Source organism: Lygodium microphyllum, chromosome 10 (assembly GCF_053477565.2).
Source record: "Lygodium microphyllum isolate KBCC chromosome 10, Lygodium_microphyllum_v1.1.10, whole genome shotgun sequence".
Classification (NCBI taxonomy): Eukaryota; Viridiplantae; Streptophyta; class Polypodiopsida; order Schizaeales; family Lygodiaceae; genus Lygodium; species Lygodium microphyllum.
The window spans coordinates 47,373,928-47,446,016 of NC_141144.1; the positions used below are offsets into that span (position 1 = coordinate 47,373,928).

General features: G+C 41.8%; 1 protein-coding gene, 1 non-coding gene and 1 pseudogene across 3 annotated transcripts; 2 read left to right on the forward strand and 1 right to left on the reverse strand.

Moving 5' to 3' along the window:
- Positions 1 to 10,309: 10,309 nt before the first annotated feature.
- Positions 10,310 to 49,688, reverse strand: NFD6 (nuclear fusion defective 6). Of its 2 annotated transcripts, XM_087686250.1 has the most exons (5): positions 49,462 to 49,688; positions 49,047 to 49,165; positions 37,937 to 38,020; positions 13,392 to 13,483; positions 10,310 to 13,184 (listed from the first exon to the last, which is right to left on the reverse strand). In XM_087686250.1, the coding sequence occupies exons 1-3, from the start codon at positions 49,605 to 49,607 to the stop codon at positions 37,992 to 37,994; spliced, it is 294 nt and encodes a 97-aa protein (XP_087542376.1). In that variant the 5' UTR covers positions 49,608 to 49,688; the 3' UTR covers positions 10,310 to 13,184; positions 13,392 to 13,483; positions 37,937 to 37,991. The 2 variants fall into 2 exon arrangements, with proteins under 2 accessions (XP_087542376.1, XP_087542377.1); XM_087686251.1 differs by lacking the exon at positions 37,937 to 38,020 and having other exon boundaries at positions 10,325 to 13,184.
- On the forward strand, positions 15,543 to 15,645 carry LOC148029966 (U6 spliceosomal RNA). The gene has a single exon (XR_015692295.1). It is a non-coding gene; the product is annotated as a U6 spliceosomal RNA (small nuclear RNA).
- On the forward strand, positions 41,707 to 48,332 carry LOC148029967 (uncharacterized; annotated as a pseudogene).
- Positions 49,689 to 72,089: the final 22,401 nt, after the last annotated feature.

A 72,089-nucleotide genomic window follows, 5' to 3' on the forward strand; every position in this document is an offset into this window, starting at 1 on the left:
TGATTGTTTATGAGTTTTGATTTCCATAGTACCATGGTTCCTTGTCTAGAAAAAAAGCTATCGAGGAGTCATGGAGCCACTTTCAATAGGAGATGCATTTACAGAGACAACATTTCTCAAATAAAGGTATGATTGATATTTTTTATTTAAATCATTTTTACATAGAAAATTTTTGTAGTTTGTTTTTTTTTTTTTTTTTTTTTGAAATGTGATAGAAGAGAACACATGTCAGGCTACAAGCACATGCCACATATCCCATCTAAAAGGATGGGAAAAAATGGTTTTTGCCACTTTTGTGAGTCCATAAGCACATATTCATATGATTTGTTTTCTTCATAAGTGGTTTTGTCATAGTCTTTAATCTATAAATAGATGAAGGACTATGGACATCCACCCACTTTTGCAAAGGTAGAGATGGCTACATACCACAACTATCAAGATTTATAGGTGATGCTTCCTCTAACATAGCATTTTGCAAGTACCTAAATATATTTAGTTAATATATGTCCCACAATGTTGTAGGAGATTTATGGTATATGCAATATGGAGGCTGCTATCCAAGAGGATATCGAGGGTGGGTGTCGAGCCAATGACCATGAGGATAAGTGAAGATGTAAATGCGCAAGCAAGGGAACATATGAATAGGGAGTAGGGCTAACATGTGGAGAATCCACGGATGAGGAACCATATATGAATCCTCATGTCTCATACAACAAAGAGGGAAATGTAATCCTTATGGAGTACATAATGGTATCAGTGAGAATGATAATGCTAGGCAAAGGAAAAGGCCGTGGGTTTGGAGGCATATGCCCTCAAGACCCAATGACTTATTGGAATTGTGGTCACCCTAAGCAACCATTTCATATATGCCTTTAAGTCTCTTTGGAGTTGAATCCTTAGATTCATTGGTTGCTTGGACATTGTCAAAGACACATTTTGATTGATTAGCTAGTATCATTTTTATGGATTCCTACATTGACATTTGTAAAATGTATTTATGTTTTCTATGAGATATTGTTTTGTCTCATTTTTTTTGTTATTTGATTTAATACCACAAACTATAATTTTAAAAATATACTTGTTTCTCTAACCTATTATGCTTGTGTTCTCGAACTTGTGTTGTGTATGATGTATTCACTAAGTGTACCCATCAAGTAGAGTGTGTGCACAATGGTTGGGGGGGGGGGGAGGGGCGGGTGGGGTTGTGTGCATACGTGCATGCACGCGTGAGAGTGAGAATGAGAGTGAGAGTAAGACATAGGAAGAATGTGAGAGAGTGAGAGGGAGAGTGGGGTCTCGAAAACACTATCACTCTCTCTCTATAGTTTTTAAAAAAATGTAAGTGTTGCTTAAGCAACATTTAAACCAATGTTGCTTATTCGACCTTCATCATCACACATGTGATGCATTTTGATACATCACTCTGAACATCACATAAGCAATGTTCATTAGTGATGCCTACTACGACAAGTTTGGATGTCGTTTATGCAACAAAAAATCACGTCACTATGGACCAAACATGTTTTAGTGTTAGGATTAGGGTCTCCACCCATATTGGGCATCCTACCCACCACTGTTGTGGCTCACGACTAGTCCTCTCTTTATTAATATTTCCACCTTAGGTTAATCGGACTTGGTCTAGGCTAAAGTGAATAGAGGTGCATAGTTGCAACCACATCTATTGTGGTGTTATGTGTCTTTGCAAAGACAAACAACCCCTAAATTTGCATATGATATATAGGAATTGGGTGTTTGTTTGAGTGTGTGGTTTCTTGCTTTGTGTTTTTGTAGCTTAGGAATTTTGGTAATGTGTTAGACTAGGATATTTAATTGTTGTATTGGTTTAAATTTCCTTACACACTTGACGTTTTTTGTCAAGAATGTATTTCCCTTGTTGGGAAAGATTTTATGGTCAAAAATGTGTTTTTTGGTTTAAATTTTGTTACATACTTGATGTTTTTTGGTCAAGAATGTGTTTGCCTTGTTAGAAAATGTTGAACCTTCACTAAAGCTACCAAATATTGAGGATATAGAAATTTTCTTTGCCTTTGACTTACATATCACTCTAGTTTGGATTCATGAGCATGTCACGAGCACATTTGTTGATTCATTGCACATGGGGGTCATCTCCCTAGAGTTCATCTACTTCCATACCAAGGGATTGGGAGTGCACCCGTTTGCACCATCATTGAGCATCTTTCATTTTGGAGTGTGACGCACCATCCCTTGATCCTCATCTTGGGGTATCCCCAAAGGGACTAGTCCATCATAGGTTAGGCTTGCTAATCCTCCTAGCACAATTCATGGGGCCTTAAGAGTTGCAGAATCAAAGTCTCCTTGAAGGGGTCTTGACGCAAGGTTGCAACACCAAATACCTTGCACAAAGGCACATGGAAGCATAACATGGTATGGAAGCAATATGAAGGCACAAGAGAGTAATAATAGGCATAAAAATGAGCAATGGCCCTTCTTGGGGGCAATTCTTATTATCTTAGAAGTTACAAAGCCGAAGCCATCACAAAGAGGGACAACTTGGAATGAGGTGCTCACACATCAAGAAAGAGCTCAACATTGTGGGTGAGGGACTAGCACAAGCAACACTCATATCCCTCATGCGCACTATTCTTTCACGCTCACATATGGGATTCTCTACCACATGTTAGAAACCTTGGTTTGAGAGAGTGAGGAGGTTGGGTGAGTGCAACATTCATGGACACATACAATTGTTAGACTAGGTTTCATCTTTTGGTTATCATCAAGCGACCATGTTTTCATAAGTGGAGTGAGATTTGCGAGTACGGAGAGGAGAGCATTTATCTTTTTCCATGAGAGGTAAGACTTGTGAGTGTAAAGGACTTTAAATTTAATCAAGGAATCTCTTTGTGTCAAATATTGCATAGTGCACTTGCACATTAGATAGGCTAGACACAACTTTTCCAAGTGCATACATTATTTTTGCGTGGAACATCAAATATCTTGAGTTGCATAGTATTTTTTTCCAATTGCACTTCTTCAATTGCAAGTATGTTTGGGCACATTGTGCATTTTTCAAGCATGAATTTTTGGTAGGAATCTCTTTGTGTCACATATTGCATAGTGCACTTGCACGTTAGATAGGCTAGGCACAACTTTTCCAAGTGCATACATTATTTTTACATGGAGCATCAAATGTCTTGAGTTGCATATTATTGTTTTCCAATTGCACTTCTTCAATTGCAAGTATTCTTGGGCACATTGTGTATTTTTCAAGCATGAATTTTTGGTAGGACACACCGCATTGAACAAAACATGTACTTCAACAATACAATTTTTTGAAAACATAGAAACTTAAGGATTTTATTGTGATCAATGTTGCTCCTTGACGACAAGGGGACCTTCAAGTCACAAGGGTTTTTTTGACACTATTGTGGCTCGATGGATCTTTTGGCATTTAGAGTGCAAAATCAATAGGGATTTTATTTGTATAGCTTCATAGAATCTTTGAAAGGGGAAATTTCCAATGTCTTGGCACTCTCCTACCATGTGAACTCATATTCCAAAAGGTTTTATCTTAAAACCCATTAAAACATACCTAGAATATCCTCACAAGAAAGGTGTATGAGCACACCATTGCTCCAAGAAGGGAAATACATACATACATACATACATATGTTTTGGTAACCAGCATGTTCTCCATAGTGGTGCTAGCAGTGAACTTGTGAAGTGTCTAGTTGATTTTGACCTACGAAGGAACAATTATGGTGTTAAAACTTGTGTGCATTTTGACCTAAAAGAGAGAAGAAATGTTTTTTTAATGCTTTATCTTGAGCAAATCCAACACAAACTTAGCATACCCAAAAAAAAACTTAAATTTACTTAATGAGGACATCTTTGACTCAAAGTACTAACCAATCTTTCTTGACTTCAATTATTACCATACAACAATCAATTTTGCTTGGGTCTCAATCATTTGATTATTTTGCATGTTCATTAATCCATTTATGGGGGTGGGGTTAATGGCCTCCGTATTGGGATTTGCCACATCCTCATTGATTGCAATCCTCACGGCAATAGCACTCATCAACAATGGGTATCCATGTAGCCTCCTAAGTTGATGGCCTTAGACATGCTTGGATAGATTTTCGACAAAGCTTCCACAATATAGTTGAAAAGAAGAACAAATTTTCTTATTAATATCAAAGCATTTGAATCATTGTGGTAAGCTTGATGATTTCATCTTCTCACATTAATTGCTTGAGTAATTTTGAAAAGCTAAAGTTTAATCTCTAGATTTCATCAAGAATTTCTACCAATCTCAAAAAAAAAAATCATAAAAATAAGATTTTAAAAACCCTTAAAGTAGAAAGATTGTAATATTACACATAGTGGAAACTAACCTAGACTAGCATAAGAGGGCAAGTAGATATAAATATGAATCCAATATAAAATCTCCTCTCCAAAATCTAATTCCACAATGGTGTCGAACATTAGGATATTTGTTGATATGGCCACTAAAATATAAGACCCATGCTACATTCTCCACTTAGATTGGAGGAAAAAAGTCCAAGTGACATCCTCACTAATACACCCACCCCATCATATCAAAAGGACATGCCAAAGCTTTAAAAATAGCAACCATCAAAACTCATGCTATTAAGCCCCAGACGTACCATGAAAGGTCCACCATAATACCATCAACTTTAGTGATTCTTAATTTCTAACCTACTACTAGTGACTTTAGCCTAAATATGCCGAAAGTTGTAGCAAACAATATTCAACTTATGCTTGGTGTATATCCTTTTGTCATCTCTTGCTCAAGTTGTCCCCAAACCATGAACTTTTCAAGCCTTGCAAAAGTTTTCACTTGACTATCAAATTGCTCAAAGTTTGAAAATTCAAAAGTTTCTTTCTTGATCAAAATGCTCAATAATATTTCCATCCATTTGTCAACCAAGAATTATAACTCTTTGACTATAATCACTAAAAATTGATGAAAATTGAAAAGTCCTTGATCATTTATGGGACTTTGTAAGAATATTCACAAGACACCAAATTTTTGAAATAATGATCTTGTAATCTCAAAGGATATAAGTAATTTGTTCTAAGTGAGACCAACCAAACCAAAAATGGTATAGGAATAAGAAGCTATAAAAATTTGGATATGAAGGTCTCATAAGTTGGTGTAGAACTCCAAAGAAGCCTCCAAGTTTGGCACGTATGTTAATATAGCCATGATAGAGTTGAACTACAAGAAACCACCTACAAAATTGTCAAAAATTGTAGTTTTTGTCAAAACTCTCTTGCTTTGGCTTTGATTGCTTGTTTAACATATTGGCCAATTTTGCATGACTATTAGCTTCATGTGTAGACCACTAAATGGAGAGCTTCCATCGAGTCTAGTGGACAAATAGGTGAAAAAACATGAAGACTACACATCATATGCAAAAGAATTAGCATGATAATGACAAAACTACTAAACATGGAGGACAAAGAAAATGCTCTATATATCAATTCCCAAGGAGTGCTCCCTAACGAAGAACTATCCACATCAAGGACATTAACAATAGCAAAAATCTAACATAAGATATGTACAAGAAAGATAAATCATGGATACTATTCATCGTGTGGAATCAAATTTGGAGAGGAAGATGGGAAACCTCATCTACAATGCCCATGGGCACGAGCTCTCACCACAAAAGTGTCAAGGTGGGGGACCTCAAAATAGTCCAAAGTAGAGAAATGCTCCAAATGTGTGCAAACGCTAAGACTCTAATATGCCTTTATATAGGGTAAGCCCAAAACCTAGAAAAGTAGCATAGGAGAAACTAACCCTAGACAAGAAGAACATGGAATGTGTGTGATGCTCCATAACACCATTGGAGAGAGAATGCATGTTCTCCAAATTAGAGAATTAACAATTTTGATTGGTTAAGTTTCTCAAAGGGACCTCTTCTTTGAATTGGCCCTGGTGCTGACAACCTAGAATGATTATTGTGATTTGCAATGAATACAAACACATAAGACTTGCTTGGTGAAAAATGACTTACTCATCAACACTTGTTCTACTCTTATTCACCTTAGAATTATATTGGCACTTGCCATGTACTACATAACAAAAGAATGCAAGGAATCGAGAAACAATGCATCCTCCTAGCTAAAATGAGCATCTAGATGCAAGCACATAAGAACATGGTAGCTTGAAGTTGAAAGGATAAAAACCAAAATTTGATGTGACATACAATCTCTTACGTGCATATTTATATGTAGTCGTTTGAAGTAGACAATCTCCAGTTGAGTTCTAACTTCGGTGTAAATTAACGTTTCAAATGATGCCTTGACATATGAGTTGTGCAATCTTTGGTGCTCTTGGCTCTCTTTCATCTAAACTCTATTTTGTACATACATAATCACCCCAAAATGAAGTGTGTGCACAACAAAACCCATGCATGCACCCTTATATAGGTGCAATCTTTAGAAAATCCTCGCCTCCTCTCAAATGATGTGTATAATATAAGAAGCATTTCTCCATATATCTTAGAGATTTTTCTCCAATAGTTGTACATATCATTAATAAAAAATCAATGGTTTTACCAAAAACAAGAGCAAACACACCACATTTGTAATTCAAGAAGCAAAAACCTTGGACAGAGAAAATGTTAATGAACCATCAATTACTAGGGACAAGACCTTGTATACAAGGATAGCATTGAATTGAACTTGCTTGATATAGCAAGAACAAATCACACATCATACACATGCACCTCTCTCTCTCTCTCTCTCTCTCTCTCTCTCTCTCTCTCTCTCTCTCTCTCATACATACATACATGTGTGCACGCGCACACCACACAATCCAACTAAGGTCAATCTCTTATCCACATCAATCTGAGTGGTGTGTGTGCATGTGCTACACAATCCGACTGATCTCTTATCCACAAGCAATCTAAGAGATGTGTTTGTGTGTTTTCAATACCTCCCCTCCTCTCTTTTAATTTTACACAAATTCCCCACTCCTTACATAAGTATTTGTTCACATGAACAAGTTAAGTGGCTTTTAATCCCCCCCTATAGTGCAAGGGTATCACTTGGGGATGAGGATTGCAATTGAGCTCTTTCCCTAACTCCCAGATGTACCTAGAGACTTTCTCAATAGTCTTGACATAACAAGCCAAGACAAATCAAGAGCCAAGTCCATGGGGAAAATATTCATGTCAACAAGTTTGCTTATATACTTGGTGGAGCTAGAAGAAATGGCAATAAAGGTAGCTATAGCTAGTAAAAAGGTTTAAGATGAGTACAAGAGAATGATAACCAAGGTGCAATAGAAAGTAAAAAGAAAATAGAAATAAGGAGTCAAATAAGCAAGGTTTGATGTATGCTAGATTTTTAGTAGAGTCAATGAAGGTACGCTACAAAAAGTGTGCATTCCATGTAGATTTAGGAGGCTTAGCTAACAAATGGCATGAACAAACACAATGAACACGATTATGAAAGACTATCAAGGATACACACACACACACAGTTCAAGTGGATAATCCAAATTAAGGCCAATTTTGGAAGAAAAAGGGTTCAAGTGGATAATCCATAGAAAATCTTCAAGGAAGAATCAATCAACTTTGCAATTTTAAAGCATGATATATAAATTTGATATATTAAAGCAATCAAAATGTGTGAAGGGGACCAAGCACAAATTAAGTTACACCAGCACTCAACAACGATGGAATCAATAAAGGCTACTAAAGAGGATGGCAAATGAATAGTTTATCAAAGTGACAATGCCATCACAAATGAGTTTAGAATGCCCAAGCACCAAGGTACTTTAGATGATGATGTATTTATTAACTTTATAGCTTTAGAAGTTGGTTTTCTTTTGTGCCCACTATATCCTGAGGTAGGTTTCATTTTGTTGCAATGACATCCCAAAGTGCGTTGTAATGAAAACTTGATCTATGTGTGCACATACACGCGCAAATGCACACGTGTGCATATACAAGCACACAATGCATAGCAATCCATGCATGGAGGATTTAAAAATCTCATTTTTTAGTCTTTCTCTCTCCTCCCTCTCTCTCCTGCAAGGGGCATTTTGTGCTTGTAAAGAAGAATGAAGCCCGGTTGGTGAATGCTCGTCCGGCATGGTACCGGATTGCTTCCAAATCGAAGGTGGACTGAAGATGGTAGTGTGGAGGCAAGCTGAGCACCAAACATGCCCTAATTTGTAGACCCACAACAAGTTTCAAAACCCGAAATAATGAAAAATAAACGATAATGACACTTTTACAAAGAAAATGGCTATTTTTTCGCATTTGATGAGGTTAGCAATGTTCATATGGCTTGAAAAATGGACATGTTGTTTGCTATTGGTTTTAGTCTTTCATAATTAAAAACTCAAAAAATATATACTTAAAGTGTGAAAAATAAATGGAAGAAACCCGAAAAGCAAGGTTTTTAGAGTAAAAATGAGAGTTTTGGGCTTAAAATCGAAAAAGTATGAAACAAAACAACAATAAAATCTGGATGTTAAACTCAAGAGCCATAGCTCTGAAATAATGCTAATTTTTTTTCATTTTATTGATAATAAATAAAAAAATGCTCTTTAAAAGGGAAAAAAATAGAAAATGGACGAGAAAAATTATGGATGTCTCTGAGTGTATAATGAGGATAAAGCATGAGGGTTTACCTCAAGTTATCTCCATTTATATATTTTTGTGAGTATTTACTATCTATTTCGTGCGAAATACACATAAAATCACCCCTTTACCTCTAAATGGTAGGGGAGAAGGGAAGTTTTAAGTGCTGAAAGATAAGTTTTGAGTGCTGAAAGATAATGTAAAATCTAATGTATTTGCTGCATTATTCATATAGGATGACGTTAAGTTAAACAAAGGAAAGTACAGCACGAGTGTAAGGCTCGATGTCTTCTCTCATTGCAACAATTATGCATTAGTGTATGAAAACATGAAAAGAATGGATTTTGCACAATGCACGAGGCTATTTTTCAATTGTGTGAGCATCTAATCATATATACATTTGCATCAAGTATCGTTAAATGGCATCAGTTACAAGCTCTTGGATACATAGCACTTGATTTCTCTAGAACTTGACCCACGTAGAGAGAGTGAGCAACTTGGCTGTAGGTCTAGACGATGGGTCGAAGGGAATGGATAAGTGAGGATAAGTGCATTCCTGGAACGTTAAATATATTGACACTAAGAGGGGATTTTGTTTCGAATGTGTCTATATGTAGAAGCAGCGCATGGAGGGGCCAATCCCCAAGATGTAGGAGAGCTGCAATAGGGCCACGACAATTAGCCAGTGGGATGCCCTTGTGTCTATGATATGTGGCATTTATTGCCGATGTATATATAATCTCTCTGGGGAGATGGAGAAAGGGAACATCTGTTGGATTACAAACTATAAACGTGCAACAGTGATTAGTGTTTAGGATAGTGTATCCCTCGACAGACGCTCCTGGTCCGCGAGGTCGTGTGGTGGGGTTGTCTGTTGAGGGCATGAGATCCAACTAGTACCTCAGCCAGTGCTTGCCCATTTTAGGTCCCGTCAGACATCAACAACATGGCATGTTGTGCATAATTGAGAGCACCACAACTAACCAATGCGATGACAAGATGGTCACTAAGCAATCCTGCAAGCTCAATCCTATGAATGCCAAAGAATTCATGGACTTACTTGACGAGAAGAAGGGCCTTGCCCTTACTGTAGGCCTTAGGAAGGGAGATATACAGTGTTTGATAAGTGACTTGATGCAAATGACTGAGCACATCAATCGCCCTTTTGAGTTTTCCTTTCACACATAGAGACTGGACATTGCAAGAAATCACACTTGCTGTATCTGAACCTTCAGGATGATCAAGCTCTGCTTTGCTAGATAATTGTATATAGAAAATGCTTGGTAGTTGCTTTGCTTGTAACCGAACTCTCAGAGGTAGTGATGCTTCTACTTGTTTATGTGTGATAACATGTCGCATCAAAGCTTGCCAACGTCATGCACGCATAGTGCACAACATTTTCCACATCGTCCATCCTTTTTCTTCCCCCAAACATGTTATAATCCATTTGTGACTTCCCCCAAACATGTTATATTCCATTAGTTTCACAATATAGTCACATCCCACAAAATAGCCATAACTCGTTTGCTTCATAGTCCATCTCACAAACTATTGTTGAGTCTCTCTCTCTCTCTCTCTCTCTCTCTCTCTCTCTCTCTCTCTCTCTCTCTCTCTCTCTCTCTCTCTCTCTCTCTCTCTCTCACTCAATAAAACCAATTCTAGAAAAAAACGATTCAAGTGGATGATACCATGGAAAATCGTCAAGCAACTTTGGAGTTTGAAAGCATGAAAGATAAAGGTGAAGCAATAAAGCAATCAAAATGTTTCAAGCAAACTAAATTATGGATGAAATTACATGAGCACAACTCAACCACAACCAAGTGAAATTATCAATATGAAAGAAGTTCAAAAGAAGGGCAAATAGGTAGTTTATCAAGGTGGCAAGTCATCATACAAGAGTTTAAAGCACGAGCAACTTTGAAGACTTTAGCAATTGGTTTTCTTTTTGTGCTAATGGCACCCTATCTTCTTTTTGTACCAAAACTAAAGACTATGATGTATGTCTCTTTATTCTATGCACCTTTAAGGTGTCTAGAAAAACATTAATACAACTCTCTCTATCTCTTTCTCTCTCATGCATCAATTCATGTATCAATCAACACAACTTTAAGTACAACCAACTAAGATTGCCAATATAAATGCCGCTAGAAAAGTGAACAAATGGTCAATCTATGGAGGTGAGCCATCATAGAATAGTTAAATAAGGATAAGTATCAAGCTACTTTAGGACACTCCTACACCAAGAAGGCAAATTAAAACACTCATAGCATTGGTGCCAAAGAAGGCCCAAAGGTCATCATGGTTACACCTATAAAGTGCACATGTAACATGTATATGTATTGTCTTTTTTTACCACATCAATAAAAACCAATTTGATGCCATCCTTGTGTCATAGAATGGTCTCGTTTGTATTCAAAACAAATATATTTTAAGGATGACATCAACGAGGTCTTCTCTCTACTAATAGGTGGTACAAGTATATACATAGCTTGCACTCCTTGAATCACATCAAGATATCATGTGTACATGTGAAGAAAGAGTAGCAAATAACTTGAAGTCAAGCTCTACAATCACCCAAAAAGGAATTGAGGTCTTTTGAGATATGAGGTTGGTTTCGATATCTTGGAGTGTCGCACTATTGGCCCCTTAGTGTCACTTTCATGAACCCTTCATTTATTACTTTGTATTTAACAAAAATATCAAAATGCCCTAAATTTTTATTTAGCTTACGAGTGATGTGTTTAATTTCACTATAACAAGTATATTATATAACTTGAGAAAACATATTAAAGAAAACCATTACATGTCACTCTAATCGCCCCTTTAACCTAAGACTACAAATAGAGGTAAAAGCTCTTACATAAAGGATGGTGCAATGACTACAATGAAGTTAATAGCAAGTATGTTGAAGATCCTCAAAAGGAATTGACAATACTACTAGTGACTCATGCAATCCAAAACTAATAGAAAGCATTGCTACTTCATTGTAAACCCCCCTTTTTGCATCAAGGAGAGGTTGACAACATTTGAAGTGCCACGTCCTCTAACTTCATTCTGTAATAAGACAGCTAGAGGAACTATCAAGGAATAGGTTTTAATCGTTTACACTAAGATTTTTCGTGCATAAATCTCACCATGAGGTTCCCTTGAAAACAAGGATAAGGAGAGATTTAGTACAAGAAAGAGAGACTTAGTACTTGAGATAGAGAGCCTTGAGGGGAACATCTTAACACCTCTCAATCTCCAACTTATCCATGTAAGGAGCAAGACCATCTCCTATTGAGAGCTCCAAAAGTCTCACTCAATGCTCACACTTTAATGGGACTGAGATTGACCTGACGAAGGACATGGAGGTATGGTGGAGGGCACAAGCAAGTCCCCCAACATTGGGCAAGGCAGTATTGCACACAAGGATACTGTACAATAATCTCTTTCATAGCCCTCTTGCCATGCTTGGTCTGGTGCGTTATGTGAACCATGAATGACATGCTTGGATATTCAAATTCGGAAATGTGAAGCTCGAACATGTTCGAAGGGGAGATTTTGGACTTTGGACAATTCTAAAGACTACAAGTTTGAAATTTTCTGCTCGAATTTGTCGAGAGAATCTTGGAAAAATCATGAGGGCTTTAAAAACATACTAGAGCTATGGAGCTAGTTCAGGAGGCACATCTTTTTGACATATGCCAGAGGTGCTCCTGTAAAATGAGAATTAAAGTACACACTTAAAGCATGTGTTTGCACTCAATCTTGCAAGCACCAACATCACTTTGCTAGCTCGCAATATATATCTCCATCCAACATTTCAGTCTAGCTATAACTGCGCAAACATAACGTGCATGTGAGTGCAACATTGGTGAGTCTTCTTAGCCAGCCTAAGGTAACCAAGCAAGTATGCACATTCATCCGTTTTTTGGAGAAAACAACCGCATGCACACACACATCCAACTTCTACACTTTTACAGCCAGTAAAGGCTAGATAACTCTCTTTTACTGGCATGATTTAAGACAAAAAACCAAATCAGACAATTTTAAGCCCAAAACCAATCTGCAAAGCTTCCTTACCTTGTCCAGTTGGTCACATTGATTTTAACAAGTGAAAACTAGAACAATCATACAATCATGTGCACAGCAATATACAAAAAATCTCTCGTTCCACTGCCATCACAACCAAATACCCCTAAGATGTTACCAAGATTCAAGGAATGTGCAGTTAAATTGATACAAGCATATAATCTCATGCACTGCAATGTATGACAAATCTCTCTTTCCAGTGCGACCAGCAACTAAATACCCCCAAGATGATGTTAGTAGTTACCAAGATTCAAGGAGCAGCAAAGCACTCAATTTGACAGAAGTCACATTGATCAAATGCAACTATAACATTTATGCTAGTGACCTTCAGACCCCACTCAAGTTGTAAACCTCAAATTGAGAATAAGTTCATGAGCCAAAAAAAGGTCACGCCTCACTATGTTTGGATATGAACAAACCTTGTGCTATCTAAATACTCCTGAGAGAATGCTCTTTCTCCCTCCAGTCACCACCACTTTCAAGCCTTTTTGTATCCGTAAAGTCCTGCAAGCCAGTATATTGAAGCACCCATCCAATCTTTATACCAGGAGCTTCCAGGCTCCAGCATAAACAAATGCCAGCTAACAGATCAATGCTCATTTAAATCGTCATGCCTATGACATGCTTAATATTCATACATAGCAAATGGAGGATGCACAACTTACGTTTGTCTCTAACATAATTTTGATTAAAAACACACAAATGCCTTACCAAATGTTCAGAGCTACTTGAAGATTTGCCACATGAAGGGCCCAAACTCACATGCGACAAACTCCGGAAAATTCACGCTCCATCGGGCTTACCTGGTGGGAACAACATGTTTCTTATCAACAGGCAGAGTGTATGCTCGTCAACATAGCCCAATACTGAATGCAACTTTCACAGGAAGCCACACCCTAAAAGAAAGACTTCAAATTAAGGCCCCCTTCTCACTCTAAGCAGCATGAGCTCATCTTGTGACTGCCCTTCCCGCCATCTCAATGGCTACCCTATAAGATCCCTAAGGGAATATAGCAAAAGAAGCATTGGAACAACATACAGATCACGCACTCAAGAAAAGACCAATTTGCACAAGCCTCTTGCAGTAACACTCCAAGAAGCTTATTCATGCTTCATCAGGCTTACCTCCTATAAATAACTGGACAGAAGGACTAAAATCATTTAGCATAAGTCTTAGTGTGACCTTTTGGATGAAGTTTAAGGCTGACGTACACAGCCAGTATTCAATCAGTCATTAAGCCATAATAGACAGAAAATCTCTATGAGAATCCCCAAACATCATACATCAAGAAACTCTGAACAGCCCACTATCAAAAATCATTAGCATAATCCACAGATCCTCCCCAAATGCATAGGTAGGACTTGGAGACAGACAATCCTCACCAAGAATTACAAGGACAATATGTATGCTTCACTCCACACTGTGCATGAGTGGTACATAAGGTGTGTACATGACCTATGAATCACATGGAGGACGAGCAAGCGGAATGCAGAATGCCCGGGACCCTTATGACTATATTTTCAAATAAAACAGGGATGGGGATGGAACAGGGAAAGGAAAAAGCTAACATTAACAATGTTTCTCAATTCAAGAACAACCATTCCTCGGAACCATGACTTTACCCTAGGAGTGAATTCCATAAAAAGATTTGGCTATTCCTACGTACATGATTACAGGCATAAATACAAACAAGCTTGCAACTATACCAGCTTGTATATGAGCTCGTATTTAGGAACGCTCATGTATAAGGTCATGCAGGTGTCAAAAACTGAAAAGGGTGTTCCAAAATTGGCAACTGGTGTATGCATGTGCATAGATTCATGTTAGCCCAGATATGCAAGCAACCAGAATCACTTCATCATGTTCAAGTTTCTGCATAAGGGTTGCCCAAATGCATCTGACAGCTCAGCTCAAGGTGTCTAACGGGATGGTTCTACCTTGCAAACATAATCAAGAACATTGTCACTAGGAGGCAGCCTCACATGCATCTCCACAAATTCTACAGCAGCAAAGGCATGTGAGACAAATTTGGTTGCAGACTCTTGGGCACCTACTGTGGTTGTTACGTCTAAATATTAAAAGAGATTTGCCAGCAAAATACTGAAGACACCTGTCAGTGTAATGTGAACTGTAGGCAGACATATGGTAGCAGCCATTTCCATTTTCTGATTGTCATGGCCTAGTAGATTGTATTAAAGTTAAGTGAATTGTGTGGCACAAATTTCCACAATGAGATAGTTGCAAGCTCATTCAACTGTTATGAGGCTTTTACCCCATGATTTTTAATAATCTTTTCTGTATGTGTAAGATAGAAAAAAGAAATCTTAATAATTATGATTTTTGAAAAAGTTTTGAGAAGTTGAGACACTTAAGCAAATATACTTTCAAAGACAACCTTCAAAGAGTACACTTTTTCAAACAGCTACTTTCCTCTGAATTTTTTTCTCCTGTACTAAGGCCTGAAAAATCCTTGAAACTTTACTCTTAACCTGGCCATTGCTATAGCCTATGGTGTCTCCATGAGTGCACATGCAGAAGTAAAAACAGAGAGGGGCCCATGGGAAGGGGAAGGGAAAGGGGAAGGGGAAGGCGTGGGGGGGATGGGGATTGTGTGGGGCTGGGTGTTTTATAAAGAGGAAAACAGAACGGACACAGAAAATGAAGAGAACTCAAAGTGATTCGAATGGGGGCTGCATAGAAGACAGAACCCCTGCATGTGTGGCTGCAACGAACCATGTCAATAAGGTACAAGGTAACTGCAAAATGTTTCAGTGAAATACTAGGTGAAACTGATGAATAATACATATAATATGTATCTGTGAAACACACGGATTTTGGGCAAAGCTAGAGAGAGAGAGAGAGTCTCTTTGGAGACATCTGATAAAATTGGAACAATACAGAGAAGATTAGCATGGCCCTTGCCCCAAGTCGAGAGAGAAAGAGAGAGAGATGACTTACTGCCAATGTGCTGGTGTCATGAAACATGTCTGCCTCTTCATGACGTCGTCGTCTAGCATCCACGAAGAAGAAGATTCGCTATGGTGACTTGATGATTGATGCGCATTTCCGAACTTGGAAGGTCGCTTTTAGACATGGTTTTTAAAAACAGTTCAACCACAACTTATACAACTAGAAAATGTCACACTTAAATAAAGACTTTTTTTGGGAGGTGAAACATTTGGATGTTTCATGCTTGACTGAAATGCTTCAGTCATGAAACACATTTCATGTTTCATTGTGCCTAAAGTGTGTTTTGCAGTTTAAACTGAGGGCACAAGACCGCAGTAAGAATTAGAAGCCAATGACAATGACAAGAGTGAATGCAAGGAAGAAGAGGACAAGATGTGGAATGGAAGAAGAGGACGAGATGTCAAGAGTTTTAAAAAGTTAAGAAGCTCAAGCACAAAAAGCTTGATCAAATATACTTTCAAAGACGACCCTCAAAAAGTAGGCTTTTTCAAACAGCTATTTTCCTCTAAATTTTTTCCACACTCTAGTGCACATGTAGAAGAAAAGAACACACACAGAGAGAGAGAGAGAGAGAGAGAGAGAGAGAGAGAGAATGAACACAGAAAATGAAGAGAACTCAAATTGATCTAAATGATAGCTGCATACAAGACAGAGCCCTTGTCTTATGAGCTCGGACATCATCAACTCTAGTCAATGCAGATGCACCGTACATGGATGACAGCTGCAACAATGCAGTTTGAAAGTATAAAGTGAGACTATTAGCAATCATGAGTGTCACATATGGTCATCTCTTGCTTGTGAACCTCAATCCGAGTCAAATAAAGGACATATGAAGCTTTGATAGTGTATTTGTTTGTCATTTCATTCGTCTCAAATATTTCAGGTTGCAGTCCACACCTGCAATTCAGTCTATGCAGCCTATTTCCCCCATATCTGGGCAGGCATCCTGTTGGGATATAAAGGCCCGGTTACCTCCGTGTATAGTACACGCACATTGTACACGTGAGTGCGCCCTTTACGTGCCCTAAGTATAAATACATTTTATTCTTCTTTGTGTACCAACACATTGTTGGTACACTCTAATCGACTCGTACTTTCACTCTGCTCACACTCTCTTCAGTCATCACACTCTCATGCTCACTCCTGCTCGATCTCCATCTCTCTCAGCTGTGCCCCTCTTAGTCCAACAACTGGTATCAGAGCTTAAGACTCTGTGCACTTTTGAGATCAAGGGGCAATCGAGTGGCTGCGGGACAAGGCTAATGCCCAGTGAGTAGGCCCACTGATGAGCTCACAACAAGCATGCGACCTTCAGATATAGGAGAGCGTCAGACTAGTGAACCAGCAGACAAGTTGCAATTGAGCGACAGGCAGACGACCTTTAGACTGGCGAGCGACTTACTGCAGCTGGGGACCAACATGACGAAGTGCAAGTGTCGATGTACAATGTGACGCGACGGCGGCTGGAGTCTCCTACGAACCTGCTACCAACGGCGACGACCAGCGCGAATCTGAGGGTCATCGTGACAGGCGTCGCCAGTCCCACGACGAGACGTCTGTCGACGGGTCAACAGCCCTGTCAACTCTTTCATAAAATCAAAACAAAATCCTTATTTTCTTTTCAAATTTGTGGGAAATTCCTTCTTCTTAGAGGCAGTTCACACATCAAAGGCACAGGTCACAATTCTGGGCGAAATCGAGCCTAAAATGTGGGGCTTTTCTAGGATTTGACGTCATTCATGCCTGCTAGTGACTTTGAGTCAGAAATTGTAGACATTGCAAGCGGTAACCTCAATTAAATTGGGGATTTTGCCAATTTTGTCAAAATTTTGCTCTTTTGAGTAAAATTTCCTAACATTGGATCCCAAAAATTTGGGGTTTTTCATGTATTGGTAAAGTTTTGCTCAGCTGAGTCAGTTTGACTGACATTTATGCAATTTTGAACTTGAAATTTTGGGGATTCTGCATCTTTTGCCCGTGTGGTGGTTGATTCTGTACAAACAGCAGAGATTTATTTCTGGTTGAGGAAGAACAGCAATGTATTTTGCTGGTTCAGCTTGAGCTTTCGCAGATTAGTGCACTTACTCCTGTGTTCGTGATAAAATGGCAGCAACTTCTTTCAGTTCAGACATCAAGAGTTTGATGGAGATTAAATGGTTTGATGGTCATGGCTTTGACCTTTGGAAAGACCATATGCAGGGCATTTTGTTCCTAAAAGATTGTGAGGATGTTTTGCAGGAAGATAAACCTGCACTAATATCTGATGCAAATTGGGCCAGAGTGAATAAAAAGGCTATGGCTTACATAAAGATGGGTGTCACTGATGACATTCTAACAGACATTAAGGGTTTAGACACAGGTTATGCAATATGGGAAAAGCTGAAAACTACTTAAAAGATCACCACACCTATTAATCAGGTGCATTTAATGTGCAAGTTGGTGAATATGAGACTGGATGAGTCAAAGCCTGCAGCTGAGCACTTGAGTGCGTTTATAGGGATTCTAAATCAGCTCAAAGATGCAAACTTGGACTTTGATGATAAGTTGAGAGTAATCTTTTTTATCATGACACTGCCTGACTCTTGGGAGACCTTGGTGGTTTCACTCAGCAATAACCCCAATCTCTCATATGATGGCGTGAGGGGTTCTATCTTGAATGAAGAAACTAGACGTATATCTGGTGGAGAAGGCAACAACTCAGCTTACAATGTAAGAGGCAGGGCTGAAAAGAAAAATGCAAATGCAGGGCAGAGAAATAGGAGCAAGAGCAAAGGAAAGAAAAAGACTGACATCACTTGCTATCACTGTGGTCGAAAGGGCCACAAGAAACCTAATTGCAGGTATTACAAGAAGGAACAAGAGAGAGAAAAATGCAAGAGATAAAAAGAAGAAGGAAGAAAAGACAGATGCATCGAAGACGACCAAAGGCAAAGAAAAGGCCAATGTGGCCTCTAGTGTGGTCATAGAGGAGCTTTCAAATACAGAGGCTAATGTATTATGCGCAGCTGATTATGATGCCCTTGTATATCACATGCAGGATATGCAGATTACCAAGGCTAATGTGATTGATGCACTCTTGTCAGTTAATGATAGTGTCACTCAGACTTGAATTGTAGACTTTGGTGCCTCTTTCCATGTGACTCCTTACTTGGAGTGTTTTGCTATGTTCAATGCAGGCAATTATGGAAAGGTGTATCTTGAAAATAACCATGCTTGCGGCATTGATGCCATTGGCACAGTACACTTGTCTTTAGACAATGGTCAAGAGCTTGTGCTAAAAGATGTCAGATACATGCCTAGCATTAAAAAGAGTTTACTATTTGTTAGTCAGCTTGACTTGCATGGCTACACCACACTGTTTGGTGGCGGTTTGTATAAAGTAAAAAAGGGTTTCATGCTGATTGCAAAAGGAACCAAGAAGGGCACTTTGTATTGTTTGCACTGTAAAGCCTTGAATGGCAAGTTTCTTGCGATTGCTGAAATTTGCAGCCACTTGGAGTTATGGCATCAGAGATTAGGCCCTACGAGCCAAAAAGGACTTGATGTCCTTACCTCTCTAAAGAGGGTTGATAGAAAAGGCTCTAAACTTGATTTTTGTAATGAGTGTCAGTTTGGAAAGCAAATAAAAATTTCATTTTACTCCGGTGTCTCTCGCAAGCCCAATGTCTTGGACTTAGTGCATTCTGATGTATGTAGTGTGCCCGTGAAATCATTGGGTGATGTTGCATACTTTGTCTCCTTTATTGATGATTGTTCCAAGAAGATTTGGGTGTACTTGCTGAAAAAGAAAAGTGAAGTGTTTGCTGTTTTTAAAAACTTTTCATGCATTCGTGACAACTCAGACAAGTAGAAAGTTGAAATGCTTGAGAACTGATAATGGGGGTGAGTTCACATCGACTGAATTCAAGTCCTTTTGTGACTTGCATGGTATTAAGAGGCAGCTTACAGCCCCTTACAGTCCTTCAAATGGGGTGGCTGAAAGATATAATAGGACTTTATGTGGAAGAGTGCGGTGCATGCTATCCACTGCTAATCTCCCTCATGCATTTTGGGGGGAGGCACTCAAAACCGCAGTTCACATTTGCAACTGCTCTCCAAATAGGTCCTTAAATAATGGCATCCCTAAGGAGGTTTGGTCTGGCAAATCGGCCTCATATGACCATTTACCCATATTTGGCTATGATGCTTTTGTGCATGTTAGGGATGAGCTGAGGAATAAACTTGACCCAAAATCCACCAAAGGCATCTTCATGGGCTATGGTGATGAGGGTGAATTTGGCTACAGAGTGTGGTTACCTCAATCCAAGAAAATTATTCACAGCCGTAATGTTGTGTTTAATGAGGCAAAATTGCTGAAAAGCACTCTAGCCTCTAATGAAGATCTGAAAAAGGTGAAGTTTCTGAGTTTGTAGCCACCTATTACTGCAGAAAATGAACCTCATGGTGCTGTGCCACAAGCTGAAACTGATGACCAGCCAGTTACTTTTGAGCCAAATAATGATGGACAGCAAATAGAAGCACAAGGAGGTCATGGACAGCAAGATAGGCTTGTTGATTATGAAAATACAGGTGCTGGAAATGAAAATGAAGGTGCTGTATAACATGAACAGCATGCTGAAAATGGCTTACAACAGCCAATAAATGCTGAAAATAATTTACCTCTAGATGTAGACCCAATTCCTAAAAATGTTGATCATTGGGTACACAGGTCTACACGTGTAAGAAGGCAACCACATAGGCTTGACCCCTCCTTGCATTATGTAATGCTTACAGATGAGGGTGAGCCTCTTACATACAAAGAGGCCAAGTCATGTGAGTTCAGCAATAAGTGGGAGCTAGCTATGCAAGAACAGATTAAATCTCTGTATGCAAATGATACTTGGGATCTTGTGTCATTGCCCAAGGGAAGGAAGCCACTTCCAAACAAATGGGTGTACAAAGTCAAGACAATTGATGGGAAACCCAAGTACAAGGCAAGGCTAGTTGTCAAAGGGTATGCACAAAAGGAAGGGATTGACTTCCAAGAGGTCTTCTCACCTATTGTGAAGATGATCACTTTACGTGTGCTTTTTGCTCTTACTCTTTGTTTTGGATTTAGAGCTGTATCAAATGGATGTAAAAACAACTTTTTTACATGGTGACATTGATGAGGAAATCTACATGAAACAGCCCGAGAGCTTTGTAGTTTCTGGAAAAGAGAAAATGGTGTGTAAGCTAAAACGCAGCCTATATGGACTGAAACAAGCACCACGGCAGTGGTACAAAAATTTTAACACTTTTATGCTATCTCATGAGTTAACACGCAGCCATGCAAATCATTGCTTGTACATGAAAAAGGATACAGATGGCAGCCCCATCATACTTGTTTTGTATGTGGATGATATGTTGTTAGCTGGGAAAAGAAAGACTAGCTTGGATGCTCTCAAAAATCAACTGAAATCAGCTTTCTCCATGAAAGATTTGGGGAATGCAGAGCATATTTTGGGCATGAGGATTCGTAGAGATAGAATGCAGAAATTGTTGTTTTTATCTCAAGAAAAGTACATTGAAAAGGTACTGGACAGATTTAACATGGCTGAAGCTAAGCCTTTTGGGGTGCGCTTACCTCCTTATCTCAAGCTTAGCAAAGCCAACAACCCGAAAGATGACGTAGAAGCAAATGCTATGAAGGAAGTTCCATATGCATCAACTTATGGCTCTCTTATGTATGATATGGTTGCTACTCGTCCAGACATTGCTCATGCAGTGGGAGTTGTTAGTAGGTTTATGTCAAATCCTGGCAAAGCACATTGGAAAATTGTCAAGTGTATTCTTCGATACCTTAAGGATACACAAAGGAAAAGTATTTGCTATGGGTAGGGTGCACTTAGTTTGCAAGGTTATTGTGATGCAGACATAGTAGGTGACTTGGACACTCCTAGGTCCACCAGCGGGTATGTCTTTACAGTTGCTGGTGGGGCTGTTTCTTGGTATTCCAAGTTGCAGAATATTGTTGCATTGAGTACCACTGAAGCTAAATACATATCAGCTATTGAGGCTTCTAAGGAAGCTATATGGTTGAGTAGACTTATAGATGATCTCGGCATGTCTATGGGTACTGCAGTTTTGGGATGTGATAGCCGGAGTGCTGTGTATCTTGCTAAGAATGCCATGTATCATTCACGCACAAAGCATATAGATGTGTGATATCACTTCATCAAACAAATTCTGGAAGATGGTCAAATCACATTGACCAAGATTAAAACACAAGATAACCCTGCAAATGTTCTCACTAAAAGTCTAAGCAAAGCTCAGCACGAGCATTGCATTCAACTAGTGAGAGTTGGCTAGCTAGAGGTTCATATCGGACCTTTAAGTGGAAGGTTGTTGGAATATAAAGGCCCGGTAACCTCCATGTATAGTACACGCACATTGTACATGTGAATGCACCCTTTACGTGCCCTAAGTATAAATACATTTTATTCTTTGTGTACCAACACATTGTTGGTACACTGAGCACTCTAATCGACTCGTACTTTCACTCTGCTCACACTCTCTTCAACCGTCACATTCTAACGCTCACTCTTGCTCGATCTCCATCTCTCAGCGTGCCCCTCTTAGTCCAACACATCCATGTCTTGGGCAGGGGGACTTTTTTGGGCAGCCTAGCAAATTTTAGTGCATTTCCTTTGGCATTTATTGCACTTTTTGCTGGTCCGACCTGTGCATTAAATGCAAGTCAGCCAGTTTGCTGATTTGTTCCTATTTAGGGGCTAGGGCTACCCTCCCACTCCACCATGCCATTTAGTGTTCATTCTCAGCCAGCCCTCCGCATCATTTTCTCATTCTCCAACCTCCATCTAGCATCCACACTGATGCTCCAAGCTGTGTATTGGGGCTGATTGTTGCACCCTTGTATCATTCAGTCTTATGTTGGTCTCATTCGTTCATTCTACTACATTCTCGTCTCCTTGCCTCACTTTTCTTTCTGTGCCATCTAGTGTTCATTCTCAGCCAGCCCTCTGCATCATTTTCTCATTCTCCAACCTCCATCTAGTACCCACACTGATGCTCCAAGCTGCATATGGGGGCTAAATCTTGCACCTTGTATCGTTTAGTCTAATGTTGGTTCCATTCCTCCATTCTACTATGTTTCTCTTGTCTCCTTGTTCTCTATTCATCCTCACTTTCCTTTCCGTTGGACACTCCGGTATTATTCACCTTGTTGGGAGCCAGCCATGATTGAAGAGCAGCATTTGTTCATGGCTAATCTGGGCGATGTCATCAACATGTTGCATATCTGTGTTTTCGAGCAGGGTGGTCAGTTTTCAGTCTGCACCAGCTGTGTTTTCCTCCAAACAATCATCATTATACTGCATTTTTGCTGGGGGCATCTTCTAAATGCTGGGCAGCATCCCCAGCTGCCAAGCGACCATTTTCTTCAGTTGTTTGTTAGTCGAGGAGTGCAACACATCTACAATAGATTAGGACGGTCCGTTTTTCACCTGTCTAGCGCCAATTCTGGCTGGAAACAGCCTGCATTTTCTGTCCCAACCACCCTGCATTTTGCATATTTTACCCCCAACAGGTGTGCTTTTGACATTCCAGCCCCGGATACTCCCTAACTGATCTTCTGTGCACTAGATACTGCATACAGCAAACAAGCACACCCTTAAATAGGCTGACATTGTAACCAGCCTTCCTCCTCAGATAGGGTGGTAAATAACCTGATTAAGCACTATTGCTATAACAAATTCACAAAACTGAAATGCACACTTTACCATATAATCTTGGACATTGGACACCATGTTGGCCCCAAAACTAGTGCCCCTTTCGGTATTTATTTACCTTAATTGAAGAAGAAGTTGATGTACAATGGGATTCTCCCAATCCCTTTCGGTATTCCAACTTCCCTTGCTGTCCAAAATGACCAACAAGTCTTCAATCTGATTTGCCCCTTAATTTGGGTAGTCAATTGGCCTTCACCCACTTTGATGGAGATGGAAAATGCCCCCAAATTCATTGATTTGCTGGTCCCTCCACTTGAATTTGACTAAAACAGCTTTAGCCCTGTTGAATCCAAGCCTTGGAGCTTCCAATTTCTAGCACGCTTCCCGAAGTTACTACTGAACTCTAATTTTTGTTACATGATCTCAATGCTGTAATCTTTGGAGCAAGGCAATAGAAAGGCTTGGAGATGAGAGAGAATGCTGAGAGAGAAAAATCAAACTTTCTTCGCAAAGAACTAAAGAAAATCTGACATTTATTGCTGCTGCCCTATCTCAACAGCTGTAGATGCAAAGTACTGAAAAACATCAGTCATTTAATGCTACTGCCCTATCTCAACAACTTGTAGATGTTGTCACCTACTATTGATTGGTCTTCTCCTAACCCTAGGTGCCTCAAAAGGTCCTCCAATGGCTGCAAATCAGACCAGGAGCCTCTCCTCCCTCTCTTTTGCAAGCTAAATACACTTAAAATGCCTCTCTTTCCACCTCTACAAACGTTTTTTAGCCTTGCATGGGCATTTTTGACAAGTGGCAACCTTTCCAAATAGTTTTTGCAGTATTATCCATGATTAAATATTAATTTTCAATCTTTAAATACTGAAAATTAATCTAACAATTATTTAGATGCCCTAAAAAATAATGACTGGCCAATAATTAAATTGGCTAGGCAATTTCCATTCTCGAGTGTCTCTGCGCCATCTTTGACCATCAAATTGGCGTTAGTACCATTAAACGCCACTTCTCTAGTGTCACCAATTGACACTTATGGCCAAATGAATGACCTAGGCCAACGACTGGCACCAAATATCACCAAGTACATATGCGACATAACTTATAGCAACCTTTGCCTTTGACATCCCGCGATTTCCTTAAGTCTCAAGCTCGTAAATTTACTCTAACCTGAGTTACATCTCACATGTGCAACATTTACTTAACCATATAGTTAAAAATTAATTCACACGATATGATGACCAAGACCGAGAGAACCAGCATTCAAATGTTGTGACTATGAGGATCATTGCTGAGACTATCAAGATCAATAAAGAGATTATGATGCGGATTGATAGATGACCGGGTCCCTTCTCAACCACCTTCATATCACTCTCTCCTCGTTTCCCTTCCATGGCTTTGAGTCCACAATTGGTCATTATGGCACCACCTGCTAAGGTCGGAACAACCTCAAACTTAGCAACTTTATGGAATCAACTCAATGCCTTAGCATGCTCTTTCCTCTTTCTAGGCAAGGGGACCTAGCTTATCTACAATGTTGCTTCGAGTCATATGACTCCACGAGGAGATTGGCTCTAAGATCTTTGTGCTCACGAGGGTACAATCATTGTTGGTGACATTTCATCAGTGCCTATTTATGGTATTGGCAAATTTGTTGAGGAATCTTCATCAAGAGCAGTTCTTACAATAGATTGTTAGGAGACGGAGCTAGAGGCTCCGTTTCCCTTCTAGTGAGAAGGGCCCCTAAGGCATCTTCCCATCGCCGCACCCATTCCCATTTGTGCACCACCCATCCCACAAGTTCTACCCCATCTCTCACCATCTCCTTTGGTGGTTCCCCCATACCCCCCATCCCTTTCAGAGAGGGATGATCTCGAAGATTCGATTGTGGATTCCCTAGCCCTTCTTGTATTAAAGGGATATTCTTGGGAACATAAGGAGCTTCCTAAGGGAAGCTAGTCTACTAGAGGCCTTTCTTTAATGCAACGGCTCCTTTCTTTCATAATTGAATCCCCCATCCCTTGTCGTTTGCATGCCCCTCACATGGCCCCGTATCAACAACCCTACATATTCTAGTTGTGCGACTCAATCTCCACATTGTCTTTACCAAGCAAGTTGTATTTGTTGAGGAATCTTCATCCACAGCAATTCTTGCAATAGGTTGTCAAGAGAGGGAATTGAACAATGCATGAATACACACACAATTTGCTTGCCTAAACCAATTGGTCCGTCAAGTCATTGGCTACTAAAAAACACGAGCGTCATTTTATTAACTACTAGTTTTGAGGGTTATGCATTAACCATTGTAGGATTCCCTCCCATGGATATGCAAATTTCCCACAGAGGAAAAGCTCTTTCAGACGTGGGGTATGGAAAAAATAACATATTTGACTTTTTGGCCCTATAAAATTTAGTAAAAAAGGAAGGAAAAGTGGTATTTTATATTGCGACCATATTCTCGGAAATAACGTTGTCTGTTGCAACACACTTATTGACAAGAGACAAATTTCAATGCTCTCTTTGCTCATGGCTTGTACTGTCTTGGACTTTGCCGACCTTCAGCCTTGGAACTTGCGACCGAAAGGTCTCTCTCTCTCTCTCTCTCTCTCTCTCTCTCTCTCTCTCTCTCTCTCTCACACATATTATATTTTCTTTCTACCATTCACTGTTGTTCAAAACTCAAATACAATAATAAATAATCACAATTTCTCTCTCCTTTTTCTCATCTGATGTTTGAAATTTCTGTAAATTATTTGTAATTTTATGTTTTCTGCTCTCCAAAACTTAATTACAATAGTCAACAGTCACAATTTCTCTCCCAAACTATGATAGCAATCATGTTTGTCATGCCTTGTCATCTCTTACTTATGAGCCGATCTAAGTCAGACGAGGACTTTTGGAGCTCTAATAGGTTTGTCATGTGTTTTGATGGGGGAAGCTACTCAATCTAGAGTGACTATCTAGGTGCATTTCTTTTGTTTGTTGGGTTTCAATATATTTTCCATGGGCAGTTTTTGCATTTCCCAAATTATCCACACCTATCAAACATTGTTCTTACCAATCAAATACTTTGGTGGCTATCTAGCATTTTGTAGGCATTTAATGTGCCATGACCAACATTAAATGTTGGTTGGCCAAATTTATGACATTTTCAGGTTTCAATTGGCCAATTTAGGGGTTTTGTGGCTATTTATAGCCATTCTTCACTTGGCAATCATTCATATCATCATCTTCCTTCCTTCCTAGGCAAGTGCACACTCCGACTCTGTCATCTTCCTTCGTCTCTGGTGTTGCCATTATCATTAATCTGATCTAGTGTCCTCACCGACGTTGTGGGCTATGTGCAGGGACTGATCAATTCTCCTTTTGTATTCAACATTTGTTCCTTGTCCAATACAGACTTCTTTTCTTCCTCTCTTGCAGATTGTCTCTCTCTCTTCCTTTGTGTTCAAGTTCCATCTTCCATTGCGCACTCCCAAGATTCTTCCTTTTCTCTCTCTCCCTCTCTTTTTCTCATCTCATGTCTTAAAATTTTGAATTTTTTTCACTATTCAATGTTCACTACTGTTCAAAACTGAATTACAGCAGTAAACAGCATCTCTTTGTGTTGATTTGTCATTTACTTCAGCTTATATCTTGAAAGCTATTGAAGATTTGTAATGTCTCTATCTTCTAATGAAATCTCTTCTGTTGAGCTAAAATATGCATTACTTGCTGATTAGCGTCTTAAACAACCCCAAAACACACTAAAAATGCTCTTTTAGAGTAAAACCCTAAAACGGGAAGCAATTTGAGAGAGTTCCGTGGAAACCCTAAAACGGGAAGCGGTTCGAGAGAGTTTAGTGGAAACCCTAATTTTTGGGGAGCCCTTCCACATCTATAAATAGACAGACTGCCCCCATTCAGCCATCATCCTTGTTTGCAGGTTACACTAGCCCACACACCCTCTGCTGCTGTTGGCGCCCAATTTCCAGCCTGCAGCCCGCCTCCATCTGCTGCTATCCAGCCATCATCGACTGCAGCCACATTATCTTCAGCCTGTCCATTGCTATAGGCGACAGCTTTCAGCTGCTGGCGACTGCTCCAGACTATCCCAGACTGCTGTTCAACCTGTTGTCCATCATCTCCAAGGTCAGCCAACCTGCGTTTTCATCATTGCAGGCCTTGACACTCTCAGACACTATTTCAGCCTGCTGTTTACAGCAGACTGTGTACAGTTTCCAGCCTACGATCGGTGGCACACGGCTGCGTTTACCAATTTCCAACCTCCAGACTGCTGCGTTTTGGTGACCAGCCTGCTGTCATTCACTATTCAGCACTCCTACACTCCGACTGGTGGTCACAAACTTGGGTTCCGTCTTCGGTGGACGTCACACTCCGACATTGCTCTACCCTTGAGCACATTATACACTCTTACATTCATTTACAGCATTCATTCACTTCAGAGTTGTGTTCTCTCTCTCCCTTCTTCTATTTGTGTTTGAGTTTTGAGTTTTGCGTTTAGGGTTTGAGTTTTCGTGTTTTGCGTTTAGGGTTTGAGTTTTGCCCTCTATGTCTGTGTTTGTCTCTTTGTGTTTCTGTCGTGGTCGTACACTTTGTGTGTCCTCAGTGCAAACCCTAGTAGTTTCCTTCACATGGTATCAGAACCAGTGCTCTTGTAAAGAGTATCCTACAGATATTGTGGAGAGCTAGTCTTTGTGCGAGGCACACAATACAACTCGTAACCGAATCACAATGTCCCACACACCTTCTTCTCCAGTTCCTATGATGTCTTATTAGACTTCTCCATCATTGGCAACCCTGAGACAGCATTATGGACTCAGTGAGGAGGATGACACTCCACCTTCACCAAATTTCACTAACATGACGGAGGAGGACTTTGAGGAGTACTATCGCAACAAGTATGGTGATGTTTACACCCCTCCTACCAGTTTTGCTATATCACACACACTTCTCACTTCCCTCCCATCCCACCCTCTTCTATATCACACCTCTCATCATCTTTCCAAAACTTTGGATTACACTCCACATCTACATCACACACCCTAGGGGTTGGATCTTCCATCTCCGCTCCTAGCACCTTTTCCTTCACCCCATTCTCTACCTCTTTGCACCATGGTACTTCGTTAGGGGGAATGCCACCCTTTAACACAGTGCCTCTCACCTTTCAACACATGAGCACGACCATAACTCCCGGGACGATCGTGATGGGCATCTCCCTCACTATCCCTAGCGTCACATCTCCCATGACCACTCATACGCAGGGGTTTCCATCCTCAGCTTATGGTGCGTCTTCACACTCTCCTTGGGTTACACCTACGCAGGGATTCCCATCTTCTGCTCACCGTGTTCCCATCCCACCTCCTTGGGTTCCTCATGTGGCTACCATGCCCATGCCTAGTTAACCCATCCCTACCTATGGATCCACCTTGCACACTACACACGTGCCTGGTGGGCACTCTGGGGCCCATTCCCAAGTGTACTCCACTTCCCTATCCTACCCACACTACACTTTTTCACACTATCCATCTCCAAGCACTACCACTCCTATTGCAACGGCCAAGAATGCCTTCACGGATAAGACACGTTTTAACGGGCCAAATTTTACCACTTGGTCTAATTTCATGCAACAAGAGCTTGAGTTTCAGGGTCTTTAGGACCTCGTCATTGGTCTAGAGCCTATGCCGAACCCTCGACTAGCTCACCCTAATTACATCTATCAATGGAGAGTCCGCAATGCCACAGCCAATGTTGAGCTGATGCAGGGATTGCTTCCTGAGTTTCACTCTCAGTTGCAGCACTTCCCGCTTGCGTCAGAGCGTTAGAGTCACCTTCTCGACCGCTATGCGGCTCGTGATTGTACTCGGCGCATCAATCTCGACTTTGAGCTTCAAGAGTTCTCTATTAAGGAAGGGGATGATCTGAAAGTCAAGCTGGCTAACTATAGGCGGTTACTTGCCGAGTTCGCCACTACTAGTTCTCCAAAGTCAGATGACGATCAGGTTACCAGGCGCATTCTGGCTGGCTATTTATAGCCGATCTTCTGCAGTCTTCCACACACTTCTGATCGCAGGTTTCAGGCTGGAGATTCGTGCAAATTACATCTCCATTTGCAGATTTCAGGCTGGAGATCATGCAGACTGCAGCGGACTTCGAGGTGAACAGCAGGTTGCATCGTCGAGGTGGAGACACGCAGTCCCGCGCACTGCGCCCGTGTACATATCTGCATATCTTTGTATACAGCACACTTTATACAGTAGATCTTCATCTTCCACTGTCTCTTTCTCTCTTCTCTCTGCGTTCTCTCTCTCTCAGTCTTGGTCCCACGCTTCCGCATCGCTGCACTCTGACATGGTATCAGAGCAGTGAAGAAGGGCTGACTGAGTGAAGAACCAACCTGAAGAGGAGATTCCATCGCGACACAAGGCTGCATTTCGAGCGTTCGAGGCCGAGCGGGAGGGCTGCGCATCGGAACAAGGCTGAAGCGAGCGTGGGCGCGCGGGAAAGGAGTCCAGTTGGTGGATTTGCTGCTGTTTACTGTTGTTTAAAGAGGAGGAAGGCTGAGTTTTCAGCTTTCAAGTGCAGGTTTTGCTTTTTCATCACCTCCGGCGGGTGAAGAAGGTTCGGGACGCGAAAGAAAGAGCCCTAGCAGGCTGCGTTTTCACAGTCAGAGGGGGCTGCTTTTGCGTTTGTGAAGGCATTACAGGTGAAGATGTCTACAGAGATTGACTTGGAGTTCCAGACGATCATAGACCGGAAGGTGCTTGTCTTACCGGCTCTTCCCGCAGATCAAAAGCTTGATGGCGACAATTACCGCATCTGGCGCATGATGATGTTGGCCATCCTTGAGTCCTATGATTTGGCGGAGCTTGTACAGGAGATCGACCAGCCCTCGGTGAGAGATGAGTCCAAACTCTCTTCCGATGCTTGTGCAGAGTTGGCCAAGGCACAGTCTCACTGGGACAAACTGAATGCCCGGATTCGTTCTTTTCTTTTTTTGTCTTGTACTACAGCCATGATAGCCCACATCGAGCACTTGACGGTGGCCCGAGAGATATGGCTGGAGCTTGATCAGATGTATAACCGGATGACCCTTATGAAGCATGTTTCTTTGGAGGTGCAGATGTGGACCTTGTCCGTGAACAAGTCTTCTTCGTTGCAGGAGCACACCAACAAGCTTAGACAGCTTCAGATGCAGGTTCAGAATGCGGGGAAGCCGATTTCCTCCAAAGACATGGCGATCACACTTTTGTCCGAGTTGTCGCCACGATTCGATGCTTTTTACTCCGCTCTTATTGCTTCGGGCCGTGAGTCTACTCTTCGATGGGAAGAGTTGGTTCCTATGGTCCTGGACCAAGAGGAACAACTGAAGGGACAGCATGCTTCCAAGTCCGAAGCCTTGACAGGTCAAGCCTCTCAAAAGAAGGGGAAGGACCAAAAGAAGAAGAAGGAGGACAACAAGTCAAAGAAGGACAAGGACAAAGAATCCACATGCTATATTTGTGGAAAGACCGGCCATTGGAAGAAGGATTGCCCTAACAAAGACAAAAAGGACACCAACAACAAGAAGGACACGAAGGATTCTGGAGCGGTGGCTGCACCCTCATCAGCTACCTTTCTTCATCTAGCTGTCATTGAGGACTCTGCACCGAATGCTTCTGATGCTGCAATGCCAGCTCCCCAGGCTCGAGAGTGGATCGTTGACAGTGGTGCCTCCCGGCACATGACTCCTTCATCAGTTGGTGTTGCCCAGTTGCGACCTTCGTGTGGGCAGATTCTCATTGGAGATAGCTCTTCTGTGTCTATTGCAGGACAGGGTGAGACGCAACTTATTCCAGATGGACATGGTGGTACCCATATCTCAGAGGTCTTGCATGTGCCCGGTTTGGGGTATCATCTACTTTCAGTTCATAAGATTTGTTCACTTGGACTTTTGGTGGAATTTGACAGTGATTCAGTGCGAGTCCTTGATCGTGGGTCAAGAAAGGTTCTCTCATCAGGATATGAGGAGAACGGCATCTACAAATTGACGTCTTCTACCGCTCTCTCTACTCTTCTTCTTACCTCTTAGACACAGTCAGAGCTATTGCATGCTCGGTTTGGTCACCTCAACTATGATTATCTTCGGAGGGAGTCACGTGGACAGCTTGTTCGAGGGTTGCCGGACATAGTGGTGAGCCAGCAACCATGCGTCTCCTACATTCTTGGAAAGCAGCATAGGGATGCGATTCCACCAAAGCTTCGCAGCAGTCTACTTCACCGATGGAGCTTGTATCTACGGATCTTTGTGGCCCTATGAGGAACGAGTCCTTGAGAGGAAGCTCGTACTTCATGTTGATCGTAGATGACTACAGCAGGATGACATGGGCCTATTTCTTGGTGTTGAAGTCGGAGGCTTTCTCCCACTTCAAGGATTGGCTTCTCTTTGAGGAGAACCGATCAGGCCGGCAATTGAAGACCTTGCGATCCGACAAGGGTGGTGAATTTGTTTCTAATGAGTTTGCTCGTTTTTGTGCAGATAAAGGTATTCACCAGGAGTTTGCTAACAGCAATACTCCTCAAGAAAATGGCATTCTTGAACGAAAGAACCGAAGTGTGATCGAGATGGCGCGCACCATGATGGAACACCGACAGACACCTCAGTTTCTGTGGGCCGAGGCTGTGGCTACTGCAGTCCACATCCTTAACCGATCCCCCACTTCGGCCGTTGATGGGATGGCATCTTTTGAGGCCTACTTTGGAACTAAGCCCGATGTTTCTTATTTCAGGGTTTTTGGGTGTGATGCCTATGTTCACATTCCCAAGGCTCATCGTGATAAATTTGAAGCAACTTCCCGAAGACAGGTGTTCGTTGGCTACAGCTCTCAATCCCAAGGCTATCGTTTGTATCATCCCGTCAAGCGGGATGTGTACACCAGTTGAGATGTGCGGTTCGTGGAGGTTCCGGCCATAGGAGCGGGTGAGGAGCATCCCGTTCTTGGAGATCCAGGGGAGAGTTGGGCTCCCGAGACAGTTCCTTTGGAGCTAGCGCCTTTTGATTCCGATTCGGTTTCCGATAAAGAGTCTACTGTTCCACCGGTCACCCCCGAGGAGTTACCACCAGTGGATATCCCAGAGTCTTCAGCTGATGGAGAGCGACGAGGAGAGGTCCCGGCCTCCTCCTCATTGGGCCCGTGACACACTCCGAGATTCAGGGATCGAGGGAATCCCTGAGGAGTGGGGACCGCAGGATGGTCCACGGCGTTCACGGAGGCACCAGGCACATTCTACAGAGCTTGTTTACTCTAACTATTGTTTGATGACCCGTGTTATGCAGGATCGAGAGCCCACCTCCGTGAAGGAGGCTTTACAGTCTGCACCATGGAAGAAAGCTATGGAAGCCGAGTTGGAGGCTATTGAGAGGAATGGCACTTGGTATCTCGTGCCTCGCCTCCCGAATAAGAAGGTGATTGGCGTCAAATGGGTCTTCAAGACCAAGTACCTTAGCGATGGTTCTTTGGACAAGCACAAGGCTCCCCTTGTTGCTAAAGGTTTTGCACAGCGCCCAGGGATTGATTGTCATGACACTTTTGCCCCCACTGCTTGTATGGCGACTATTCGAGCTATTCTTGCCTTGGCTGGCCATAGGAGATGGCCGTCTACCAGTTGGATGTGAAGTCAGTCTTCCTTAATGGTGATTTGAAGGAGGAGATCTATGTCGAGCAGCCTCCTAGCTTTGGATCTTCAAATGGGCAAGTCTACAGGTTAAAGAAGGCCTTGTATGGCCTCAAGCAAGCTCCGCATGCATGGAACGAGAAGATTGACTTGTTCCTTCAGTCACAGTTGGGATATTGGCGCTCCAAGGCCGATCCGCAGCTTTATGTACACACTTCCGAGTCTGGTTGTATGCTTTTTGTGTTGTATGTTGACAAATTTGATTGTCACAAGTGATCATGCACAGAAGGTCAAAGAGACGAAGGCAGCTTTACATCAGACATTCGAGATGACGGACTTGGGTCTACTCCATTTCTTCTTGGGCCATGAGATTTATCAGTCTCAGAGGGGGATTTTCATCTCTCAGCAGAGATATGTACAGGAGCTCTTGGTTTCTTTTGCGATGGAGGATTGTCGGACCATTTCTACTCCTATGGATCCGAACTGGAAGGCCACTTCACATTCAGCTTTTCCCATGGCGGATGCTTCCCGCTACCATCAGTTGATTGGATCATTGATTTGGCTCCTCAACACTCGTGTTGATCTTTGTTTTGCTGTTGGTCTCTTGACAGGGTTCATGAGTGACCCTCAGACGGTGCATTGGCAGGCTGCCCAAAGGATACTTCAGTATTTGAGGGGGACATCTGATTTAGGGATTCATCATCCAGCAGGCACAGGTGGTTCAGATCTTATACTTGCAGGTTGGAGCGACTCGAATTGGGCTGGTGATGTGGACCATAGGCAGTCTACTACAGGTTACTGTTTTACCTTGGGTGCAGGTGTTATCTCATGGAGTAGCAAGAAGCAGCCCATAGTAGCCCTTTCGTCTACTGAGGCGGAGTATCGGGCCGCGTCTTCCACCACATGTGAGGCTGTGTAGCTTCGGAGATTGTTGGAGGAGCTTAGCTACCCCCAGACTCGTCCTACTTTGCTGCAATGCGACAATGAGAGTTGCATGCCTTGGCACGGAATCCTGTTTTCCATGCCCGGACGAAGCACATAGAGATCCAGTACCACTTCATCAAAGAGAAGCTTCTGGATGAGACCATCGCTGTGGAGTACTGCAAGATGGAGGACAATCTTGTAGATTTGTTTACGAAGACGCTTCCCCAGGCTCTACTACGGAGACGTGCCAGATCCCTCACGCTTCTGCCTCGTCTAGGCTCTAAGAGGGGGTGTTAACAATGTCAGATCCTGGCCGTACAATACGGCGACTGGTCGGACTGCCACGCGGCAGTCCGACTGTACTGCACCAGTCGGCTGCATTTAATGCAGCCGACCTACCTATTTTGGGCGCATTCTGGCTGGCTATTTATAGCCGATCTTCTGCAGTCTTCCACACACTTCTGATCGCAGGTTTCAGACTGGAGATTCGTGCAGATTACATCTCTGTTTGCAGATTTCAGGCTGGAGATCGTGCAGACTGCAGCGGACTTCGAGGTGAACAGCAGGTTGCATCGTCGAGGTGGAGACACACAGTCCCGCGCACTGCGCCCGTGTACATATCTACATATCTTTGTATACAACACACTTTATACAGCAGATCTTCATCTTCCACTGTCTCTTTCTCTCTCTTCTCTCTGCGTTCTCTCTCTCTCAGTCTTGGTTCCACGCTTCCGCATCGCTGCACTCTGACACTCACTAGATGCGAAGGCAAGCCAATAAAAGAGTGACCCCCTCTTTCTCAGATGGAACCAAAGAATCTAGACCTATCTAGCAGCAACTCCCTAAGAAAAACCGGTTTTGCATACATTGCCAAAGAGCAGGCCATGTGGATGAGGAGTGTCGCTCCAAGGCCCAAGATCTTCCACCTAAAAAGCCTCAACAGACCGCTGCGACTACACAGTCCAGTGGGGCTATGCCTTCCGCTCCTACTTCATCTGCTCCTTCAACACCCGTTGTTGCTGTTGAACATGTGGCTTGAGTACAACCTCAGTAGCCCAACTCTTTCACTACCCTTGAGGGACTAGCTAATTGGTCTGCAGGTTCCGATCCTGTTGCACTTCATGTATCTATCTCACCTTCCTCCCCACCTCGTCAGGCGTTCCCTTGGCAAAGCCCTGCTACTGGACGTACGCGATGGTAGACACCTTCTTCAACTCGCAGGCCTCTAGGTCCTTTCAGATACCCTAGGTCAATCTAGCATTCATTGTTTGCACTCTTAGAGTCAAACCCATAGGATTCATTATCCTTATTTTATCCATTTTTTTGTCTTCCGCTGCATTTACTCACACACATACACATTCATTGCATTTATTTTAAGTTACATTTTCTTTATGTTCTGTTTTGCTTTGGAGCATCTCACCCCTAACCTCTGTGTTTGCAAATTCTCATCTCTTTTGCAGGGTTTTGTCTTTCAGTGTAGGGTTAACTTGTAGGTTGCTTCGGTCCTCCCTGGGCTAGAGACGTGGGGATGCGCACCGTTCCTTTCGTGGTTTCATCATCCTAGGAGTGCTTGCTCTTCTTCCAGCATGGCGGTTTTCCCTTCCCAGGCGGATCATGTAGCATCTCTCTCGATGCTATCATGGCGGTGACTTCTACCTTGCTCTTCTAGCGAGGTGGTTCATCCACTTCATCCACTTCATCTTCTTTCATTCTTTATGGTTCTCGGCACCATATGAAGACCGACATTAGCCTCCTCTTCCTTCTTCGGCATCTACATCTAGGTTGAGAGGGGGCTCCTACCCTTCTTGGTATTCTACAAGCTCCAGCACTTTGTCTTCGACATCGGCTTCATCCCCTTCTGGGTCACTTTTACTCAATCGGCCGCATTCCATCAAATTTACTTTACTTATTCAAAAAAAAACCAAAAAGAAAAAAAATCCATGTAGTTTCATCTGCCTTTGTAGGGCAAGTGGTAGGCTACTAGGCAGCCGACGTGTACCCTTTGTCCAATGCCCTGTCCTCTCTGGGGTGACTACTTGGATTCCCTTGGTCAGATAACCATCGCCTATGTAGTCTTGATAGGCCACTGAGCAGCCAACGTGCACCCTTTGTCCGATGCCTTGTCTGCTTTGGGGTGGGACGCCTTGGGATACATAAACATCGCAATGGCTGGCCTAACCTTTCAACTCAGTTTTGGACCTGAGAGGGGGAATTCAGCTAAAATATGCATTACTTGCTGATTAGCCTCTTAGACAATCCAAAAACACACTAAAAAAGCTCTTTTAGAGTAAAACCCTAAAGCGTGGAGCAGTTCGAGAGAGTTCAATGGAAACCCTAAAATCGAAAGCGGTTCGAGAGAGTTTAGTGAAAACCCTAATTTTTGGGGCACCCTTCCACATCTATAAATAGAAAGGCTGCCCCCATTCAACCATCATCCTTGTTTACAAGTTACACCAACCCACACACCTTTTGCTGCTATTGGCGCCCATTTTCCAGCCTGCAGCCCACCTCCATCTGCTATCCAACCATCATCGATTGCAGCCACATTATCTTCAGCCTGTCCATTGCTGTAGGCGACAGCTTTCAACTGCTGGCAACTGCTCCAGACTATCCCAAATTGTTGTTCAACCTGCTATCCATCATCTCCAAGGTCAGCCAACCTACGTTTTCAGCATTGCAAACCTTGACACTCTCAGACACTGTTTCAGCCTGCTATTTACAGCAGACTGTGTACAATTTCCAGCCTGCGATCGGTGGTACACTGCTGCATTTACCAATTTCCAGCCTCCAAACTGCTGCGTTTTGGTGACCAGCCTACTGACATTCACTATTCAGCACTCCTACACTCCGACTGGTGGTCACAAACTTGGGATTCGTCTTCGGTGGACACTATACACACTTACATTCATTTACAGCATTCATTCACTTCAGAGTTATGTTCTCTCTCTCCCTTCTTCTATTTGTGTTTGAGTTTTGAGTTTTGAGTTTTGAGTTTTGCGTTTAGGGTTTGAGTTTTGCCCTCTATGTCTGTGTCTGTCTCTTTGTGTTTCTGTCGATGGTCGTACACTCTGTGTGTCCTCAGTGCAAACCCTAGCAGTTTCCTTCACATCTTCTTATTATTTGCCTAATAATGCATAAATGGGAAGGAAGACTAGAGGAGAATGGGATTTTGATGACAAAGTCAAGCCCTAGGGAAAAGGATAATACACATGTAAATGTAAGTATTGTCCTCATAATTGGGATGGAAGACCGACTTATATCAGAGCTCATATCCTCAAACTCAAGGGCTATGGTGTGGACAAGTGTAAAAATGCATCACAAAGTGTCAAAGATGCCATTCGAAGGCTGCATGAAAAGAGAAATGCAAAGAACTTTGGCTTTACCCCCCTATCATATCATCAATTGCGCACAAAGGAGCTAAACAAAGAGGTCACATGCATCAATTGCGCACAAAGGAACTAAACAAAGAGGTCACATGTATAGAGCATGAGTTACTACAAGTGCGAGAAAAATGGAAAAAATATGGCTGCAATATAGTATGTGATGGTTGGTCTGACACTCAATATTGATCTCTCATCAATGTCGTTATATTATGCATCTATGGGTCAATTTTTTTAAGCTTTATTATGATACCTCTAGGCAATATGAGTCAAGGGAGTTCATCTACAATATATTGAAGGATGCCATTCTTCATGTTGGCCCAAATAGTGTAGCATAACTATGTATGGATAATGCAACAAATTGTGTGAGAACAAGGCACTTGGTGGAGCAAGAGTGGTCTCTTTTTTTCTACACTCAATGCACATGCCACTATTTTGACTTTTATTAAGGGATATTGGGGATCTTCCTATCAAACATGGATGCAACAATGGAAGCATAAACAAGTACTGAAATAAACTACTAAACACAAGACAGAAGAGAGGGAGAACAAAAGAACACTACAAAGAAAGAGAATTCAGAGATGTGCTAGGAAAATGGAATCCACATACCAAAAAAGAGAAGGTTTCATACAATAGTGAGCTGCTAGCTGCATAGGCACTGGCACTAGCTCCTCTCTTCAACGGGAAGTCCACCTAAAAAATGATGATGACTATATATGTGGAGAAAGAGGAGGAGCCCAAAAAAAATAAGCCATAACTAGCAACTGGTCAGCCAATATTCAACTGGCATAAAATGCCAATCCAATAAAATGCCTAAAATATACGCCCAGCCCAACTGACATGCACAAACTCACACATGAGCTAACAATCCTACCATAGCAGCCAAAAATGTCAGAAACATTTAGAAACGAAACCTCGTAAACATGTTTCATAAGTTTTTTACAAGAGGGGATAAAATAAGAAATACGGGCTTTTTTGTATAGGGATTTTTATAAGTTTTAACTAGGGAAAGAGATTCTAAACCTCTATCAAACTCTCTTAAACAAAGAAAGGCTAATCAATCTTGAGTAATAATACATGAGAGTCAACTGAGAATAATACGTTACATATCCATGATCCATTATTGACTTGTCACTTATGTCAAACTTACAAGCTATACTATGGTTCAAAACTCAAACATTATGATTCATACATCACACAAAGAAATTTGAAATAAACATGTAAAGTCCATGTACAATCTAAGTCAATTGCAACATCATGATTCTCATTCCAAAACAAGCTAACAAAATGTCAAAATTGAGTATAAATCATAATATATCATAAATAACTCATAAATGAGACTAAAGTCATATAATAATCAACTCTCAAGGTAAGAAGAGATACTAGATTAATAAAGTCCAATAACTAAACAAAATCCCAAAAAACTCAATCTCTCATCCTAAATCTTAAGCCCTAACGAGTCTTTACTTATTACCATTATCATGTTTAACATTGCCTAACAGTTTTTGTCCAAAAACCCACGTTTTTGGGCTCCAACTCACCTGCCCCATCTCAAAAAAAAAAAAAAAAAAAAGCCTCGCGTTTTTGCTATCAAAAACGTTTTTTACTTCAAGAAATGTTTCGTAAGTTTCAAACTCAAAGAAATGAGTTTTGTTGCTACTATGAATCTTGCTAACACCCTCTCTCAAAGTATGGGTTATCTGATACAATACAATGATACAATGATAATGACTCATCACAATCCATAAAATATAGAACCACCAAAGTGGAACCATGGATACCCAAGCAATGGGTGATCAAGCCACCACCAAGATGGCTCGGAGAGAACCTAACGTCGATGTCAATCATAGAAGCTCCTGAAAATAGAGAAGAACCATAGCATGTCTCTGTGTCCGTCATTAATGTCTTGCAATAGCATACAAGACCATTCTATTAAAAATCCCTTTGAACATATGTGACCATGGATTCCCCGTAGACCACCAAAGTGTCTTCTCATATGAGCTCAAGATTAGAAGCCAAGCCTACTCTCTGTCAAATATCAACCCATTATGAACCTGGATGTCAATCCAAGCTCCAGGGCTTGAACCTAGAAGACTTCAATCAATGCGTTAGGAACGTCTCTCTCTGAAACCTATGCATCTGTATACCTATCAAGAATGAAGGGTTGTCTTCTCTTTCTTCCGTGAAGCTGCTTACTCCTTGCAATCCTTCCGCAAGCAGCCCTTCTTACCATAGTGATAACACTCCACCTTCAACTACTTGTCCCCCCTTTGTGAAGCTATAAAGGCCTCACTAGAACCTCCATAATCAAACGGAAGCCTCCCTTGTAAACGCAAAGATGCCTCATGTCCAAACAGCATCAAAGACATGTGTGAAGCTCGTAGGTATAGATGATGTCCGCGTCCTCAAAGCATTTGTCACTCCATCAAACTCTAGGGGAAGCTTATAGAGTACCATTCCCACAAGATGTGCCTTTGAAAGGGCAAACTGCATGTGTCAAAGCTGATCCTGTACTTATGTAACGCGGAGCAAAAATGACTGAATGGTGTCCTTAGACTCAAACTTCATCTGCTGAAGCTAGCCATAAAGGATCTCTGCATGCATGGTGAAAGGTGCCTCGTACAATATCTAAAGCTTCAACCAAACCTCGGAAGATGTTCTACTTGAGGTAACCACCAATAGCACTTCTTTAGAAATACACTAAAGCACTACAAAATACGCACATGCATCGTCCAAAGCCCATGTATGCATAACTTCCTCATGGTTGTCCTCATCAAAATCTTCCAGGAGTGAAAAGGATCCTAAGGCCAAAGAATAGCTCCACACACAATGTATCAAATTCACTTCTACACAAACTAGGCTTTCATCACAGCGCAGTTCAATAAATGAAACCCTAGATGATAAGAAAGGCTAGGGTTTAATTGTTGAATAAATGCTACAATCATAGATTGACCTAGAATCAGGTAAATATGCTCACAAGGTCTCTATCGTAGCAACTAGCTGGGATAAGTCCGAAAAGACCTTTAGGCATATCATTTTTAACCATGATACAACTCGATGTCAATACAAGAAAACTCAAGTGTCATGTCCTCAAGAAAATGATGACCACCTTCATTTTTCCACAACAGATTGATCGGCCATAAACACATGGGGGACTTACCTGGAGACTGCAACAGAGAGTGGATTCGCTTGTCAGAACTTCTTCACCTCATGGGGGAGGCAATTGCCTCGATGGAGGCGATGGAGGTAAGGTCAATCTATAAGGAAGGAATCGATCGTTAGATCTATGTAACTTATCGTGTATAGAAGTGCACAAAGGAGCCATCTAGGGAGGAGAGGAGGAGAAAATAGAAGATAGAAAGTATACGACGAGAAAAGACAACCAACCAAACAACACAAACTTCACAAAAATTTGAATTCAAACATGGTACAAGCTAATCATGAATAATTGCCAAAAATTGAAAACAGCCAAAAAACACTATCAATAGAGAGCAAACACTATCACCCAGCCTCCAAGAGTAAGAGTGACTGAAAATACAACAGCTGCTAATGAAAACGCAGAGTAACCAGCATTAAATGCAAGTGACCTACAGTAAATGCAACAAACAGGTAAAACGTAGAGTAATCAGCATTTAAATTCAAGTGAACTACAATAAATGCAACAGACAGGGAAAACACAAACAACCAGAGGTAAAACACAGCCTTCAAAGACTGAGAGACAAGGCGATGGCAACAAGCAATAGTCATTAGATCAGCAAGAGGTAGAAGCAGTCTTGAAATTAGCAGAGAAACACACAGCATGAGCCTAGATCCTGCAATTTGATATCATGTCAGAAGTGAATGCAGCAATGGAAGCATAAACAAGTGCTGAAATAAATTGTTGAACACAAGACAAAGGAGAAAGAAAAGAGAAAAACACTGCAAAGAAAGAGAACTCAAAGATGTGCTTGGGAAATGGAATCCATATACCAAACACAAGATAGTTGTGTACAACGAGTCACTAGCTGCATAGGCACTCGCATCAGCTCCTCTCTCCAACAAAAAGTCCACTTAAAGAATGATGATAACTGTATATGTGGAGGAGGAGGAGATGCCCAATAAATAGACCGAAAATAAGCCATAACTAGTAGCTAGTCTACCAATACTAAATGTTGACAGACTATGCCTAAAATATTCGCAAATGTGCCAAGTCCAACTGGCATGCATATACTCACACATGAGCTAACAATCCTCCTAACACTTCCATGGATGAAGCCAACGTTGGCAAATACTACGATGATTATGACTTGTGTTACTAGAAAGCACAATGTTCTAGCATTATTTAGTAATTTCAACAAGAAAGCATTCATAAAACTAGCAGAAACAAGGTTTGCTTATATATTCATATGCTTACAAATCTTTTGGATGAAAGGGTATATAATGGGTTGCATAGGATGGTTGTCAATGATGAGTATGGCTGAAAAAAGGTCTCACGTACCATGAAAGCATAAGAAGTGGCAGCCATTGTTCTGGGCTCCTCGTTTTAGCAAGATGCTAAAGATATCATGAAGACTTGTGCATCTATTTTGAAGATCCTTGGCATAGCTAATAGGGAAGAGGCCACCATGGGGCTTGTGTATGAGCTAACAAATTGAATGGTGCAAAAAAATAGAGAATATGGATGGGATTGATCCCTCAAAGCAAGCAGATGTCAAAGGCATGTGCGTAGATAAATGAAATATGATGCACTTTCCGTTATATGCAATGCATTTTGTGCTTCATTCCATTCGGAGAGAGAAACATCTAGATAGTGATAAAGAGGTGCATGATGGGTGGATGGATGTAATATGCGCTCTCTGATATATGCAACGCATTTTGTGCTTCATTCCATTCGGAGAGAGAAACATCTAGATAGTGATAAAGAGGTGCATGATGTTAGACAGATCATAGCCTGCACAGTCAGTCGGACTGTGCAGTCGGACTGCCACGTGGCAGTCCGACTGTCAGCAGCCCAGTCGGCTGCATTTAATGCAGCCGACTTATTCAGGCTGCGCCCTATTTTCTGGCGCCCCATTTCAGGCAGTTTTTCGACTATTTATAGTCGATGTTTCCAGCAGTCTGGTCACTATTCTCTGTCGCAGATTACAGACCGGTGCCGTGCAGATTTCTGTCTCTGTTCACAGATTTCTGACAGCAGACAGTGCAGACTGCAGCAGACTTCGAGGTGGACAGCAGGTCGCATCGTCGAGGTGGAGACACGCAGTCCAGCGCACTGCGCCCGTGTATATCTTTGTATTCAGCATTCTTTATACAGCAGATCTTCAGTGTACACTGTCTCTTTCTCTCCCTTCTCTCTCTGCATTCTCTCACTCTCAGTCCTACGCTTCCGCACCGCTGCACTCTGACATGGTATCAGAGCAGTGTTTGAGGGCTGACTGAGCGCAGAATCAACCTGAAGAGGAGTTTCCATCGCGACACAAATTTGCGTTTTTTGCGTTTAAGGGCAGACAGGAGGGCTGCGCCTTGGAACAAGGCTGAAACGAGTGTGGGCGCACAGGAAAGGAGTACAGGTGGTGGATTTGCTGCTGTTTACTGCTGTTTGTCGCGGAGAAAGTTTGAGTTTTCAACCTAAAAGTGCAGGTTTTGCTTTTTCATCGCCTCCGGCGGGTGAAGGAGCTTTGGGACGCTGAAGAGCCTTAGCAGGCTGAGTCTACTCAGTCAGAGGGGGCTGCTTTTGCGTTTGAGAAGGCATTGCAGGTGAAGATGTCTACAGAGATGGACTTGGAGTTCCAGGCGATTATGGACCGGAAGGTGCCTGTCCTACCGGCTCTTCCTACAGATCAGAAGCTCGACGGCGACAACTACTGCATTTGGCGCGTTATGATGTTGGCCATTCTGGAGTCCTATGATTTGGCGGAGTTGGTACAGGAAGATATTGACCGGCCCTCGGTAAGAGATGAGTCCAAACTCTCTTCCGATGCTCGTGCGGAGTTGGCCAGGGCCCAGTCTCATTGGGACAAACTGAATGCCAGGATTCGATCCTTTCTCTTTCTATCATGCACTACAGCCGTGATCGCTCACATCGAGCACTTGACGGTGGCTCGTGAGATATGGCTGGAGCTTGATCAAATGTACAATCGGATGACCCTGATGAAGAGGGTTTCTTTGGAGGTTCAGATGCGGACCTTGTCCGTCAATAAGTCTTCTTCGCTAAGGGAACACATTAACAAGCTAAGGCAGCTACAGATGCAGGTTCAGAATGCGGGGAAGCCCATCTCCTCTGAAGACATGGCGATTACACTCTTGTCCCAGTTGCCGCCACGATTCGGTACATTTTACTCTGCCCTTATTGCTTCAGGGCGAGAGTCTACTCTTCGTTGGGAGGAGTTGGTTCCTATGGTCTTGGACCAAGAGGAACAGTTAAAGGGACAGAATGCTTCCAAGACGGAGGCGTTGACAGGTCAAGCCTCTCAGAAGAAGGGGAAGGACCAAAAGAAGAAGAAGGGGGATAACAAGTCCAAGAAGGACAAGGAGAAGGACAAGGACAAAGACTGTACATGCCATATTTGTGGAAAGACTGGCCATTGGAAGAAGGATTGCCCTGACAAAGACTCGAAGGACACCAAGAAGAAGGACACCAAGGATTCTGGAGCGGTGGCTGCACCCTCATCAGCTGCATTTCTACATTTAGTTGTCATTGAGGACGCTTCACCGAATGCTTCTGATGCTGCGATGGCGGCTTCCCAATCTCGAGAGTGGATTATTGATAGTGGTGCCTCACGGCACATGACTCCTTCATCGGATGGTGTTGCCCAGCTGCGACCTTCGCGTGGGCAGGTTCTCATTGGAGACAGCTCTTCAGTTTCTATTGCAGGTCGGGGTAAGATGCAGCTTATTCCGGATGGACGAGGTGGCACCCATACCTCAGAGGTTTTGCATGTACCAGGATTGGGGTACCATCTCCTTTCAGTCCATAAGATTTGCTCCCTTGGTCTTCTGGTGGAGTTTGACAGTTCTACAGTGCGAGTCCTTGATCGTGAATCGAGGAAGGTTCTATCATCTGGATATGAGGAGAACGGCATTTACAAACTGAAGTCTTCCACTGCCCTCTCTACTCTTCTTCTTTCCTCACAGTCACAGTCTGAATTATGGCATGCTAGGTTTGGTCACCTGAACTATGACTATCTTCGGAAGGCGTCACGGGGACAGCTTGTTCGAGGGTTGCCGGATATAGTGGTGAGCCAGCAGCCATGTGTCTCCTGCATAAAGGGGAAGCAGCATAGGGATGCCATTCCCCACACCGCTTCGCGGCGGTCTACTTCACCGATGGAGTTAGTATCTACGGATCTATGTGGCCCTATGAGGAATGAGTCCCTGCGTGGGAGCTCGTACTTCATGCTGATCGTGGATGACTATAGCAGGATGACATGGGCCTACTTTTTGGCACTAAAATCAGAAGCTTTCTCGCATTTCAAGGATTGGCTTCTCTTTGAGGAGAACCGATCAGGCCGGAAGTTGAAGACCTTGCGATCCGACAAGGGAGGTGAATTTGTCTCTAATGAATTTGCTCGGTTTTGTGCAGATAGAGGAATTCACCAGGAGTTTGCCAATACGAATACTCCACAAGAAAATGGTATTCTCGAACGGAAGAACCGCAGTGTGATCGAGATGGCGCGCACCATGATGGAGCACCGACAGACCCCCCAGGTTCTGTGGGCCGAGGCTGTGGCTACTGCAGTCCACATCCTTAACCGATCTCCTACTTCGGCCGTGGAAGGGATGACTCCATTTGAGGCGTATTTTGGAACGAAGCCAGATGTTTCTTACTTTCGGGTCTTTGGGTGTGATGCCTATGTTCACATTTCCAAAGCTCACCGTGACAAATTCGAAGCGGCTTCCCGCAAACAGGTATTTGTTGGCTACAGCTCCCAGTCCCAAGGCTACCGACTCTATGATCCCGTCAAGCGGGATGTATATACTAGCCGTGATGTGCGGTTTGTGGAGGTTCCGACTTCTTCAACGGGTGAGGAGCATCCCGTTCTTGGAGATCCAGGGGAGAGTTTGGCTCCTTCTACAGTTCCACTGGAGCCTGTGCCGTTTGATTATGATTCTGTTTCTGACACAGAGTCTACTGTTCCACCGGATCCTTCTGAGGAGTTACCACTGGTGGACATTCCAGAGTCTTCTACTGATGGAGAACGACGAGGGGAGGTTCGGCCTCCTCCTCGCTGGGCCCGTGACACACTCCGTGATTCAGGGATCGAGGGGGTTCCTGAGGAGTGGGGACCGCAGGATGGTCCGCGGCGGTCACGGAGGCACCAGGCGCATTCTTCGGAGCTTGTGTGCTCCAATTATTGTTTGATGTCCCGAGTTATGCAGGATCGAGAGCCCACCTCCGTGAAGGAGGCTTTACAGTCCGCCCCATGGAAGAAAGCTATGGAAGCTGAGTTGGAGGCTATTGAGAGGAATGGCACTTGGTCACTTGTGCCACGCCCCCCGAAGAAGAAGGTGATTGGAGTCAAGTGGGTCTTTAAGACCAAATATCTCAGTGATGGTACTTTGGATAAGCACAAGGCTCGCCTTGTTGCTAAGGGTTTTGCCCAGCGCCCAGGGATTGACTGTCATGACACCTTTGCCCCTACAGCTCGTATGGCAACCATTAGAGCTGTTCTTGCTTTGGCTGGCCATAGGAGATGGTCTGTTTATCAGCTGGATGTGAAGTCGGCCTTCCTGAATGGTGATTTGAAGGAGGAGATCTACGTTGAGCAGCCTCCTGGCTTTGGTTCTTCAGATGGGAAAGTCTACAGGTTGAAGAAGGCCCTGTATGGTCTCAAGCAGGCCCCGCGAGCTTGGAACGAGAAGATTGATTCGTTCCTCCAGTCTCAGTTGGGATATCGGCGGTCCAAGGCCGATCCGCAGCTGTATGTTCACACTTCCGAGGATGGTTGTGTGCTGTTTGTATTATATGTTGATGATTTGATTGTCACAGGTGATGATGCACAGCAGGTCCAGGAGACAAAGTCAGCTTTACATCGGACGTTCGAGATGACGGATTTGGGGCTACTCCATTTCTTTTTAGGACATGAGATTTTTCAGTCTCAGAGGGGGATCTTTCTCTCCCAACAGAGATATGTTCAGGAGCTCTTGGTGTCTTTTGAGATGGAAGATTGTCGGGCCCTCTCTACTCCTATGGATCCGAACTGGAAGGCCACTTCCCACTCAGCTTCTCCTTTGGCGGATGCTCCCCGCTATCGACAGTTGATAGGGTCTTTGATTTGGCTTCTCAACACGAGGGTTGATCTATGTTTTGCTGTTGGGCTCTTGGCAGGGTTCATGAGTGAACCTAAGACGGTGCATTGGCAGGCTGCTCAGAGGATACTTCGGTATCTCAGGGGGACGTCTGATTTGGGGATTCATTACCCCGCAGGGACAGATGGGTCAGATCTTGTACTTGCAGGTTGGAGCGACTCGGATTGGGCCGGTGACGTGGACCACAGGCGGTCTACAACAGGTTACTGCTTTACTTTGGGTACAGGAGTTATTTCATGGAGTAGCAAGAAGCAGCCCACGGTAGCCCTTTCGTCTACTGAGGCGGAGTATCGGGCCGCGTCTTCCACCACATGCGAGGTTGTGTGGCTTCGGAGACTGTTGGAGGAGCTTGGGTGCCCCCAGACTCGTCCTACATTGCTGCGATGTGACAATGAGAGTTGCATTGCCTTGGCGAGGAATCCTGTTTTTCATGCCCGGACGAAGCACATTGAGATCCAGTACCACTTCATCCGAGAAAAGCTTTTGGATGAGACCATCACTGTGGAGTATTGCAAGACGGAGGATAATCTTGCGGATTTGTTTACGAAGGCGCTTCCTCAGGCTCTACTTCGGCAACATTCCAGATCCCTCAGGCTTCTGCCCTGTCCAAGCTCTGAGAGGGGGTGTTAGACAGATCATAGCCTGCACAGTCAGTCGGACTGTGCAATCGGACTGCCACGTGGCAATCCGACTGTCAGCAGCCCAGTCGGCTGCATTTAATGCAGCCGACTTATTCAGGCTGCGCCCTATTTTCTGGCGCCCCATTTCAGGCAGTTTTTCGACTATTTATAGTCGATGTTTCCAGCAGTCTGGTCACTATTCTCTGTCGCAGATTACAGACCGGTGCCGTGCAGATTTCTGTCTCTGTTCGCAGATTTCTGACAGCAGACAGTGCAGACTGCAGCAGACTTCGAGGTGGACAGCAGGTCGCATCGTCGAGGTGGAGACACGCAGTCCAGCGCACTGCGCCCGTGTATATCTTTGTATTCAGCATTTTTTATACAGCAGATCTTCAGTGTACACTGTCTCTTTCTCTCCCTTCTCTCTCTGCGTTCTCTCACTCTCAGTCCTACGCTTCCGCACCGCTGCACTCTGACACATGATGGGTGGATAGATGTAATAAGGTGTGCCACTAAGTATGATGTTGAAAAGCAAGGACTTTTATGTGATGAGTTGGATGTATACAAGTCAACGCTAGATAGATTTTCTCATCCTCTTGCAAATGATGGGAAGAGAAAGTATCAAGGAGTGAAACGCTCACACACTAAATTTGCAACAATTGGCTATTCAAGTGCTTTCACAAGGCACATGTGCTTCTCCCCATGAGAGGAATTGGAACACATTTTCTCTCATCCACACAAAAAGAAGGAACAAGTTGTTGCCTAAGAATATTGAGAAATTAGTATACATTCGAACTAATTTACGACTCGTCTCCAAGATCAAGGAAAGAGGATTTGAAGAGATGGAAGTAACTTTGGAGATGATCAACAAGGAGAAAGATGATGAGAGACTCCTTGCTTTACAAAAGATTACAAAGGAGAAGAGGACATTTTAGCAACTCTAGTTTGAGAAAGAGTGAGTGGTGTCAACTTCGAGTAGCTCTAATGTTTTGCAATCACATAGAGAGGCAAATGAGGATGACAAAGATGAGAATGATGAGGAGGATATTGGTACAAATGATGAGTATGATGAGGATGAGGATGAGGATATAGATTGAGCCTTGAGGCTTGTTAGTGGTCACTAACACTTTTGATTGATGTTATGACTCATATTACATAGAGGCTTGTCTCTCAGCATTTGGGCTTTAGTCTTTTCTTGGACCTTTTGATGTAGTACTTCCTATAGTCTATCTACTTTTGCCTTAACTCTTGAGGCTTGTTATTGGCAGTTACCGAGTCTTGACTCATGAGTCACTGTTACTTTTTGAATGTTGAGACTATGAATTTTCATGAGACATGTGAAGTTTGAAGTTTGAATAATGAATAATGTGTATAATCTCTTATTTTTTATGTTTTTAAATATAAAATTAGGGCCATGTATGGTCCAACGCCTGGGGCTGAACCGTACTCCAATCATACTTTCATACCCGTATGAGTATGTCATATGGACTATGGCATCGACTTCTATATACAAGCGAATATAATGGGGCCTTTGTAATCTAACCACGATCAAAGACTATTTCAGAAATTCACGACTACTCTTCAAATGATAAGAGTAACACCCTTTTCAGAGCCTCCTCCAATTGGAGAAGACCTAGGTGATTGTGCATGTCATGATTATGCAACCTACTAGTGTGGGTGGGTTGATGTGAGCATTCTATTGTAGCATAGATCTGGGTTATCTAAATGCATCAACACAACATGTGGAGATACATGCACTTCTATAGCATTGTTTATTAAAAACTCTTCAAACGTGAAGAATGGCAGCTTACCCTGCAGCCATGCTGCCGGATTCAAACCCCCAAAACTCAGCCTTGAGACAAGCAAAGCTTCTGACCTCGCAGCATGCAATGGGTGCAATGATTCGATTGCCCCCACAGCTCCACGCAACCTGCACCGGTCCCAATATGTGTCAAAATATGGCACACCAAGACTTCCCACATCCATGCACAACACTATGCGCGCTCTGTCATGCCTGCATTTTTCTAATTTCATGTACCATGCCATAAGCTGCATTGTGCTATCTTATCAAAATCCTGTGATGCAAAACTCAGTCAACATATATCTATATGACCTTGGAAGTCATATGTATTGCTACCTCCTGCAGGTTTCTCGTTCGCTTCGTCTCGCGTGTATGAGATGCTTACAAATGAAGTTCAATGCCCGCACGCTTAAGGAATAGCTTACCGGGATAAGCAAGCAGGGGGCGAGCGTATGGTTGAAGAAGCCTCGAACAGGGAAACGCTCTTCTTGCCAGGAAGAACGGAGGCCCGGCGAGACACAGATGCCACGGACCTGCTCAGAAATGACGCGGAGGCCCTCGCCATCGCCATGATTTTGCTGCTATTTCGCTGCCCTTGTTAGGCCATAGGGTAAAGAGGCCAACTATGGGGCCAACTATAAAACACTCAAGGAAAAATATGTAATGTTGGGATTTTTTTGAAAGAGTTGAATATATGAACATGTGGGAGATGTCGAGAAGAATTACTTTTTTTTTTTTAAGACTATTTTATGTATTTCTAACAATACAATTTTGAGAGGTAATGCTACACATGAGAACCAATAATGTAACACTTTTTAATGAATCAATGAGTAACACCTAAGCAAGATTCTCAACATATTTTCTTCTTCTTTTTTTATCGTATTACTAGGCCCAAGGTGTTTGCTTTTTGACACCTGTTGCAATTTGGCCCCATGCAACATCACCTTGTCAATCTTATGAAGCAAGTCGTAGTTAAAGCGAGGACATCAAAAGTGCAAATTTTAATGAGACTATCCCTTTCACATGGTGAGTTTTAGAATGAATCTTGAGATAATAATGAACTTTTTTTAAATAAAAATTTTCCTAAACCCCAAAATTCAAGGGTATCTTCTCATAGAGCATTTTAAAACATCACCTAGAACAAATAGAATTGTACAAGAAGAAACACGGATTGTATTGCTTCTTTTAGGAAAAAACATGGATCTAGAGCTAGAGCATGGCTATGGTGTATAGAAAGGAAGTACACAAAAATGGCAACTAACGATGAAGCCCTTTAGATCAAAATAATTAGCTCTACAACTTGAAGAGTTAAGACATAAAGAAGCTTGACAACATTGCTCCATTGCATTGAACAAAGAGCTAAGTACATCTTTTTATAACTTTCTTGAGCAGCTCTCTCTCTCTCTCTCTCTCTCTCTCTCTCTCTCTCTCTCTCTCTCTCTCTCTCTCTCTCTCTCTCTCTCTCTCGTTTTACTTATGGGACAACACATGTGTCTTTAGCACCAATATTCTAACACCCCCCGCCCCCTTAGTGCTAACTTGCTCTTTAAACAAACATCACCTAAGGATGTAGGTTTCACTTTTTCAATGGTCCCCCCTTGATACTAACTAGGCCTCTAGCTCATAGTTATGTCAAAAAGAATGTGAGCTCCCCTCTTAATGCTTGCAAGGCTTCTAGCTCAAGCAATGTCATTGGGATGCAAACACATACAATTTAGAAAAGATGTTCAAGACCTTCTAATTCTTCAAAATTTGGTCTAAATTTGTATGATTTACAAAGTTAGCCTTTTGGATCTAACATTCTTTTTCAAATAGGGCAAACTTCTTACAATTCTTACATCTTAACTTCCTTTTGTTTTAAAAAGATTAGTCTTCATCCCCAATTCTTTCACAATTTTCGCAAGTAGTATTTGTTGGTACTATGCTATAGAATGTAGCTGGTCTTGAGCTCAATGATACATCGTATCACTTTGTCTTGATTTTTTCTTCTTACTCATACAAAGCTACTTCAAATATGCTTAGTTGTGTTTCCAATATATTCCTTAATATAGCCATGATTTTCTCATAGTCTTTGTTTCCTTTATTAACACTATTTAGAAGTATACCTATTGCTTCATCCTCTTCAATGTCTTTTTCAATGGAAGCAAGTTGAACTTTATAGACTTTTGAGCCTACTAACTAATTAATGAAGTCAAATAATCAAAATTATCTATGTTCAACTTTAAAAGTCGATTAAGATGTTGATTTTTAGTTTTTGGCTTGTGACCAAAAGATTTTATTTCGCTCACCCCAAGCCTCCTTAGCACTTTTTATGCCAGATATATATTTAAATATATCATTTGATATATGTAATAATTTTAATGCTTTGTGATTTTTCTTTTTCCATTGTGCATCATTTGGTGCATCTTTCTCCTCAAAGAGTTTCCAAATGTCCTTACACATGAGATGATACATGGTCTTTGTGTTGTTAGGGGTAAAGGTGCCTCCACCTAGCCACCCGTGTATTATTACACTGACAGCACCCACACCTGCAAATTGTAGGCGACAAGCACCCATCACTGTCACTTTATTCTTTATTCTTTTAGTGACAGATGAATAAAGGGAAGGTTGGTCACACATCATGACTATTAGAGTTCCCACATTATGAGTCTCTCACTCTCTCTCTCTTGCTCTTACTCTCCCGTTATAGCTCTCCTGAGCAAGCTTCGATCCTTCTCACCTTCAATTGGTATCAAAGCCTAGTTGCTTGAGCATTCAAGCTTGGTCCATGACTCCTTCAGCATTCATTTGAATCCCTACACCACTGGTTCTCACTCTTGGCAGCCATATCCAACTCCTTCGAGTTCACTCCCTAACTTCCTGACCGGCCCATTTGGGCACCCTCAGGGCATTCCTTCAAAGGTATTGCACTCTCTTTTATTATTTCACTTCAGTCCACAAGTTTTGTGAAGGAGGGCTACCATGTCCTCTTGCTTCTTGTGCTGCCTACACTCTACTGATGACTTTGCCCTTCAAGAGGGAGCTCCTGGGGGACCTTGACTACCCCCCCAACCTTGCCTTGGCCTTGCCCAGCCCTTCCTACTCCAGCAATTGGGCACTTGGATAGGTTTCATTTGATGCTTAGAAAGCATGCTTGAAGCCTAACATTGAAGCATTGAGCTTTGGTGTTGATTTGGGTCTGATTCAGCACTATTTTGGGACTGTCATAGCAGTCCACAGATTGTTATAAACAGTGTTACACTGACATTTGATGCTACAGCTTGGTTGGTATTGACATTTGATGCTCGATTGGTCCCCGAATGTTAGGGGAATGTATGCCTATTGATTGGCCATCATTTGGAGCTGATTTACTGACCTAAAATACTCAGTTTTACACTGTAAATCACTGTTGTACACTTTTAGGGTTGAAGCTTATTTAGTCACTTTATGCTTTGCCTATTGGTCACGGGTGCTTCCCGAGTGTTTCATATGACTATTGAGATGCAAATGAAGGTTGGTAAATTCTTTGGATGGTTTCGGAATGTATTTTGAGCCTTGTTTGACCTTCGTATTGGTTGGCATTTACTTGACATTAGTCTACATTGGCATCCTTTGTGACAAAGGTTATACATATGGTCTATGTATGACCCGTTGGTACATGCTTGATGCTTATGTTACCTGCACATGCTAGTTACATTGTTTGGACTTTAATGCTACTGGAGCTTCATTTGGGCTTGACTTTGGATACTTTGAAGCTTATTTTGGTCTTGCTTTGGCTCATTAGAGATTGATTGGGATTGTCTTCATGACATTGGATGCTATCATTGGATACTTGATCGCTCATATGCTTTGGATGTCTTATTGATGTATGATCTTGGATACTCCGTCACTGGTGCTCTTACATGCTTTGTTTGAGCTTATTTGCTTGACAGTTACAACTTTTATGCCAGTGGGAACGTCTTGTACACTTATCAGACATTGAGCAGTGTGGGTTATGCATATTGAGCTTTTGGATCTTTGAGACTAGGATCTCCTCGTGGATGATGTATGGTTGATATACCTTGGTCCATGTAGATGTACTTGGGTTGATTCGGCTTTGTATTCACTGAGCAAACACCGACTTGTGTCAGGTCTTGGTAGTGGTATGTACATTTTGCCCTGTTAATTGGGGAGGTGTACCGACTTTACTGATGGACTTTGTCTGACATGCTTGGGTGTTGGCTCATGTCAATTTGATTGTTACATGCTTGTTTATGCCCACTTGATGCTGGTTTTGCATTGACAATTAGTGATTGACTTCGAATATTAGGTTTTGCCTACTGTCATCTCTCATTATACATTACTATCATAAATTACGGCAAGCATATATCTCCAGATTGTCATGTATTTTTCATGCTAAATCATCGTGATTTGATATACTTTTGATGGCACTTGGTGGGAAACATCATTAAATACTCATTTCTCACCATTTTGCATTGGTTTTGGTGGTTTTTTGGTCATTTTCTACAATTTACAACAAGTAGTTTTGAACTGTCTGCACTATTTCAACTTGTAGTATGGCATCTTCTTCCACTGACAGTGCTATCTTCAACATCACTAAGCTTGATGGTATGAATTATGTCTATTGGAAGAGCCAAATTTGGCAAGAATTGGTGCAAAAATCGCAAATAAAGCCACTAAGGTTGAGTGGGCATTAGCTTGAAACTATGACTAATGACATATGGACGGAGCTTGATGAGTTATGCAAGTCCCACCCTCATCTTGTCTCTCACCGAACAGGTGCATTACAATGTGGTTGAGGAAGCATAGAGTGCTTGGCAGCTTTGGGATAAGATCAAGAACCTCTATGACAAGCAAAGTCATGCAAGTCAAATGTATTGGCTGAAACAGCTTATGGATCTCCACATGAAAGAGAATGTGACCATGTCAGCTCATCTGGGTCAGTTTCATGCTATTCTTAAGAACTTAGTTTCGCAGGGCATTGATTTCAAAGAGGATTCACTCTGTTTTTCTTGCTTGAAACTCTTAACGAGTCTTGGAGGTGCTGTCTCCTGGATGTCCAAGGTGCAAAAGTGTACGGCTCTTTCCACCAGTGAGGCCGAGTGCAAGAAGGCCATATGGTTAGGCCGTTTGGTTCATGACCTTGGTATTGATGCTATCCCTACACTTCATTCGAATTCTATGAGTGCTATTTAGTTAGCCAAGAATCTGGTCTTCCATGCGAAGATGAAACACATTGAAGCGAGGTATCACTTCATACGTGGGGTCATCGAGGACAAGTTTATTGACCTTGTCAAGATCTTGACTGACAAGAAACCTATAGATCTGCTCACCAAAAGCCTCTCTACAGAGCGCTTTGTCTTCCTCAAGAGATTGATAGGTGTAGAATGAGATGACATCTTTCCTCATCCTGTTGTATATGTGTACATGTTGTATTGTCTTTTCTTTTTCTTTTTCACTCCTCACTAGGGCAAATTTGCCTTTAAGTGGGAGATTGTTGGGGATAAAGGTGTCTTTTCCTAGCCACCCATGTATTACTACACTGGCAGTACCCGTGCTTGCAAACTGCAGGCGGCAGGCGCTCGTCACACCATCACTTTATTCTTTAATCTTTTAGTGAGACAGATGAATAAAGGGAAGACTGGTCACACGTTGTGATTGTTGGAGTTCCCACATTGTGACTCTCTCTCTCTCTCTCTCTCTCTCTCTCTCTCTCTCTCTCTCTCTCTCTCTCTCTCTCTCTCTCTCTCTCTCTCTCTCTCTCTCTCTCTCTCTCTCTCTCTCTCTCTCTCTCTCTCTCTCTCTCTCTCTCGCCATAGCTCTCCCGTGCAAGCTTCGATCCTTCTCACCTTTCACATCTTCCAAGTATGAAAACAACCCCTATTAAATTTTGCAACCTTTTTAACTCCTGTCATTTTTGTAGGATGGAGAGGTGTTGAGTTACTTTTCTTAACTGAGAAACTGCAAGTAGAGGGAGACTAGAATGGAGAAGTAGAGGTCTAGAGCTACATGCTCACCTCATATTCATTCACTTATCTTCTCAGAGTCAACTACAAGTGTTATTCTCCAGTGATAGATAGCCTCAACTTAGGGACACTTTACATCTGCTTCTAGTTAGATACATACAACCATATGATAAGGCTTAGACTATGCCTTAGACTGTGCCTTATTTCTCTAAAACTCCCCCTCAAGCTCAGAATGAGCTTGCAAAGGTAATACTCCAAGTGCACTCCTAAAGTATTCAAACTTATCTTTACCTAATGCTTTGGTAAAGATATCAGCAACTTGGTCATTGGTTTTCACATGGACCAAGTCAGTTTCTCCATCAATGACTTTTTCTCTAATGAAATGATAGTGCACTTCTATGTGTTTTGTTCTTGCATGGTAGACTGGGTTCTTTGCCAACATAATGCTGCTAACATTGTCACAATACATAATGACTCCACCATCAATCTCTATCCCCATCTCATATAGGATCAATCTCAGCCATGTCTGCTCACATGCTGCCAATGCAATGCCTCTATACTCTGCTTCAGTGCTTGATAAAGCAACTGTAGGTTGCTTCTTACTGCTCCAACTTACCATGGCTGATCCAAAGAGAATGCATAGCCACTAGTAGATCTTCTATCCATAGAGCTACCTGCCCAGTCTGCATCTGAGTATCCAAATAATGTAGCCTTGATTCCTTTTTCATAAAACAACCCAAATCCAGATGTCTTCTTCACATATCTAAGAACTCTTCTCACTACATCCAAATGTGATTTGCATGGTTTCTGCATAAACTGACTTATCAATCCAACAGCGTAACTCAAGTCTGGTCTTGTAATAGTCAAGTAGATAAGACTACCAACCATCTTTCTGAACATAGTAACATCCTCAACATAAGATCCATCATCCATCAACTTAGCATTTTGATCCAATGGTGTATCAACCGGTTTGCATCCTGTCATGCCATATTTTTCCAACATCTCCAATGCATATTGCCTTTGTATCAGCCATATACCATGAGGTGTCAATAACCTCAATACCCAAGAAGTATCTCAACAAACCAAGGTCCTTTATATCAAACTCTTTATGTAACCCATGCTTGACTCTAGTAATCTCCTTCTCAAGTGTACCTGTAATAATAAGATCATCAACATAGATGACTACAACAACCATACCATCTTTTGTATGCCTCACATAAAGTGAATAATCAGCTTTGCTCTGCTAAAATCCCATACTGCATAAGAATTTGCTGATTCTATCACACCATGCTCTTGGAGCTTGCTTCAGTCCATATAAAGCCTTCTTCAACTTGCATACATAATGTGGGTATTTTGAATCCACATAGCCCTCTGGTTTATCCATGTACACTTCCTCTTCTAAGTTGCCATTCAAAAATGCATTTTTCACATCCATTTTGATAAAGCCTCCAACAGTAGATAGAAGCCAAAGCAATTATCGATCTCACTATCGTCATTTTAGCTATTGGACTGAATATTTCTTCATAGTCCAAACCATAAGTTTGTGCATATCCTTTTGCAACTAGCCTTGCTTTATACCTTTCAAGAGAACCATCCGACTTACATTTGACCTTATAAACCCATTTACATCCAATGGACTTCTTGCCATAAGGTAGTTTCACCAAATCCCAAGTCTTGTTTTTCCTTAGTGCATTCATCTCTTCATCCATTGCTTGTCTCCACTCTTTGCTCTCTACTGCTTCTTCAAAGCAAGTAGGCTCCAGATGTTGTACATAAGAAACCATGTATGCATAATGCATCTTTATGAACCCATTATAAGTCAATCTATCAACTGGATACCTTACCCTTTCTGACCTTCTCAATTGAGGTGCACTATCGTGTGTCTCATCTGATCTAGCATGTGGTGGCACATACTTTCCTGCACTTCTAGTGCCAGGTGTTTTAACATGCGGAATTTCATACTCATCATCTATAGATTCATCTTCTATACTTTCAGTCATTGGTCTCTTACCTTTTGCAACTTCTGCACTCCTTTGTGCATTTCTCAATCTACCACTCCATGGACTGTAGCTACCACTGCTTTCCACATTCTCTTGAGGTCCTGAAGCATCTTCCACATGCTGATTTTCAGCCTTGCTGTTTGCTGAATTTTTCCTTCCATAGCCATTATCATCATTGCTTTCATAGGAATCAACATCCACTGCAATTTTGGGCTTGTACCATGATTCATATTCACTGGATTTGACATCCCTGCTTATGTATACTTCCTTACTCACTGGATCATAGCATTTGTATCCCTTCTTCTCATCAGGATATCCAAGGAAAATGCATTTTACAGCCTTAGGTTCCATCTTCTTTCTCAAATCATCTGGAACATGAACATAACAGACACATCCAAAGACTCTAAGGTATGCAACAGTGGGTTTCATGCCATACATTCTCTCATATGGTGACATATTATGAATCAAGGCTGTAGGTGTTCTATTCATAATGTGAACTGCAGTATCCACTGCTTCTGCCCAATATGACAATGGCATGTTCATTTGGTTCATCATTGCCCTTGCAACCTCTGCAATAATCTGATTCTTCCTTTCAGCCACACCATTTTGCTTAGCTGTATACCTGCATGTCAATTGCCTTTTGATACCATGGTCTCTCAAGAAGTCACAAAACTCATATGACATGTACTCTCCACCATTATCTGACCTCAAACATTTTATGTAGCATCCAAACTGCTTTTTAGCCATAGATTTAAATTCCAAGAACTTTTCAAATGCTTCACTTTTATGCTGCATAAAGTACATCCAAGTCATCCTGCTAAAATCATCAATGAAGGTGATATAGAATCTACATTTTCCACTCATGGAAACGTTCTGACATGGGCCCCAAATATCTGAGTGTATTATTTCGAAAGGATAGCTGCTTATTCTCCCCCTCTTTGGAAATGGCAATCTGGACTGCTTGCCAAATTGACAAGCCTCACATACATGATCAAAATTCACATATCCTAAATGCGGTAAACCACGGACTATCTATTTTGATTGCATTTGCTTCAATCTTTGCAAATTAACATGACTAATCCGTCTATGCCATAATTCCACATCCTTATCTTGCCCATGTCCTCTCTCAACATACATAGAGTTTTGAATCACTGGAGTACCTGCATCCAAAGCCAATAATCTCCCTTTCTTTCTACCATGAGCAATCACCCTACCAGTTCTCCCATTATGGAACTCTTCAATAAAACATCCAAACTTATTGAATCTCACTTGCAATCCTTGATCTATCATTTGACCAACCGATGCTAGGTTCTTAGTTATTGTGGGCACATAAAGTACATCACCAAGCTTATTCTCAATCCCATTTTTAGTAACAAGTGGCACACTACCAATATGAGTAATTTTGTGTAAACTATCATCACCAGTGGCAACATATTCATCATTCTGCATTTGCTCCTTGCTATCAAACCACTCAGCATGATGAGTCATGTGGTTTGTAGCTCCTGAATCCAAAAACTAGTCATTCTCACGAGGAGGATGAGTCATGCTCCCAAGCACATGATCCATAGCAAATAGGTGACCTCTAGGCGATCCACCTCTAGGTCCATAACTTGTACCACCATAAGTGCCTGCATAGTGGTCATATTGGGTCCTTCCACGACCCCTAGACATAGGATTCTGTTTCTGATAACAATCCCTCTCAAAGTGACCAAAATGCCCACAATAATGACAAGTGCCATCTCTTTGTGAAGAAGGACTAGACCGTCCTCTACCTCTAGGGAAAGATCTCCCCCTGCCTCTATGCATGAAGTCACCACGACCAAAGTTGCCTCTTCCACGAGCAAAACCATGATTACTACGACTAGGTGAAGAACCTCTAGCTCTAAATGAGCTGCCACGACCTCTCTGGTGATAGAAAACACTATCTCCACCTGCATTTTTGCCACTGCTAGATGCATTCAATCCCAACTTGATTTCTTCTGTAAGTAGCAATCCAATAAGCTCCTCAAAGTCAGCCATAGAGCCTCCCCTAACGGAAATAGAGGTATCCAAAGATTTGAAAGCTGGTCCAAGCCCATTTAGTGTCACTGACACTAAATCATCATCATCAACAGGTGCATTAATGGATGCAAGGTCTTTTGAAATTTGCTTGATTTCTACCACATAGTCACTGATACTGCAATTGCCTCTCCATGCACCATGTAATCTCTGCTTAAGTTGTATCTTACAAGCCTCTGTACATGTTCCATACATTTTTTCTATGATTTCCCATGCCTCCTTACAAGTACTTGCCTTTTTTATATGAGGAATCAACGTTTCTGAAATACATATGGAGATCCAATGCAAAACCTTCCTATTCTTCCTAGTCCAATCCTTGTACGCTTTCTTTTGCTCTTTAGTTGGATGTTCGGGAACTTCTGGACATTCATCATCACCTGTTATGAGGTCCCATAGACCTCTACCCATCAAAAAATTATCCATCCTGTAGGACCAAACACTATAATTGTCTTTGGTCAATTTGGCCCCCACGATCTGAGTGATCTGTGCCGTGTCAGACATTATGACTGCTGCAAATTCAGAAGAAAACAACAATACAATCCGTCCAGAAATGGTATTCAGCAATATGATTGTCATACATGTGTCCAAAAACTGTCATATACATCCATCCATGATGCCAACATGTCATACATTCAGTTCCCAGCAAGAAACATCCAAATCGGATTCCACACGATGTTTGTATGACCCAAAATGCATCAAAACATGGGTCTAAAGTTGACCACTTTTCCTGCAATTTTTAAATTTCTTTTGGCTCTAGTTTGACGAGCAAAAGGATTTGGTTCGAGGGGCTGCATAGTTAAAACATACATCCTCACAGCAAACATCTCCTTTGGGAATCCTTTCTACAACTTAGTCTTAAACAAACGCAGGTCTGCTTTCTCAAAAGGTCTTCGAAACATTGCATCAGATCTTGTCACACTGTTGTCTTCCTTGTCAACAACAAAACTATTTTGAGCTACACTCTCCTTTACCACAAAAAAGCCTCCTGCCTTAAGTCCCACCTTTGCTCTCTTGAAAAAGGCTACGAAATCTTGATCGGGCAAAGGCCCTATGGAGTCTCTCCTCTCCCCTGCTCTCACCACCAGGGCAGCTCCAGGAAATTGTCCTCAAACTGCTCCTGGCCTGTGCTTTGGTCCTCAACTTGCTGCAACTTTTCTTACTGGATTGGTGCATCGGTGACTTGGATCCACTTTACATTTTCAAAGCACCAGACAACTTGTTTTCCTTCTTCACGTGGCTAGTCATTAGCAGCAGACTCTGTACCTTTCCTACACCTTGTATATGTTGGCCTATGGGAGCAACCCGTAACAGAGATGGATCGGACGGGAGAGAAAAACTGCTGTGCCTTTTCCTTGTCTTGTTGTTTTCTTCCTTCTTCTTTGTGTTCTCTTGCTTTCCTCCTTGTGTTCTCCTTCTTCTCCTGTCGATGATAAGGATGATGATGAGGATGAGGATGGATGATCCTTCTTGTCCTTCCTCCACCTCCTCTTCAAAGCACCAGACAGCTGAAGGGTATCCGGGAATCGTCTATTACTGTTCCCGAGAAAAACAATTGCGAATGACAAACCAGAAACCTAGGAGGAAGCAAAAGAGAAACTCAACCCCCTTGCACCCAATGCCTTTGAGGTGCAATCTTTGCTCATGGAGGTATGCGATGAGACTAGCATTGCAAATGACACATCTTTTCCGCTCTGCCAGTGTCTGGCAGGTCATCTTTCCTCTCTGGATAGCTCGCCTGCTCTGCGCCTCCATTTTTGCCACCTTGTCCCTCTCTCACATCTCTGTGACAGTCCCCCTGTCTGAGCTTAAGCCATGGCTCCCTCTCATCTTCTTCCTGTCCAGCCCCTACTCGCCATCACTTTTGAGACTGCACTGACTGGGAGGTCTGTTTCGCCATCCTATCCTTCACATCTGCCTGCCATGGGCCTGGAGGAATAGCATGTGGCTGCTCCTGGCACTACAAGTCTACCCTGCTCTCCATCACTTTTCAGTTATAAGTCAAGAAAGCATCACAGTCACTAAGAGATCCCTCGATCTCTGCTGGCATCATTCCCAATATGGAGGTCAAGATTTTGGGCTGATAATGGCAACAACAATCTCTGAATTCTGCTGTAGTACTAATTTACTGTGGAAGACTAACCTTTCTTTGGCCCCCGCATCCTTACAAGCAGTTCCTCTGATGAAGAAGTGATGATGCTGATGCTTTGAAGATGATGTTTCTGCCTCTGATGGGATGCCGTTGCTCGGAGCTCCGGAAGCTGATAATGCCGAAATCTGAGTCATCACGTGGCAGAAGGAACTCCTCTGAATGCTGACATAGCCGATCCCTCTTCCGCTCTGATACCAAATGAGAAACTGCAAGTAGAGGGAGGCTAGGATGGAGAAGTAGAGGTCTAGAGCTACATGCTCACCTCATATTCATTCACTTATCTTCTCAGAGTCAACTACAAGTGTTATCCTCCAGTGATAGATAGCCTCAACTTAGGGACACTTTACATCTGCTTCTAGTTAGATACATACAACCATATGATAAGGCTTAGACTATGCCTTAGACTGTGCCTTATTTCTCAACATCTTAGTTATGTTTAAGTCCTTACAAGAAAATGATTTTTTTAAATGCTATATATATCAATAAATCTTTATCCATGAATGGGCTTGTTTAATTAGTTCATTCATCAACAAACATATTTCAAACGAACTGATACAAAGATGGCTCTATCCACTCGTGCGCCTCCACTGTGAAGCTTACATGGCAATCCAGACAAATGATAGGCAAAGAGCTTAATGCTAGTTGGAAGAACTCTAGCCATATGAAAGATAGATAGACAATGGCTTTAGAAGGGTCTTCCTTTTATAACCTAGGAAGACAGTTTAGTTAGCCTATTCAGTCATATTATGAACATTCCCTAGTCATGCATAATAAGTAAAGATAATGAATAATAAGGATAAATATAGCATGTAGAAAAACTTGTGTGCTTCCCCCCCCTCTCTCTCTCTCATTGCATTGACTCAATATCTCATCATCACTTTCTTTCAATTGGTATCAAAGCTATATCCATGGGAGATCTTATTAGAGTGAGAAGCCTAAGGAGTTAAGATTTCTTGTGAGGTCAAAGATCTGAGCTTCATTATGACATTCGTGCTTGCTGTTTGGACTTGAAACAATTACAAATTTTACTATAGTGCTCTCTATTTAAGTCAAACAAGTACTCTGATTAAGGGAGCCATTGAGGCTTAGTTTGGAAGCTACCATAGCTTGATTTGAAAGTTTTTGGAAATCCAATAGTGGCTAGAAGCAAGGAGAATGTATTGGCTTTAGAATGCTTGAGAAGAGGTTTCGTTAAATGTATTTGATGTATGCAAGCATGGGAGCTACTTTAGCACATGGACTTCTTTTTCTAGAAGAAAGAGGTTAGCTTGTTGTGGAAGCAAGGAGCCTACTTGTTGCCCAATGATAGAGCCTTCTTGTTTTTTGTCAAAGAGAGATAAAAGCAAAGATTGAGAATATTGGTTTTTGTGGTTCGTTAAAGATCTTTTGGGGCTCCAAAATCAATTGATTGCAACTTGAGGATGTGCTCAATCAAATCATCATAATCAAATACATGTTGTAGGCTTGGTTGACATCATGCCATCTAGTTAAAAATGGTGGCCTATATTCTCTTCATCAGGCTTTTACAAGCATAAGCCTTAATAAGCTAAGGCTTAAACTATTTTGGTATTTTACCTTGTTTTCACATTGTGAGACCTTGAATTGTTTTGTAAGTAAACTAGTTTAAAATAAGCTATATTCACACTAACTAATCAATGAGCTCAAAATTTTAAAACTATTTTTGCACCTACTAGATTTGAATTAGTTTGAATCTACACTCATTGTTTGAGAGATTGTATTCACATTGCAGAAGATTGGAATTAGTTATTGTGTGAGCTATATTGTGGGACTTGGTTTCACACTATGGGAGACTTGAAAAGTTATTTTTTGAAGCAAATTTGGCTATATTTTGTTTATACTTTGTAGAAAGGAAACTGATTGCTTTGGAAGACATGAAGGGCCGCTTCAATGTAACTTTGGAGGGATGTTTTGTGCTTGAAAAATAGAGGAAAACTTTCCAAAAAGTTCAAAAACATTGTATACATTCAGGAGTGCATGTACATCATTTTGACAATAGATTTGCATTATATTGGTGTTACATTAGCCAGTGTTTGGCCATTGCTGTGGCACTTAGGTTGTAGTCATATTTGTCTTATTGGTCTTATAGTTGTCAATATCTTGGTTGCTTGTTTTTTGGCACATACTATAGTAGCGGTTATGACTTCTTCTTTTGCTTCAAAACATGTATTGTTCAACATTAAGACATTAGATGGAACAATTTTTATATATTAGAAAGAATAGATTTATAGTGTGCTGGTGCAAAAGAAGCATGTTATGCTTATCAAATGCAAAGGGGAAAGGCTTGAAAACATGGACAAATATATATGGGATGAAATCTCGATGAAATGCACGAGTCTGCTTGCACACTTATTATGCTAACTCTCTCTAAATTAGTTTATTTCAATGTAAAAAGCACAAAGGGTGGTGCATATGGAGTTTGGAAAAATGTATGCAACCTCTATGAGAAGCAAAGTATTGTGTTAGAGGTGTATTGGCTAGAGAAACTCATTGATGTCGTATGTAGGAGGGGACTTTTATCTCTAATTGTCTGAATGAGTTTAACACTACCAATAACTCACCACCTATTGGTGGATTTGGCCAGTGTTAATATGGAAAGGAACTTGCTTATGAAAGAAGTGAATTGGAAGAATATTGTAGTTTTTAAGAGCTCTAGCTTACAATTAGAGAAGGTCAAATGCAAGGGAAAAATCTCACGATAGGAGGTGCATATAGTGTAGAAAACCACATTGTAGTCATTGGACAACCTTTTGTATCACTTTGGTATCATTGTTTAGGCCATACACCACTAGAATGAAAGTTCTTTCTTATTTGTAGTGTCTTCCATCTTTCAACTTTTCCGATGTTGAAATAAGTGACCATTATACATATAGCAAACAAACTAAAATGTCACATAAGAAGGGCCTTGTAACTAGGAAATCCAGATATTTGGATTTGGTATATAGTGATATATGTGAACCCATGTCTACAATTTCTTTAGGAGGGCCATCTTACTTTGTCACTTTCATTGATGATGCTATTAAAAAGGTGTAGGTACTTTCTATTTGTAAGAAGAGCGATACATTTGATGCATTCTAAATATTATTGGCTTATGCAAAAAATTAGTTAGGAAAGAAGATCAAATACTTGAGACTTGAGAATGGTGGAGAGTATACCTCTTGTGTATTCTAAGGGGAAGAGCAAGAAGTGAGCTTTTTGAGCAAGCCTTTTTTCCCAACCCCTCTATTCTTGTTCCATAAACTTCACCTATTCTACGCTTAGATATATCCACCTATACTTCCACTTTGTTATAATATCTGAGATACATGCTTGACTTTCTTATATACTTAAACTATATATGGTGAATATTATGCAGGCGCAGAGAGAGAACATATGAGAGAAAAGAAAGATGTAGAGAGAGAGAGAGATAGAGAAATTGACAAGACACTAGGGACTAGAAGATGGGCTAGTCCCCCCCCTTGTGGAGTTATACTATTGACAAGGAGCAAGCTCCTCCATTACACATAAACTAGTTCTTACTTGTAGATCCTGGAAACAAGATCACGGTTCCTTGCATGGGATACGATCGGCTAACACTTGCACAACTTGGAAGTTGGCATCTTTTGATCCTTCTTGAGTCTCCTTCTCTCCTACACATATTGTGTAGGATGCTCCTCTTGGCACTTGATTTCAGCAGAGCTTCCGCAGCACTTGCACCTTCTCTTCTCCTCTTGGAACTTGATTTCAGTAGAGCTTCCGCAGCACTTGCACCTTCTCTTCTCCTCTTGGAACTTGATTTCAATAGAGCTTCTGTAGCATATGATTTTAGTAGGGCTTCTGCAGCACTTGATTTCAGCAGAGCTTTTGCAACACTTGCGCCTTCTCTTCTCCTCTTGGAACTTGATTTCAGTAGAGCTTTCGTAGCACTTAATTTCAGCAGGGCTTCTTCAGCACTTGATTTCAATAGAGCTTCCACAGCACTTGCACCTTCTCTTCTCCTCTTGGAACTTGATTTCAGCAGAGCTTCCACAACACTTGATTTTAGTAGGGCTTCCACAGCACTTGATTTCAACACAGCTTCCCCAGCACTTGCACCTTCTCTTCTCCTCTTGGATGCATGCAAAGTGATGCTTCCTTCCACCTCTCTCACAGCCAAGGAGAGCCTCCTCTTTTATAGGCTTTCAAAAGCTTCTCTTCTTGGAGAGAGACTTGAGTTGATCTTCATGCAAGATGTGGCTGTTCTAGGACCTACTCTGCAGCACCGATTTCGCGATATCTCTCTGTGTTTTGCTTGGATGAAAAAACGTCCAACAAGAAAGTTCTTGGAGAGAGACTTGAGTTGATCTTCATGCAAGATGTGGTTGTTCCAGGACATACTCTACAGCACCAATTTCAAGATATCTCTCTCTGTGTTGCTTGGATGAAAAAATGTTCAACACAAAAGTTGTAGATCTCGTTGTTTTCGAGAACCCTTGCGAGCTGTTTTTAGAGATCGTCTTTCTATCACGAGATATTTTAAAAATGGATTCACCATGTCTTTTTTTAATTATAAAAATAGCTTTTTAAATTGTACTCTTATGGTCCATGCAACTATCTTAAGGAGAGTTCATAAAATTGCCTTTGGGCCTCAACCTTAAGATTGAATTCCGCACAAAAGCTTGTGTCATTTTAGACCTTAGAAAGAGAAAATCACTTCTCTCCTCGCCTCCAGAGGATCACATCTCTTGTCTTTTTTAGTGAGAGAATTCCCTCTCTCATCTTTCTTAATGAAAGAAAAGACCTTAAACCTTGACTTGTAAGGGAGAGGATGACCCCAAATGAATGCAATGCTCATTACACACAAGTAAACGTTCCCAGGCGTCCCCGGATGCACACATAAATACATATACACAATGCTAATGCACTTTCTCTTCTTAGAACTTAATCCATCTTCAATCATGCATAACTCCTCAGTTTTTGTGTACACTCTTACACTTGGCAGACACTTCTTTCCCCCTTCATAACTTATATTACATGTACCAAATATCCTCGTCACAGTGCTCTAGTCACCCCATTAAGTGATGCACTAGGAATACTGGTCTCCAAATGGTCTCATGGCCATGCTAGATCATCTTCAACACTTAAAGAAAAGTGAGTCATTAATTTATTGACATAAATTTATTAAATAGAGAATGCATAATAGGCAATCAATTTAGTGACACACTTCTACCACCACCACCCACCACCATCACCTCTACCATCACCAGTACCTCCATTCCCACCACTACCAGAGCACTACCACTGCTAGCTCCACCACCACCCTCTCTCTCTCTCTCTCTTTTGTTCTCAGATGCTCGGCATACTCAGAGTTGAGATCTAGATACACATTGAGCAGCTCACTTCAGGGATTTATGACTGATATGGATCAGAGATCATTTGGCCGTTTTCTGGGAGAGGCATGGCACATCAGAGACCAGAGCACACAGTGGGTCCCAGTCAGAGAGGGGCCCACCGAGACGACTATTACACAGTTCTTTTAGACAGACAGAGTGAGAGCTACTATACCAGCCTCCAACTAGACCTCCGGGCTTACACTAAAGCAGGCTGAGAACCAGCGTACCTGACGCGGCACGAGGATCCGTGGGTTTCGGACCCCACAGCCACACCGACAGGAGATTCGGAGGATTCTTGATCTACATCGACAGCAGACTAAGATCCGACGACACTCGACACATTGGATCTCAAATCTCCAGTTTGCTCTTTCTCCACCGCCGATGTACCACATCCTGCATCCAGGAGGGATCACCTGCTATTAGCGACTTCGACGACTGCTACTACATCCCAGGATAGTATATCTCCCTGCATCTGTTACATATACACATCGCACCACTTTATCACAGCCGACAGTTGTTCCCCTATCACAGCCGACATTTGTTCCCCTTTTGTAGCCATTATCTGGAGTACCAGAGCTACATACGCACATACACATACACAACACTTATCACACTCACAGCACCGTATTTTCAGTTTCCAGTTTTTAGCTTTTCATTTAGCACTTTTATTTTGGATAGCTGGACCTCATCAGTTGTATCACAATTTGTCTCATAGGCCAGTTTTGGTCTTTAGAAGACGTTAATATAACTTTCTTTCTTTCTTTCTTTCTAACACACTCTATTTCCATTCTCTCTCTCCCTCCCTCCCTCTCTACTTGTAAATAGCCCATTCTTTCTACTTCTCTCTCTTTCTCTCCCCGTAAATAGCCTATTCTCCTCATATATATGTATGTACATATGTATGTGTGTGGGTGTGTGTGTGCGCGCGTGCGTATAATTACTCCACTGGTTTAAGCTCTCTCTCTCTCTCTCTCATGTACAATACAAAAATATTTGTGCGATCACTTTAGATTGATAGGACTTGTCTTACATTGGATTATGACATGTGTTGTAAAACAAATACTTCTCTCTTTACTCTCTCTCTCTCTCTCTCTCTCTCTCTCTCTCTCTCTCTCTCTCTCATTTGCAATATGGAAACATTTGTGCAATCACTCTGAATTGATAGGACTTGTCTACAAATACTTTTCTCTTTACTTGTAAGGAGCTCTCTGTCTCTCTCTCATTCGCACTATGGGAACATTCACGAGCACTTCGGATTAATAGAACCTTTATTACAATGGATTGATAGAACTTGATTTACATTGGATTATGACATGTGTTACAATAGATTCTCTCTCTCTCTCTCTCTCTCTCTCTTGCAATACGATAATATTTGTGCAAGCAATCCAGATTGATAGAACTTTTATTACGATGGATTGATGAAAGTTGTCTTATATTAGATTATGACATGTATTGCAACAAATATTTCTCTCTTTACTTGTAAGTAGTTTCTCTCTCTCTCTCTCTCTCTCTCTCTCTCTCTCTATAAAACAAAGGTGTGGGTACCCCATGTGTTGTGTTTTTGATTGGTTTCTTACATTTTCCTTGTTGAGCCCCTAACTAGCCCTAACATTGGACATGGTTGTGACTTGGAATCTTTCTTATAGCCCAAACCGTGTCATGAAGGTTTGTCTCCACCATCATTTCCTCAAAAGAATCTAGAGACATTGCCCTTGATTGGTTAGAAGGCAAAGGGCCCTCAAAATTTAATTTTACTATGCTCTTTCCTATGGGTTGGTTTCAATCACATACTTAGGCCTCTGAGAGGCGTTTCCTTCCTTTGACCCCACTTTTATATCAATCATTCGTTTTCTTCTTCTAGTTACATTGTCACCTCTAAATTCAAGTTGTTGATGCATTTCACTTCTAGCTGCCACCTCCTCCACCATCCTTGCTGTACTATTGGTGCAGGGCTAATCCCTTGTTGTAGCCAATTCAATCTCTCTCTCTTTTTTTTCGTAAAAGGTAATTATATTAATTACGAAAAAAATACACGATTACTGGATTACAAGGTACATGATGACACAAAGCCATCATGTGAAGAGGTTTTCTCTTTCTCTCTCTCTCTCTCTTTTTTCTGATTACAAGATACACGAGGGCCCTCGGCCAACATGTGGGGAAGCCCCGGAGTAATGCACTGAAAAAGTTACACCAATCATGGCAACGACCCAGAGGCAATTGCCATATGCCACGGATGCAAATCCTCTCGAGGGAGCAAGTCGGAGTGTCGGATGATATCCAGCTGCCAATGCAAGAGCCCTTTAAGCCTGGCAATATGTCGGGGTACATTAGAGGCCGAATCAAAGAGAAAAGCATTGCGCGTGGTCCAAATGTGCCAGCATCCCCAATATCTGAAAAAGTGAAATAAGATCTTCTCATGCAACTGTGGCGGTGCGGAATACTTCGGGCGCACAAAAACCCAATCGAAAGGAGTTAGCGAGGATCCCACCACCGCGCGCCAAATGAGCGACAAGAGTGACCAGATATTCTTGGCGAGCGGGCAAGAGAGAAAACGATGTCGGGCCGATTCCGCCGGTGTGGTACAGAAGAAACAATTGCCATTCGAGATGCGACGCTTGGCAAGGGCCGAGGCCAGAGGAAGACCACCAATCATTACCCGCCAAAGAAAAACCTTGCATTTGAAAGGTGTCTTATTTTGCCAGCCCTCCATCAGCGTTTTGTGCCACCATGACAGCGATTTCCGCAATCCCCAAACAGTGTTAGCTTTCTCTCTCTCTCTCTCTCTCTCTCTCTCTCTCTCTCTCTCTCTCAACATGTTTGTAGTTCTTTAATTTTCTCACATCACAAAGTTAGGATTTGTGTGTTTATTTTTAATACTATTATCATAATGCTAGTGGTTGAGTTGCACATATACAAGCAATATCACACTTACTTATACATTCACATCTCCGCTCCCTCCCTCTCTCAATTCTTTGCACATATTTAACAATTACATCTTGATATAATAGTAGTTTAATTGTGCACACATGAGTGAAACCACACACACATGTACATGTACATACACATTTCTCTCTCTCTTTCTCTTGCTCTCTCCCTTCCTCATCTGATCAAGCTTACGTATGGATTAAAGTTATACATATGTTTACAATAGACCCGAGGCCACACACACACACACACACACACACACACACACACACACACACACACACACACACACACACACACACACACACACACACACACACACACACACACACACACACACACACACACACACACACACACACACACACACACACACATGTTGGGGACCCATGACATGCATCTCCCTCTTCTCCCCGCCCTCAATAACACCCCTCACTCTTTCTCTTTTTTACCCCCATCTCTCTCTCTCTCTCTCTCTCTCTCTCTCTCTCTCTCTCTCATGATGAGGACCCATGACATGCATCTCCTTGTCCTTCTCCCCCTCTATAACACCCTCCTTCACTCTATATATATCACTCTCTTTCTCTTTTTCACCCCCAACTCTCTCATTTATCATCTTTCCCTTCCCCCCTCTCTCTAGCAACACATTTCTAGTTCTCTCTCATTAACCTCTTCACATAACTAAAATAAGATTATGTGCTTATTTTCCATAATACTATCACATTGTTACTCACTCAATTGCACACATATACATTCACATGCACATATACATTCAAATTCCCCCCTCACAATTCTTTGCACATGTTTTATAATTTTACCTTGATGTATCAGTACTGCAATTGTGCACACATGAGTGAAACCACATATACATACAATTACACTTACACATTCCTCTCCCCTCTTTACTTGGTTGATTATTTCCTAAAGCATTTCCTCTCTTGAATGGGACACAAAGAACGGTATACCACTCCACTTGGCTCAACAACAAGAGAATCACAATAGTAACAATGATGCGCTAGGCAAGAACAAGAAGATAGGAAGAAGAGATAGTAACTAGTCTAGATACCTATGCCACAACAATGGTCAAAAGAGAACACACAAAGGAATAAACTATATATATATATATATATATATATATATATATATATATATAGAGAGAGAGAGAGAGAGGAAAGTAAACAATCATTAGGAGGCCTACAAAATACCACAAAGAGGCACATCATGAGCATAAATTACCATTGAATAGGCATTGACATACATAATAGCGAATGGCCAAAAGCATCATGTAGCTTCATAGCAAGAATGAAAAAGGAAGACAAATACAAGATATCTAAAAAATAAAGCCAAATAGGGACACTAGAATCCCTCCAAATTAAAGTGGGACAAGGACACAAAATCCCATGCACACAAATTCCAAAGGGGGAAGTTTAGTTACACATATCTTATCCCCCTTTTAAGGGGTGGTGTCCTCTCCCTATGACATGACAACATTGTCGGGGTATTTATTGTGTTTGGCCTAAACCATTGGGGTTTTGACAAGAAGATTTTACAAAAGGAAGATAAGAGATTATGCGGAAGGAGAAGGAAAAATTTCAAGAGAAACATAAGAAACTATTTAAATCCAACTATGGTTGGTATTAACTGTGAAGGAGCTTTGGCTCATCCCTATACAACACACAAATCTACTTGTAGATAGTATAATTCTAAGGCAAAACCCAAAATAATTTAGCCTACAAACTTCTAGATCTATCATACAAGAGTATCAATATAAAACATTGTATTTTTAGTTCAAAATCAAGCCCCAAATTATATAGAATGATCCGGAGGATGTAAATAGCCTGCATGCAATGAATGTCCCTATTCTACAACTTTAGGAACACTCCAAATTTAGCCCAAAATGTATGATTTTCTTTCCTAGTAGAAGTGCAAAAGATAGGTCCAAATTTGTTCATAATACCTCTTCAATTGGGACAACCAAGAGCCGAGAAAATCCCTCAAATCAAGATAAATAACTTAGGACAAACATTGAACAACACTAGATAACACTCTATCTCTACACAATCTGGTCCATCGTAGTCCACAAATTCTCAGATCTATCCCCCCCTTCATGCATCCATAGATATACCTCTTTATATTGGTGCTGGCCCTACTTTTTAGCCCAAAACAAACACAAAATCAAAAGCATAATCCTAGCTTTTTATTGATTTGTAGTGTGCTATCCTATAGGCTTAGAAACAACCCATAAATTCCACCATGATTTTGTAGAGGAGATTTGTTGTGCTTTTCTTCACTATCTCTTGTCCAAACTTTGACCCTAGCCCACTAATTGACCCTTTTAACTAACTTGAAAGGTCCTCTCACTTATGTAATCACAAATGAGGTATAAATGACTTATATAACTTTGTTAGATTGTTGCAAAAATTATAAAATGTAGTATAAATAATGTTTAGATAGGTTGTATGGTCACACAAATTAAATCTCAACATTAAAATAGATCATGTAAGTTTTTACGTTGTGAACACAAAACCATGTGGTATCCACCCCCTCTAAACCCACACAACCTCTAGCATGTGCCACATATATTCAATTTTCAAACGTTTGAGGTCT

What these genes read in the sequence shown, in the direction of transcription:
- NFD6 (XM_087686250.1), bottom strand. Translation starts at nt 49,607, where the DNA reads ATGGCGATGGCGAGGGCCTCCGCGTCATTTCTGAGCAGGTCCGTGGCA. An exon ending in CCCCCTGCTTGCTTATCCCG is followed by an intron (nt 49,166 to 49,461) that starts GTAAGCTATTCC and finishes GGACCGGTGCAG; the next exon opens with GTTGCGTGGAGCTGTGGGGG. An exon ending in TCCGGCAGCATGGCTGCAGG is followed by an intron (nt 38,021 to 49,046) that starts GTAAGCTGCCAT and finishes ATCATTTTTTAG; the next exon opens with GTGGACTTCCCGTTGAAGAG.